This window comes from Spermophilus citellus, assembly GCF_964194105.1.
Source record: "Spermophilus citellus genome assembly, chromosome: 2".
Classification (NCBI taxonomy): Eukaryota; Metazoa; Chordata; class Mammalia; order Rodentia; family Sciuridae; genus Spermophilus; species Spermophilus citellus.
The window spans coordinates 40,108,150-40,171,999 of record NC_138183.1 but is presented as its reverse complement, the minus strand read 5'-3'; the positions used below and the strand labels follow the sequence as shown (position 1 = coordinate 40,171,999).

Below are 63,850 nucleotides of genomic sequence, written 5' to 3'. Positions count from 1 at the left end.
GTATCCTTGTCTGCCTTTGGTATTAGGATAATGCTAGCTAGGCTCATAAAATGAGTTTGGAAGTACTTCCTCTTCAGTTTTTTGAAATTGTTGAGAAGAACTGATGTTCTTTAAATGAACTTCCTTAATTTTTGTCTGAAGGAGAGTTTTGCCAGGTACAATATTCTTGGGGTTTTTTTGGTTCGGTTGATTTTGTTTTTATTTATTTTTTTCCCTTCTTTTTCTCCCCAGCACTTTCAATTATATGTTGAAAAAAATCTGCTGCTAGCTTTAGCAGAACTCCCTTATATATGCTTTGCTTCCCTTTTACAGGCTCTTCTTTGTCTTTGACTTTTAACAGTTTAATTATAATGCCTTGGTGTTTTCTTGTTTGGACTGAATCTGATTGGAGACCTATATTTTTGTGTCTTTCCCCAGATTTGGAGTTTTCTGCATTCTTTTTGAATTCTTATAACTTAAATATTTCTTTTGGTACTGTCACATAAATCCCGTTAAGTTTTCTCTTTGGTTAATTTAATTTTTCTTTCTTCTATATATTTTCAAATAACCCATCTTCAGGTTCACAGGTGTTCCTTCTGCTGGATTGCCCTTGCTATGGACACTATTGTGCTTTTCATTCATCATCTTTTCATCTCTAGAATTTGATTTTCTAAAAAAAAAATGCAATATCTTAAAATTCTCATTTTAGTCATTTATTACAGTCTTCCTGATCCCATTGAATTGTCTGTTTTCTTGAAGTTTGCCAAGCTTCCTTAAAACAGTCATTTTGAATTATCAGACAAATCATAAATCTCCAGTCTCATGATGTCAGTGATTGACTTTATTTTGTTCTTTGGTGGGGTTCTGTTTCCCTAATTGTTCTTAATCCTTATAGCCATGCCTTGGTATCTGCACATTTCAAAAAGGTCTTATTCTAAGAATGTTTTGTGGGCTGGCTTTGTGTGGGAAAGCCCTTCACAGGTTAACCCATTTAGAGATTCTGGGTAGGCTATCTGGAGTGGTCTGTGGGTGGGATTGCTACTGGAGTCCTTGGCTGATTAGCCTGGTATCTAGATCAGCAGGTAGATGAGTCAGGTTGGATTCAAAGTGTGGGTCCACTGGAATAGTTCTATTCAGCAGGACTGCAAGAACTGGCCTCTGTCCACAGGAGCTAACCTGGACCTGGGGTGAGCCTTGAGCCTGAATCCTTGAGCCTGAATCACTGTAGTATGCTGACTGGCTAGAGCCCTACATCTGCAGGGGTAATCCTAGAATCTGCACCACTTTTCTCAAGTAGGTCTAGATGCTGGCTCCACTGGAGCCTTGAGCCACAGGGATTGGCTGGTGCCAGGACTGGAATTGTAGGTACTGACCTGATGCCTAAAATCACTAGGCAGGGTTGGCATGGAAACTGGGTCCATGAGGACTGTTCTGGAACTGAGTTCACAGGGTCAGTCCTAGAGTGCAGCTTGTCCCCACTAGGGTCTGCTGGAGCCAGCCTCATGTGTAGCACTGCAGGTCAGCAGGACTAAGACATGCAATTATGATGCTAGTCTGGTGCTAGGGCCAGTCTGACTCTGAGGTGGGCCTGGAACCAGAATGAATGGCATGGGAATGGGCCTAGAAACAGTCTACCAGACAAGCTTTAAGTCTGGGACACAGCCCTGCCCCGCACTGGGTTTTGCTTTGGCAAGCCTAGTGTTGGAGTCCAAGGCAAAGCCAGTGCTCACTTCCCTTCCCTAGCCCCAAGCTTAGGGCACCTTGCACTATGCTGCCTAAGATTGAGGGAGAAGTGGCACAGGTGAGGTAAAGCACTTCTTAACCTTTTTCACTAGGTGATGTAAATATCCCACTTGGTAGCCTTAGCTCTTAGGACAGTGTTTTTGTGTGTGGACAGTTGTTCAAATGGATGTTTCTGTGGGAGGACGAGCATGGAAATTCACATTCCACTGTCCTGCTCAAGTTTCATTATTTCTTGATATGTGACATTATGGTTTCAGAGTCAATGTATTTGGGAGACACAGTGTTAGATAGGTCTAATTATTAAAGAATTGACAGTGACAATGACAGTGTATGTTGTAGGTCACTGAGGGAAAGGGTGGCAACAAATGGTACAGAAACCTACCTGACCGTAGAATACATTCTTCAGAGAATCTCATGGCACTGTGTTCCACAGAATGCACCTGAGGAAATACTGGCTTTTGCTTTGTTATTTGAAATTCAGTTAATATAGAATCTGTTTTAAGTACAGGAATCAGTTTACTGACGTTGTTGCACAATCAAGGCTTTGAAAGATTCCATTTCAGGGTGAAAGCATCATAGTGTCAGCACCAGCTAGAACCATGGAGATAACAAGGTGGTAGAACAGGTTTATCTGAACCACCTGAAGAACTTACAGAAACACACATGGCTAGACACCCTGCTAGGACACTATATTGGGGACTGGGATTATGTCCATGAAACTCCCTGGTTGGCTCTCAAATGCAACCTTTGATCAAGAAATCCATTGACAGCAATGACCTATTTCTTCATTCAGTACATATTAACCAAGTGCCTATTCTGTTTTCAGGTCTATGCCTGACAATGGCTTGATTCCATATAAAAGTCAAATGAGGAAATTCTAAGTTTTTGTTTCAGCTTTAGTCTGAAGGGAGGACTATTTGCCTTCCATCTAAATTAAATGTTAAAAGCGTTTTTCTCTTCTGAATAACATTTCTAGTAGATGTTTAGTATATCCTGTTGAAGTTCCTAAATAGTAATAGCGAAGAATAGTAATTACATATAAAGATCCTAATAGTGAAAAATGAAAAAATCAGCTCTCAACAAATTGTTTTAAATAATCTTTTTATTGCATCTAAGAATACTATTATAGTAACCATTGTTAAGCAATTAATTATTTGTGTGTGTGTGTGTGTGTGTCGTGTACTTTTCTTATATTTTAATTAAAAGCTGACAACTAACCCTGACAGTTTGGGGTTATCCTTGTTTTACAAAGAGCCTATGTAACTGGCAAGTTTACTTGACTACTTGCCAGCACTACTGCTGAAATGGAAAGTAAAGCTGCCGTAATGTGTTATCCTATTAAATCTCCAGGGTTCATCTGGGTAATTTCCAAATAGCCTTCAGATATAAATACGTCTTATTTGAAAAGGTCATGTCATCACATGTGCTGAACATATTACTAACCTTTTGTGCTCTCTGGAATTTTGTTTAGGTCATTTAATGGTCATAATGAACTACAACCAACCAATCTGAATCCGTTTTGGGGTGATACTTAAATTACTATAGATCCTTCCCAGAACTAAACACAAGACAAAAATAAAATAAACCCAGGCACTGTTACCATGTCTGGAAAACCCCAAACTAAGCTCTCTGAAGCATCAGCAAACCTTGCTAAAAGACGCAGGAATGCCATGTGAGTACATTTTCTAATTTTTTTAAAGTAGCAAGAACAGCAAAATTGAACCATTTCCACAGTAGCAACCAAGGGGCTTAACTGAGGACAGATAAACCAAGTGTTAAGCATTAATCTCTATTAATGAAAAATGGCTTGAGATGACTATTCCAAGGGAAGAATGGCATGAGTTAAGAGAACAAATTAAATGAGCAAGTAAACAACTTCTTAGGAAGCATTATATCCCTGATGTGCCCTCACCACTAAAAAATGGACTACTATAGAATTTTATGATTACCATGCCACACATTGCTATTAAGAAAACATGAGGATATGTAACTTGTACTTGTGTAGGTATATACTGAACCCTTGGAATCATGTACACTTAAGGTATCAGCAAAGAAGAAGCAATAAAAATGCTTTTATTTCTATAAAAAAAATAGAAAGGCAGAAGCCAAGGGAAATTTTCAAGAAAAGAATACAACAGCCAAATGCAACAAAGAAGTCAAAAGGACTAAGAAATGGCCATGTGATTTGGCAACCAGAGTCACTGGCAGCCTTGAAAAGAACAGCAGATTAAGGGGAAAAGCCGGTACAGTGGTTAAGGAAATGGGGATAGGGGTATGGAAAACCTTTCAGCATCCCATTCATTTATTTAGCTCAGTGTGTATGGCGTTGGTACATTGTATGCATTGGCAGTGGTTCTGAAAAGGATAGAACTGAATTTGTTTTAGATTTTTTTTTGTTTTAATTAGTTATACATGACAGTATAATGCATTTATGCACTTTGATATACATAGATGGGATATAATTTCTCATTTTTCTGAGTGTACATATTGTAGAATCATATTGGTCATGCAGTCACATATATACATAAAATAATAATATCTGTTTCATTCTACTATCTTTGCTATCCAACATCCCCTTCTCTTCCCTCCCTTCCCTTCCCTCTACCTAATCTAAGGTAATGCTATTCTTCTCTAGTACCTCCCACCTTATTGTGAATTAGCATCTGCATATTAGAGAAAACATTTGACCTTTGGTTTTTCAGGATTGGCTTATTTTGCTTAGCATGATATTCTCCAACTCCATCCATTTACTGTAAATGCCATAATTTCATACTTCTTTAAAGCTGAGTAATAGTCTATTGAATATAGATAGATAGATAGATAGATAGATAGATAGATAGATAGATAGATAGATAAAATCACATTTTCTTTATCCATTCATCTATTGAAGGACGCCTAGGTTGGTTCCATAAGTTAGCTGTTGTGAATTGAGCTGCTATAAACGTTGATGTGGCTGCATCACTGTAGTATGCTGATTTTCAGTCCTTTGGGTGTAGACTGAGGAGTGGGATAGCTGGGTCAAATGGTGGTTCTATTCCAAGTTTTCTGAGGAATCTCCATACTGCTTTCCATAGTGGTTGTGCCTATTTGCAGTACCACCAGCAATGTATGAGAATTCACTCACATGTGTTTTGCATATATGATGTAGTACAAACTGTTCAAAACCAACAGAAGGTGAAGTTAACTGAGAGTGTGCAATACAGTATAAGCCTTGTGTAAAATACCTTCATAGAGGCACAAGCAATGGGTGATTACCCACAGGGTTAATTTCTTCACTCACCATTCCCTGTAGCTAAAGACTTAGGCCCTGAAGTCATTTGGATATTCTGCAGCATCAAACTGTATCTTCTCAAAATGAAAATCTTTCCACTTTGAGTACCGTGTTTGAACTCCAGTTGCAATATCTTCCACTACAAAACTTTCAATTTTTATGACTGGAATCTCAAATTCCTTATACTTCACGTGGATTCCCCAGTCATGTCTGCAGTTCTCTTTGGCACAAAATATCTTTGCTTTCTTCTCAAAACCCCCATAGCTCTTCGGTCTGGGGTGTGGTTTACTCACAAAGCGTTCCTTAAAATCATCTCCAACCACAGTGTAATGGCATGTCTAAGATAAATAGTTGGAACAATATAGAAAATGTTAGAAGCAATCCATAATTGTGATTTAAGATAAAATACTCCACAATAATCTGAGATGAAGAATAGATGGAATCCCACTTATTTCACAGTTTGGAAAAGGAATCACCTGAAGGCCACATTAGGCCTCAAATTAAGTGCTACTGGGTACCTCATGAAAAGGAAGATTAAGAAATTTCCAGGAAACCTACCCCCTAAAAGTTCATATTCTGAGTTCAAAAACAAAAGACATAGTTGTTGAAGATCTGTGGAGTGTTAAGTTGATCCATGAAAGGACAGGCACAATCCGAAGGACACATGGAACAACAGCAAAGGATCAGTGTGCCCCAGAGAACACCATGGACGGTATGTCCATCGGCCACTTATACAGTCAGCTTTACAATAAACTGCACAGAAACAAATGCAACTCCAACATCTAGTCTTCCAGGAATACAAACTCTAAAATGGCCATTGTCAAGAAAAAAAAAAAACACACACAAAAAATTGAAGCTAAAAGAACCTTTTACAGCTAAAGTAAGGCAGGGGAACTTAGTATCACTCATAATATGCTTCTCACCCAAACAGTTGGGCTGATGAGGTTTAGTTTTCTGAAGACCAAAAGGAACTCTCAAGTAATAACTCGTCACCTGACTAGCCCAGCCACTCGACCTGCTCTCCATCAGCAGCAAGTTACACTCAATGTTTGTCTTTGGAGATTTTTTTAAAAATTACTTTTATATATATTTTTAGTTGTTAATGTACCTTCATTTTATTCACTTATTTATATACTGTGCTGAGATTCGAACCCATGTGCCTCACAACATGCTCGGCAAGTGCTCTACCACTGAGTCACAACCCCAGCCCTGTCTTTGGAGATTTTTCTAATCCTTTATTTATAAGGAAAAAAACAACAATAAAAAAACAGAAGGTTGACTTGCAAGTGTCACATTCAAAAAGGAACATTTTGTTTTCATTGGAAAAGTGTTCCATATCCCATAAAGTTTAGAAAATAAAATCGTAGGAAAAAAATAGTCACGGAACCTCATCATCAGAATATAACATTTTGGCATATTTCTTTTAATATCATTTACAAAGGTACCCGCCCCCCATGGTATTATTGTTTCATGCAACTATAAGAATAGCATATTGGGCTAGGGTTGTAGCTCAGTGGTACAGCATTTGCCTAGCGTGTGTGAAGCAAAGGGTTCAATTCTTAGCACCACATATAAATAAATAAAGATCCATTGACAACTAAAAACAGATTTTTTTTAAATAGCATATTTATAGTTTTGTATCCAGTTTATTTTTTCCACTTTTATTATACTACATAAGCTTCATAATCGTATTTTTAAATAAAATTCTACTTTGGGATAATTTTAGACTTAGAGAAAAGTTGCAAGAAAATTCCTAGAAAATTCTTTGTATACCTGTGACCCAGTTTCCCTAAATGCTAACATATTACAAACCATAAAACTAAGAAACTAATATCTGTATATTGCTATTAGCTAAACTACAGATTTTCTACTAAAATTCTTTATTCTAGGATCTAATTGAGACTACACTGCATTTAGCACAACCATTATTCTGAAGAGCTTCATAATATTTAAAAGACAGTAATTTTTACCTTGACACACAACAACTGTATTTATGGGGCACAGTGAGATAATTCAACACATGAGTACAATGTATAATTATCAAATTAGGGTAATTTGCATTTTCATCTCCTTAAAACATTTATCATTGCTTTGTTGTAAAAAAGATTTATGAAATATTTAATAAATTGTTGTCCACTATTAGCCACCCTACTATACTGCAGAACAACAGAATGTATTCCTCCTGACTATACTTTGCACCTGTTATCTAGCCTCTTATGCTCCTCCTCACTACCCTTCCTAGCCCACAATGACCACTAGTCTCTCTACTATATCAACGGTTATAGCTACCACATGAGCAAGATGTTGTATTTTTTAATACATGAACCATAGCAGAAAAAATAGTAATCTTAACATAAATATTTCATCAAGTTTTAACTTATGCTAAAAATCAACCAGGTGCTCTTATAAAAGGCTGCTTACCTCTACCACGCGTACATCAGCCGTGTAACATGCCAAGGTTTTGCACTTTCCACAGAGCAGGTTTTTATTTTTCTTATCAGGGACAGGTTTTGATTTGGGTTGACTATCTCTGATGAATTTATCATGTATCTGTATACTGTGAACCTATGTGCCAAAAGAAGAGCCTCATAAACATTGTCTAAGTATAATGAACATATGTGTAAATAAAAGCACACGTAAGTACATATATAATCATTCATATACACCTATGCAACTAGGCTGGTCATCTATGACAGGACAGAATGGCATCAAGACTCCAATCATTCATATACACCTATGCAACTAGGCTGGTCATCTATGACAGGACAGAATGGCATCAAGACTCCAGGTTCCCGGCTACCTCGATTACCAGCTACCAGTGACTCCTGGCTCCACTCATTCTGGGATCCCTTTGGTTTTTTGTTTTTGTTTTTGTTTACTGGTACCAGGCATTGAAACCAGGGGTGCTTAACCACAAAGCTACATCCCCTGTGTTTTCCTTTTTTATGTGTGTTGTGTTTTGTTTGAGACAGGGTCTTATTAAGTTAGGGCCTCACTAATCCCTCTCATTCTTTACCATTTCTGCCTGTCTTAGATATTTCAATTGTTGTCTCCTCACCCCACACCTTGGCTTGGTGTGCCAGCTACCACAAAAAAAAAAAAAAAAAAAATACATCTGGTCCAGTCTCCACTTTTCTCAACAGACATGCTTCTGTCACGAGTGTCTTATTAAGTGGATTGTAACTCAGTGAGAGATAAAAATTATGCCATGGTTATTAAAACTCAATAGGATTTTAAAACATTTATTGACTCAGTGAAACAAGAACCTGTCAGTAAAATTAAGAGTGAAAATGTAGAAAAGGTGGTTTTAGACATATTAGTCTCCAAACTTAAGAAAGAAATGTTTTTCAAATGAGTAAACATTGACATAAAGTTGTAATTTTATCCAAAAATAATTGTTGACTTGTTTTAAATCATTGCTTCCAAATACTTTTTCTGGCATAGAAATTATGACCTTTTTGCAATTATGGACACTACAGAATTAGTATACTGAGTTGTAAGGTTCATCGTAATGAAGTTTAACTATGCCTCACACCTCTATTTGGTGACAACTCTCATTTTTTGAGCACATATTTTATACCAGGTACTGTGCTAAGTAATACATATTTCTCATTTAATTCTCATAGCTTCCCTGAGAGTTTAAAAAAAAAAAATTCCCACCTTGACATGTGAGGAGATTGATTATTTAAGACAGGGTAGCTGCCTGAGGTCACAATGCAACTGGCAAAACTGAGATTTGAAACACTGAGTATTTTCAAAAACTCTTCCCCAGTCCTGCAGTATTCAGTGCTTCTAAGGTTTCTGAGATGAAAATCTCTGCAAAGGGTCTAGAGAAAGTGTGGGTAAGCATGCCTGCATGGCTGTTTCTTGACTTCTCCAATCTGATTTCATGTTTCTGTGGTACAAAGGAAATTACAATAAAATGAGGGTTACTACCAAGAGGCTGCTCTGAACAAATGTGCCACTCTAAGGTATATGTTATTGTCCACAGCTATATGTAGGCATTCCAGCATCTGCCCAGTGACCTGTGAGCTCCTCTCAGAGGACTTTGGATGGCAGAGAGATTTCAGGAAGAAACAAAGGAGAGCTGTGTCATGCAGTGTCAGGATGTGATCCTCAAGAACTGTCCACTTGAAAGAAAATATAGCTCTGTTTGCCTTTTAGATCTAAAAACAGAACTTCAGGTATTTTAATCTCATTGACCCTAAAATATAACAGATTTAGCTGGGTATGTAGTTCCGTAGTGGAACACTTTCCCTAGCATGTACAAAGCCCCAGGTTCAAACCCCAGCACCACAAACAAAACAGAACCAAACAAAACACAGTAAATTTAATGTTCACTGTGGAACAAAAACAAACTTACTATTCTAACACAAAATTCTGAACAATATAATAAAAGGTACAAACCCTGTTCATGTTTTCTGTTATTTATGGTCAGATGAAAATTTGACTTACTTTTTTTTCAAATTCCGTTTTATCCCAAGTCTGAAGTTTTGAAATGGAGTCATTCATCATTTCTTCCTTATACATGTTTATATTTTCTTTTTCAATTACATCAGCATTACTAGTCAGAAGGTAGCATTTGCTACCTCTTGCTCTTCCTCTGCCTATTGGAAAATAAATATTTTATTTGGTGTTTTTGACTTAAAAGTCATATATCATGAGAACACAAAAACAAAAGGAGAGAGATATTCCTAAAATTTCAACTTTGGTTCACTGAATCCTGCTTTCACCTGCATGTTAAACATATGGATAAACCAGGAGCCCACCTCAGGCTAGCTCTCTTAGGGTCTCCAATGGCACAGTGTGATTGTATAGCCTTATTATCAGAAATGCCACTTTAAAGAGAATTCAATATGAACCCTTCGTATGACGCTGAGCATGATTCTAAGATGATAATGAATAGGTCCTTCCTCAAGAGCCTTTTAGGCAATGACATGCTCACAATCACCAGAACAAAGATAGACATAGAGGGCTATGGGCATTCAAAGATCTTATTCTAGCTGGGGGACTTAGGGACAGGTAAGATGGATGCAGAGGAAGAAGTAAAAATAGTAGCAGTACACTAACGATACTCTCAACAGCAAATGATGAAGTCTGATTGGCTGAAATGGAGAATGAAAGAAGGGGAAGAATGGGAAATAGATTGGAAAGGTGAGTGGGTCCTGGATTTTGAAAACTTGAACATGAAGTGAAATGGGGAAACATTAGAGTTTCTGTACTGGCAGTGACGCGATCAGAGCTGTTTTTCAGGAAAATTAATGTGGTAGTCATAGAAATTGGGAAAAAAAGGGAAAAGGAAGTAGGCTAGTTGGGAGATTCTCTAGTCCAGGTGGGACAGAACTCTGAAGAATCTCCTCTGGAGCACAGGGAGCCACCAGCCCAGTTAGAAAGTCTACACTGGCCAAGTCTCAAGCCAAGTTGGAATTATCCTTTCACAAATATGTCAGTGTTGGGCAAGTAAGCAGTATCATTATGAACAGAATCACTATAGGGTACAAACTAATGGGTACAACTGTAAGCACCCAATCCAGACCAACCAAGTCACTATTTACCAACATAACTGAGTCCCCTGTACCATCAATTGTATACTCAACCTCATTCAGTAGAGGAAATAGGCCAAAATGACAAACACCAAACAAAATACAGTGGGAGCCATATAGGAACTGTATCACAGTTTCTCTCACCTCTGGTTTGGATCATTTTGATGACATTGCCCACGTACTCATACAGGATGACCAGATTGCACTGAGCAATGTCGATGCCTTCATCAGCAACTGAGGTGACAATCAGAATATTATCTTTATCTTCTCTGAATGCATCCAGTGCACACTTCTGTGCTGGGAGGGTCATGCCTGTATCAAGCAAACACATTACACAACTCACCAAAAAGGAAACTTTCCACTTGAAAAACTAGCAACTACTTATGGAATACACATTATATGCAAGGTACTATAATAAGTGCTTTATATTCCTGATATCCCAACAACCATAAGCTTTAGGATCTATTCCTATGCCAGTTTTAGAGAGGAAATTTAGAGAGACCTTTAATAGCTGAGACTTTGCAACAACACTAACAGTTCAAATCCCAACTGCGGCATTTACTAGTTGTGTGGCTTCAACAATATCATTCCAAAACAAATACCTTTGTGCAAAAATATCAACAGCTAACAATAACACCTTTACATGCAAACAGGAATTTACAGCTGACAAAACATTTTCATACTTTTGCACTCACTGGAACTTCACAAGGCCCTTTTAGGTGAACAAGGAATTGTGACATGATTCCCCTTTATAGATGAGGGCCTTACAGTTCCAGAGGTATGGTAAACTGACAGGTTAGCAAGCAGTAGGTTCATTTCTTTAACTTATGTTTAATGCCCAAATAGTGTGCCTCCTGGAGTGTTCTTCATTCCCTGCCTTCTGTTGTCTGAGAATTATTCCTCTCATGCTCTGAGGAGTGAAACTCTGGGTGGTTGCAGTTATATTATATTTTTCAATCAAAGAGACAGCACTCGCTGTTCACCAATAGTTGTATTGTTTCTCCGGGAAAAAGAAAACACTATCTGTCTATCTGTTCTTCCTCTTGTTGGGCACACAGCTAAAATAGACTTCCTAGCTTCCCTTGCATTTGGAGTGCCTATGACTAATTCTCATTAATGACATACAGACAAAAGCAGTGTAATCCTTTTTCCAAAACTGACCCTAAAAATCATCCATACTCTTGCCATTTCTCCTCAATGGACTAAATAAGGTTATGGTAGAGGAAGTAGAGACACCCTGGGATGATAAATAGCAGCTACTGGGTTGAAATAAGCACTTCAATTATGTTGGGCCACATTCTCCCTCTTGGATTCTGAGATTGGGTTTTGGAGACAGGTAGTAAATTGGGAAGGTATGGGGAGTCTTAAATGAAGAAATGGAGAGAGCAACTGTAAAGAAAAAAGAATGAAACAGACATGGAATCAGAGGACTTCCCAGTCTCATTTGTAAAAGTGCACTTGAAGCCTAAGTGCACTTCCTATACAGACCTGAGCATCCTTGTAGCTGGCCCCCATTCTGCTCAGACTAGCTAAGTAGATTTCTATTAACTGGGGAGAAAGAAAGGACCTTGACTAAGATAGCCACATGTTTCCATGATATCCTATAGCAGTATGATCTTGAAGGCTACATTTAAATTGTCTATATAGACTGAAGTTAGGATGTGGTAATTGCCCAGTTCACGTGATCATGGCAACACCAAAAATGGTGAGAAAGAATATGCACACTTAAGTTCAAACTTTACAGGCTCCAAAGACCCATCAGCATTTAAGTTTTAGTGGAATCACCTTCAGATCTCCACTTAATGTTTCATAGAAAAGCCCCACCTCAAGCAAGCAGAGGAAAGTAATATTACCTCCTTTACCTAGCTGGCCATGGGATCCAGGTTGTACAAAGACCATTTTCCAAGTTGATGAATTATTTGTAACTCCAAGTGGTGAAAACTCAAGTGGAATCAGTTTTATTTGTAGAAAGTCACTTAAATTTAATCCCTAATTATTTGATTTTACTTTGGGGTTTCTTTACTCAGATTACTCTTTGTTAAAGATACAAATATACTTTCTATGTCTTTTGAATCCATGGATTCTCAGTAAAACTGAAACCAAACAAATGAAACAATACATGTGGACCACTCTGTGAGAAGTCTATACGTGAAGTCTATATGTGAGAAGCTAATATTGAATCTGTATTAAACACTTGCTATGTGCCAGGCATTTCTAAACCAGGAGTTGGTAAACGTTTTTTATGAAGGGCTTATTAGTAAATATTTTAGGCTTTGTGGACCATGCTTCATAGCTGTTCAACACTGCCACTGCAGTGTGAAAGCAGCCACAGACAATACATAAATGAACATGACTGTGTTCCAACAAAACTTTTTATAGACACTTAATTTGAATTTCATATCTGCTTCATGACATGAAAAAATCTTTTGATTTTTTTCCACCATTTAAAAATGTAAATCTTATTTTTAGCTCAGGAGTCATTCAAAATCAGGCAATAAGCTGTATTTTGCTATTCACATCAACCCTATGAGCTATAGTGAATATTATTATTTTTCCATTTGGCAGATGAGGAAAATGAGCATAGATTAAATAACCTGCTTCTTCACAAAATAGAAAATCAAAAGGCAATAGGAATGGGAATTTGTAAATATTCAGACTTAGCAAACTGAACTGACATTTATCTTCTACCTGAAGTTTTGTTATAAAAGCTCACGATTTTTCTAGTTTAATGGTAACAAGAAGACAGACCAGAAAAAAAATATTTAGTCAAAATTATCTTCACCCATCTATCCAAATCATCTTAACCTATCTATCCATTCATCAAACATTTATTTAGTAATCATAGATCATGGTTTGTCAGCGGCAAAATGGTTATAGGTTCCACTTTTATCCATAAGGAGCTCACATTTTGTAGGAGGATATAAATAGGAAGCTGTGATTCCATGAGGTGAGCAATGAAACAGGTAGAATGGATGCTGTGGAAATGTAGAAGAAGGGCATCTCTGTTCATTTTCAGAGGATGGTGGCTGCTTGGGAGAAGAACAACGCCTGGCACAGAGGGAGTTCTAAAGTAAAAATATTTTTGGAATGCCTACTCAGAAAACTCATGTTGGAATCATTTGCAGAGAACTTTGAATCCCAACCACACTAAGGAGATGCTGTACTTCACTTGATAAGACACAGTTTCAAAATATGAATCTACTTTTCATATTCCAAAAGTTTAGAAATTATATATGGGGAAAGAATAAGAGCAACAACTGAGGATCAAGATGATGGGATGATGAAAAGATGCTTACTACAAACAACACTCAATAAGAAGAGCAGAGTGAGAGCCCATCATTGTGGGTCATGAAACAGTCTCTAGAGGGCAGGCAGCACAGCTGTGAAGAGGTCAGAATGAGAGCTGGCCATCTAGGACCTTCTCAGATGGTAACAGAGAAGCCTTTTATCCTTTGACCACCCTAGCTAGACTTCAGGATTGTCACCTTTGACTGTTTTTATACCATAATATACATAATATACATAAAAGCTATATGTCAACAGTTTAAATAATAATAATAATACAGAATATTTATATTTTCAGTTAATCTTAAATTTGTTGATTGAGAGTTTAAGAAAAGGGATACATTCAACCAGTATTTGGAAAACAACTTTGGCTCTGTTGGTTGGACATATGAGAGGAAGCAACTGTCTACCAGCAAAGAGACTAGTGTTTGTGGTGTTTGGGCAGTGTGATGGCCTTCTAATTCACCAACTGAGTGAAACTGAGCTACAGTTCCCAGTTACTCATCTAGGTGCTGTTGAGAAGGGATTTTGCAGATGTGATTAAAATCCACAATCAGTTGAATTTAACTTAAACTAAAAGGGAGTTCATTCTAGGTGGGCCTGACCTATTCAGGTGAACTTTTTAAAGGGAACAGGATGGGAAGCAATGAGCTCGGCCCTCCCTGAGCTCAGGGACTTCAAATAGTTCATGCTTGCAGGGTTTCAACCTGATTCTGATCTTCCCTTCCTGTCTACCTGTCCTACAGATCTCAGACTTGCTTGCCAACCCAATTGTATAAGCCAATTCCTTCTGTGACATTTCTCGTGGCTCTAAGTTTTCATTCTATTTTTTATTTTTTATAATCACCTACAGATACAATGCAAATACAAATTTTAAAAAGCTACTATGTGACTGTATTTCAAAGTTGTAAAACATTTATTAAATCTTAAGAGTATTTTCTTGCAAAATACTCTAAGACAACAACAACAAAGAAATCTCTAGGTTATGCACAGGTATGTGTACACATAAAAATACACATACACATACCATATATATGTATAATCTCCTACTGGTTTTGCTTCTCTGACTGAACCCTGATAGAAGCATTTAAAAAGAATTTATGTGTGTTATGTATTTTATATAGATAGTATACTAAATCTAATTTACTACATATATAAGTACCTGTATTCTGATTTGTTCTGCCACGACCAGTCAATACACCAGGTTTTAGAAAGTTGAGTGCAGCATTTTCTTTAATCCATTTCTTTAAAGCCTAAAAATGAAAACTCTCTTTATTAATTCAATATTGAAATATATATTTATATAAACAAAAAAGATTTATAGTATACAGATGGATATCAGACTGATAAACCTTGAAATCCATGCAATAATACAGACTAGTGGCATAGATTTTTGTGACCTATCTGGTTTAATTGTCAAGATATATCTTAAGCAAAAAAAGTAAAGTTCAAAATAGTGGGTACAGAGAAGTAAGAAGTGAGTTCTGCAAAACTGCAGGACACAAAAATCAATATACACAAATCAACTGTGCTTCTACATACTACAAATAATTAGAATTTGAAAAAAAAATGTTAAAAGTACCATTCATAATAATGTAACCCAAAGTAATACCTAGGTAAAAGTCTAACAAAATACATGCAGGGTCTCTATGTTGAAAATGACAAAACATTGGTAAAACAAATAAAGAAAACACAGTGGTAGCCTCTAAGGTAGTGCTCAGTGACTTCCATCTCCTAAATTCAAATCCTCAACTTGAGAGTGAATTTCACTTAATAATTTACTTCTAAAAGTACAGTAGACATGATGAGACACAAATTCAAAAAAGAATTTATAAAATGAATGTGGCTTCCAAATCAGGCCCTCTTTCTCTCAACCTCTCTTGGGTCACTCACTCTAGGGAAAGCCAGCTGCTGTGTTGTAAGGCAGCCTGGTGGAGAGACCCACATGAGTAAACTTGGAAGCACATCTTTTAAAGCCTGTCAATAGCCATGATAAGGAAGCTCAGAAGTTGATCTTCCCCTCAAGATGACTGAAATCATGACCAACACCTTGACTGCATTCTACAAGAGACCTTGAGCCAGAAATGCTGCTTTTTCCAGAATCCTGATCCATGAGTGTTAATATAATGTTTGTTGTTCCCTTGCATTAATTTGGACTAATTTGTTACTTAGTAACATATAAGTAATAAAACGTCCTATATAAATGAAGATATATATTATGGTTCTGAACTAGAAGACTCAATATTGTTAAGATGCCATTTCTTCCCAAATTTTATCTATACAGTCAATGCAATTCCAAGTGAAATTGCACCAAGCATTTTCATATATGTGGACAATCTAATTCTAAAATGTATATGGAAAGGCAAAAGATTATGGCTGAAACAACTTAGAAAAAAATTGGAAGACTTACACTATTCCATTTCAAGACATCATAAAGCTACCGTAATCAAGTCAGTTGTGGAATGAATGAATGAATGAATGAATGGATGGATGAATGGATAGATCAAAGGAACAGAGAAAAGAATCCAGAAATAAATCCAAACAAATACAGATAACTGATTTCTTGGTTAAAAAAAAAAGTTACAAAGGCAATTCAATAGAGAAAGGAGTCTCAACATACATTGATGAACAATTGGATGTCCATATTCAAAAAGAAAAAAAAAGCATCTCAACCCATGCCTCGAACCACATACAAAAATTCAAAATGGATTACAGACCCAAATATAAAATGTAAAACTACAAAACTTCTAAATGATAACAAAGAAAATCTGGGGGACCTTAAACAAGCAAAGAATTCCTAGATATACCATAGGCAAAATCCAGAAAAGAGAAAATTGATAAACTAATCTTTGGCCTTTTCAATCTGCAAAAGCTATTGTTAAGAAAATTGGGTGGCAGGGGCGAGGTGAGCTGAGGCATAAGCCAGAAGAAAATATTTTCAAATCACAGTCTCACAGAGGACTTTTTGTGAGAACATTAAAAAGAATATTCAAAACCTCAATAAGATGATAAACAATCCAGTTTAAAAATAGGCACCAAAAAATAAAAACTGAACAGATACCCCAACAAAGTTAAAAAGCATATAAATGATGTTTAGCCATCTCAATCACTAATGAAATGCAAATCAAAATTGTTGTGAGGTACCATTACACATCCATAGAATGGCTAGAATTTAATTTTCTGTGTGGGTAGATGAAGTTTTTAATCCACAGGTATCAGGATTTATAATCTAGGGTGATTAAGATAGTGAGGTATTCATGTAAGAATAAACAAACATAAAACCAGAATAGAGATCCCAGAAACAGACTCACACACATATGGACACTTGACTGCTGAGCAGTGAGGAAAAGGCAGTCTTTCACATGGTACTAGGCCAATTTGTCATTCACAAGAAAAAGGAAGGCTTACATCCACAAGTGCTCTGGTTTTCACGAAAAGAATGGTTCTGGTCTCTGGATATAAGTGGTATTCCTCTTGTAAGATGAGGCAGAGGTCGTTGAGTTTAGGGTTCTCATTGCTGGGATCTCTGCAAACACTTTCTAGTTCCTCCAGTTTTTCTGCAAATGGAGAACACTTTACAAATGGCTTCAAAATTCTTAAAATTTATAACACATGGTGACCTAAAAGTTCAGTTAATCTCTCAATCTTAGACCAAAATTTTCTAAGAAACAACTACCAATATAAGTTGGTACATTTTAGGAAGGTCATTTGGCAATATCCATTAAAACATAAAGCTCACACAACTTTTGATACAATAATTCTATATCTAAGAATTTGAAATACCACTATATTTAGAAAATTATGGAAGATATCTCCAAGAATAGTCACAATACTTTCATTTAGAAAACAACCTAAATGCCCAAAAGGTAGAAAACAGTTCAAAAGATCCTGATGGGCTATACATGTCAGTTGTTAAAATTAATAAGGGATTGGGTTGGGGCTGTAGCTTAGTAGTGGAGAACTTGCCAGGCATATGTGAGGTACTGGGTTCGATCCTCAGCATCACATAAAAATAAATAAATAAATAAATAAAGATATTGTGGCCATCTATAATTAAAAAATATTTTTAAAAATTTATAAGGGATTAATACATACATAATGGTTTCAAAGATATTTTAGATTAAAAAATCAAAATACAGCCAGGAACAGTGTTGCACGTCTATAATCCCAGTGGCTCGGGAGCCTGAGGCAGGAGGATTGAGAGTTCAAAGCCAGCCTCAGGAAAACAAGGCACTAAGCAACTCAATGAGGCCCTATCTCTAAATAAAATACAAAACAGGGCTGGGGATGTGGCTCAGTGGTCAGGTGCCCTGAGTTCAATCACTGGTACCAAAAAAACAAAATCAAAATACAAGATAGGTATATTCAGTACCATGCCATATATGTGTGTGTGTGTGTGTGTGTGTGTGTGTGTGTGTGTGTGTGTATGTATACACATACATATATATGTATGAATGAAGCTGTGGTGTGCTAGAGCCAGATCATACCAGACTGATAGTCAATTGTTAAATTTTTGAGAGTTGAATGAGCTGCTTTAAATACATAGATTATTAAAATATATAATTGATATACATTTGCCACTCAATAACATTAAAAAATGAAGGTAATAAATAGCCCACACTCATATCTCTTAATTATTTTATTACTTTTTACTATAATATGCTCTTAAATTATTTACATATATTGTGTCTGTATGGTAGGGATACTACAGAATGGTGTGCTACTGTTCAGTTTTTTGGTCACTCATTTGATGACAACATATTGGTGGCTTGAACTTGATGACAGTGGGAGTACTGATATCAGGAAAGTCAGGAAACAGTGAAAATCAGTGCTTGATCTATTTTCTTGACAATCTAGACTTATGAAAGCAATGAGAAAATTATGCAGATCAAACTTAGCTATTAAGAGTACATTTGATAATAATAATCATAATAATAAACATAATCTCCCAGGGTTTGAAAAACTATTGTCCAATTCAGAACAAAAAAAATTGCTCAGACCCTTGACAAACAAGTGAAGCTTCAATGTCTCTGTTGTTTCATTTCCATCTTACTCCCAACATTAATGAAAATATATACCAACATCCATGTCGGAAGTATATTTGTCTGTTAGCTACAACCATAAGTTGGTAATGAGTACCAGGATTCTACAAAACCACTAAAAGCCATTTATACAAGTCAACTGGCTATGTAGAATTTACAATCAAGGAGACTATATTTATTATTTGTAAGTTGCATGCTATATAGCTTCTATATCAATAAAATTTATAACAAACTTATGTAAAATATATGCACACATTCTTCCCAGAAAACTGTTAAATGTTTATCAGCACAGCACACCACTAGGTATACATATGTATAATAAATACTTCAGTACAGGACAAGGTAATTAACAACAATGATTACCTTTGGGAAAAGAAATTTAAAAGAAAGAGGAAGAAAATTTTTCACTTAATATGTTTCCATATTTTTGGTAATAATATGAGGGTAGTAGAATTAAGGGTCATTTTGATTTCCTCTTCATATAGAGGTATATATACATATAGTCTTTAAAGATCATTAGAATACTTATGTGTAGTCTTTAAACTTTTATAAAAATCACTGAAAGTTAAACAAAAAAAATGTCATCAACTCTATGAGAATTATACTTTGCAAATTCTACTTTTTTCCTTCTTCCAAATAGGTAATGGTTTCAGCAACCAAATCTCTCCATGGGTATGAGATTTCACTGAAGCCAGTCCCACTGTTTTGTTTTGGAGTGCTGGGGACTGAACTGTTGCCCTACACATGCTAGGCAAGCACTCTACCACTGAGCTACACCCCAGACCCATAATATCTTCTTAAACCCAGTACAACTGCCTGAGCACCACCAAACTTATGTATATTAAATACAACACCATGTCTGTATGTTGCCACTCAGAATTACCAGACTCTGGTGGCTTCCTTCTCAGAAAACACCCCTCACCTTCAAACCTCCGAGTAAGATCTTGCTCAGTCTCATCAAATCCCGCTGTTCGGACATTGTTGAAGAAGTCTTTCAAGTAATTCAGAGCATCTTTCATTTGTGCATCCTCACTGATAATGAGGGAATCATTATATTTCTGTTTAAAATAAAAACTGAGTTTCAATATATTTCCAACATCTAATACATTTGCCCGGCTTGAATTCAATTAGCTGCCCTTGACAAGGAATTAGTTTTTAAGTCTATGTCAGTTGGGTTTTTTAGATGAATGTTCCCTAATGGTTCTATAATCAAACTTTTGAGCCAAATACAGTTTTTAAGAATCTCAATTAGCTAGAAACATTAAGTAATTAGAAGCACTTTCAATTTTAAAATTCCATCTTGGCAAGAGGGGGCAGGTAGAGAAACTCTATGAAAAATGCATATCATAAAAAGTAATAACAAAAGCACATCAACTTCTACACCTACATTATAATTCAAACATTCAACTTAATTTCTGAAGTTGAATTTCTAAATCATAAATACACCTTTTACAATGACATTACTGACCACCTATACCAATTCAATTAAGATAATTAAAATTCTACAAACACATGCTAACTGAATGCATTTTAAAATATTTTCAGTGGCATAATGAGCAAAGACGATGATTATTACTGTTGTTTCTGGGTTAACCAGAGACCCTAGATTTCTTTTTTTTTTTAATTTTTTTAATTGATTATTTAAAGCATTACATAGCTCATGATATATCATCTTTCATACATTTGACTCAAATTGTGTTTTGAACTCCCATTTTCACCCCAAATACAGATTGCAGAGATTTCTGAGCACAGGGCTTTATCAGAAGCAAGACATCACAAGTTCAGGCAATGGGACTCACATAGGCTTTAAAGATGGCTACTACTGGTCACATATCAAGAAAATGTCCTCTTATCATCACCCAATTTTTCCCAACCATGTCAAACCTGGGACTGCTGAAGTGATGGTCAAGTTTCAGTCCTGTTGCCTTCACTATTATCATTTCAGAAATAATGCCTCACCAGGGATTGAACCCAGAGGCACTTAAACACTGAGCACATCCCCTGCCCTTTTTATATTTTATTTATAAAAGGGTTTCACTAAGTTACTTAGGGTTTTGCTAAGTTGCTGACACTAGCCTTGAACTTGCCATCTTCCTGCCATAGCCTCCCAAGTCGCTGGGATTGCAGGCATGCACCACCATGTCTGGCTCCGAACTTTCCTTTCAAATCAAAGATTCCTAAATGAGCTCTTGGGGAGAGGATGAGATAGATGTTAATAGACTCTCGGCTACCACAGTGCAGCTCCCAGGGGGTGCTATGACTAAAATAGCCTTTCAAAAGAAGTAACATACCCGCAAGTATGAAGTATACAGAAATAGTGCTTTGCAAATCCTGCTCTCTTCCTCTTTGTCTGGCAGTCGAAACACCATGCCTGCTTTATGAACTCCAACAATACACTGTTCATACTTCTGTGTTCCAAAGTCCCCATTTTGAGTTTGAAATAAGTTTCCTGGGGAGGAAAAAAAAAGCTTTTCACTGTGCCATATGGTCAATCACTTAAGGTTCTAGCATGCCCCATGCTCTGATTTCCTTTCTTACTATCTTTAAACAGGGCATGCCTCCTGCAAAAGTCTGAGCCTTAAGCAGTGTGTTTCTGTGTACATATGGTTATTTACTGAGTCCTCAACTATGTACCAAGAATCACAGGGTCTTACTTTCATAATTTCACAAACTCATGAGGTAGAGATTACACTTTCTAGTTGTTTATAGGAAGTTCAGGAAAGCTAAGTAATTTACCAAAGTCCCACAGATAGAAAGAGTGGGGAGGGCCAGAATTCAAACCCAGAGTGTCTGATGCCCTAATTCTATTGGCTATGACAACTAAAAGATCACAGAGATACAACAATGGACTTGGGAGGTGGGAGGGGGACTTTGCCTTTAAAAATAAAGAAGCAGTGAGTAAAAATAACAGGTCTCAAGAGCTTCACCGGAGTGTGTATAAAAGCAGGAGATTCAGGACTCAACACAGCCTGCTCTGCTTTGCTGTGAACTTAGGCCATCTGATCTCCAGAGAGCAGTCAAACAGAATAAGAGGGCCAGACACAACAGGAACTCAAGAGATGCATGTTACAGATGCCTCTGTATGTATGCATCCCCTAAGCTAAGCCTCAACTCCTTGGTTCAAAAACAGAGTCTGCTATGGTCCAGGCTCTGTTTAGGGCTGAGGATAAAAAGATGAGGAAGGCAAAGCCTGGGCTGTTTTCAAATGGCTTGGTCTTGCAGATTGAGTTCCCTTTGCCTGAAACATATCAGTTCTCTGGGGCTCCTCCAGATGAGAACAGTACATTAAAATTCCCCTCGTCCATTCATTTTTAGAAAGAGGAACAAAGGAGACTGCTCTAACATGTAACATGCCTCTTTCCTAGCCCCAGTGACAAACAAGATGGCCAACAGAAACTAGATGAACCACCAAGTATTTACTGAATTGGATAGGTGTAAAAACAACTTAAGCAATTTGGAAATGACCAATTGAAAGGATACGATGGAAAGGGTGAAGGCAATGTACCAGGGGTTAGAGGAATAAGAAAGTAGAAAATCATGTGACTCCACCCCATCTCTCCCTTCCTCTGCCACTTCACCATGTCACCTTGCTCCCAGATGACCAATGAACTGCTCTCCCCACCTCTTCCCTTGTTTCCTCAATTCTTTCCCCACCCAGAAGCTAGAGGGTGTTTACAAAATTTCAGGTGAGAAACCATGCTACCCAACTGCATAAACGCCTCCAATGGATTCCTCAAGCCAAACTCCTACCCTGGTGCTATGGTTTAGATATGGCTAAGTGTCTATCAAAAGGCTCATGCATTTAAAGATCAGTCCCAGTGTGGCCATGTTAAGAGATGGGGCCTAGGAGGAGACACTGCCCTTAGAAGGGACTAAAGTAGTTCTTGTGAGAGGGTTGTTAAAAAAGAAGAAGCCCCTCCCTGGCTCTACTCTGGCTTCCTGTCTGGAGATGGGATCTCATCCTCTCACATCCTGCACCAATGCCATCCACCATGAGACCTTCACCAGAGCCTGTGCCATTTTGTTTAGGCTTTTAGCCTCCAAAACAATGAGCTAAATAAGTTTCTTCTTTATCAGTTACCCAGTCACAGGTACTTCATTATAGTAAAAACAGGCTAGTACCTCTATTCACAAAGGGTGAACAGGGTTCTCTGGCGTCTGGCCTTGGCCTACTTTTAATTTTCACCTTTAGCCATTCCACTTCCCTTCTTTCACTTTATAGGACTAATGGAATTCCCCATACTTTCTCTAGTCTGCTGACCTTTGCAGATTGAGTTCCCTTTGCCTGAAACATAGCTGATCAGCACCCAGCCAATCCAGGAGCTTCACTACTTAATTTTGGCTTTGCCCTTAGATTGGAAATTTCATGAGGATAGAAGCTACACCTCAGGATCTCACACTATATTCCCTAGCACATTGCTTGGCACTGAAAGAATGAATGAACATGTTCAAGCAACTGCTAAATCCAAGTTGGAATTGTAAAGATAAAGGGAAGCAGATTATCATTGCGCATTAGAGTTCAACAATTATTTCCTAGGCAAAAGGCTATATGTACATAAACTTGGTATGTCAAGAAAACTAACCAATGAATGGAACATGAAATGGCAGAGACAGTGAAGGTGGGAAAATTGCCATAAGGCTATTAGAATGGGTCTTAGGTTAAGCTTGATAAGAAAAGGAAAGATAAAAGCAAAAAGCTCCTAGAATTCATTGTGTTCTTTCTTCCTTCCTTGCCTGCTATCCTTCCAACCTCACTTGCTTCTCTCCTTGACATGATTGACTCCCTCGAGAATTTTCTCAGCTTAGGTCCTCAGAAAGCCCTTCCCAGTCCAGGACAAGGTTCCCAGGTGCTCCTGTGCTGCCCAGTGTGAGACTTCTCACCCTGTGGCAACTATTTGCATCAGATTTCCATTATTTGACTCTTGAGTTCCCTGAGGGCAGGGTCTCTGTATGTCTCTCTCTCTATTTCTCTTTTGTGGGACTTTATCTTTAATCTCAATATTTCCGTTGCCTAGCCCAGTGCCTAGAATGATAAATATTTCATGAATGGAAAAATGAATAAAAAGTGGAAGGACAGAACTTGGTTACTCCACGAGGGAGTTTCAAATGAAAAAAATATATATATTTATCAAAGATCACCTCTAGTGGCTGGGGTTGTGGCTCAGTGGTAGAACACTTGCCTAGCATATTTGAGGCACTGGGTTTGATTCCCAGCACCACATATAAATAAAGGTCCATTGACAACTAATAAATAATTTTTTAAATCACCTCTAGGTTTTAATCACCAGCAGGAGAATGGTGGTTTCATGTTATATAAATAGGAAAGTCAGTACAGAAAGCTAATTTGGAAGGTCAAGAAAGCTGATGAACTGATTTAAATGTATTTTTCAAGATGTGCATGTCCAAACAATTTACATGACATTTAAAAAGAAAAACAGGCAAGAGAGAATAAAGGAGAACTTATTAGGCTCCTGAATAACCTATGATTAAGAAAGTCCATATCTGGGGCTGGGGATGTGGCTCAAGTGGTAGCGCGCTCTCCTGGCATGCGTGAGGCACTGGGTTCGATCCTCAGCACACATTAAAAATAATAAAATAAAGATATTGTGTCCACCCAAAAATAAATTAATTAAATTAAATTAAAATTTTAAAAAATATGGTGTTGACATTGTCTAAATGAAAGAGAAAGTAGAAAGCCACTAGCGAACGCTCTATGGCTATTCCAATGGAAGGGACACAATATATGAGACTTATCTCACTGAGAGTTAAGAGAACTCACCAAATTCTGCACAGATATTCCTTGCCAGACTCTCTATGTCCCTCATCAGCTGAGATACGATGAATTTAAATTTGTTGGTAGTCCGTGATTCCACTTTCCTGGAAACTAGAACCATCAAAGGCAAGTAAGTATTTTTAGGGAAGAACAAATCATAGTTCAAAGTGGGTATCTTCAAACCTTTTACTTCCTCTGGAAAATTAGAGATCCCAAGTTCACTGGCAGATGGTCTTAATCGTACAACAAATGCTCAAAAAACTTGGCTCCCTATTGCTCACCACACTGACTCTGACATTTGTTCCCCATGCTTTAGTTTCTCACTCAGCTGCCCTGTTACCTCTGACAAGCCAAAGCCCTCCTGTTCTGCAAGTGGCACACTCGAATCCTGTCTCTGTGCTTTGCTATTCTCCTTTCCTACCCAGCCCCCAAGAGTGTCCTCGCATCGTTGTATTCTTTCAGCAGAATCTTATTAATTGCCTATCATGTGCTATGTTCTGGTGATAGAGAGTTGAAAAGAACACACCCATGCTCCATAGAGGGCTGCATTCATAGGAGAGTTCTGTAACCTAAGTAGGGGCAAGGTACCATGGAGTACAGGGGAAGAATATCTAATGTTTTGGGGGGAGGCAGTGTTGTTGAATAACTATGGGAAGAAAGAAAGGAGCAAGAGTAGTCATGGGGAAAGGACAGCATGGGCAAGAGCTCAAAGGGCGAAAGCTCATGGCACGTGTGGGAACCCAGAGGAATGCAACATGGTTGGGTTTATGGGATTTGGGAAGAGAGGAGGCTCAGAAGGCTGGAGGGGCCAGATTACAAAGAAATTTATACGTGATGTTAAAATGCTGGGTACCTTCTCTCCATTCCTTACAGATTGTTCCCCATCAGGAACTTACCCGTGTCCCCCCGATTACATAAGTATTTGTTTTGCCTTAGACTCATACAGTCCTGTGCTGCTCAGAGAGCAAGGGTGTATCTCCTGAATCTCTCTTGCCCTTGCAGGATTAGTATAGTAATAAAGTCAATAAATAACAAACATTTGCGAGTCAAACTTATTTTAAAGATAATATTCTGATCTTTTGAGGACAAAGAAGGTGAATTCAGATAATTTCAACTACATTTATCAGATGCATATTTTTAAAATTTTTTTTTAGTTATAGACGGACATAATACTTTTATTTTTTTATTTATTTTTATATGATGTTGAGGATCAAACACAGTGCCTCACACATGCTAGGCAAGTGCTCTACCACTGAGCTACAATCCCAGCCCTCAGATACGTATTTAAACAATGATGACCACACAGTACCTGGCTCAGGCATGGTGCACAGGGAAGGACTAGGCCAGCCTTTGGCTTTCTACCTGCTTAGATTTTCTCATCATCTCTTTCACATTGCTAGGACCTTTATCTGGGTTTTATGGAGCCAAAGTAGAAATTTTTGCTCCGTATAGGCCACTTCTAATGTTTATCCATTGGGAGGGAAGACAACTCAGGAAGAAAGACTGGAAATGTTATGTGACTGTTTCCCAGGTTTGGGGTTAAATATTTTCTCCTAAACAAACAAAGGGCCAAAGTTCAGTGTTTGTGTAAATCACCCTGAACTAGGGGTAGCAGAGAGTGTTAAAAATTCTCAAGAGCTTGTTCTTGGATACCACTTACATTTCTGGGGCTTATAAACAACTTGCTCCAGTTCCTCCAAGTTGTCTCTGACTGTTGCTATCACTGTTGCATCAAGAGAAGCACACAGTTTGCAGATGTAAAGCATGGCTTCATCTGTGGTTTTGGCATCCCCAACACCAACTGAGGCAGTCAGCCCAACAACCTGTAAGACCATTCCAACATTAGCTTTTTTCCCCTAACATTCTCTATGAAATTACAAATAAAAAGGTCCCAATCGGCAAAGCATGAATACAAGAGTCGAAGCTCAGCTAAACACTAAGCAGCCTAGAAACTGAGACAGGGAAAACTTTCAGGGCAAGGATTCTCTTTTCTTTTGCCTTGTGTCCCCTATGATGTGGAGAACATCATACTGAAAAGGAAAAGGACTGAAATTGACACAAATCCATTCCAATCTCAGCCATGTCACAATAACTGTGTGTCCTTGGACAAGCACCTGCAACTCTCTGTAAAGTTGGGAAATCATAGCTATTTATTTGCAATGGTATCTCTGCAGATTTAGTAAGATACCTCCCTCCAACAGCTGTGCAATAATCATTGAATAACCATCTAACCAGCAAGAAATGTAATTAACATCAAAGTTATTCTAGAATAATAGGCTAAAAGAAAGGTGATTTATATGGAAAGGTTCTAGTTTTGGTCTGTGAGCACCATACTAAATTTCTTTTAACCTGCACTCCCCCAGATGGATAATTATTAGGGCTGTTGAACTTGACATATGTGCAGACTGGTATACCATAAATTCATAGTTTCCAACCACATTTGAGTCCCCCATACAATCAAGGAATTTTTCAGTGTCTCTTACAGTTCTTCCTCAGATTTCAAATTCTCTCCACTCTCCCCAGCTCCCACTCCCTTTCATATATCGATGATACTCAGCAATGTTCAAAAGAAAAGTTACACACCAGAGATTTCTTTTGCTTCCTGATCCATGTAATAACGACTCTCTGAATCGACCCTTCTCATATGACATCAAACATGTCATTCCTCTCCTCCCACACTAATGCATCCACTTGCCCACTAACCCCACACCCTCTGGTGTCTCCAGACATCTTGCTCTACCAGGTATTGCCCCCCCCCTCTTTCATTCTGCCTTGCCTACTGCTGTTCCCTACCTCACACTCTATACGCAAGTATCACTGAAGAATCTAAGATTCTAGAGCACACCAGGCTCTTTCAGAACTCTGCCTCTGGACACAGAGCACCCTCTTAATGAAAACCATCCAGCCATCTACCTGGCAAACTCCTATTAGTTTCTGCCTAGCCCCTCACTCCCTGCCTTTTTTATTTTTTAACTGGGGATTGAACTCAGGAACCCTTTATCACGGAGATACAACTTCAGTCCTTTTTGTTTTTTTATTTTGAGATGATCTTGCTAAGTTGCTGAAATATCCTAGAACTTGCAATTTTCCTGCCTCAGCCTCTAAGTCCTACTTAACCCAACTTCTGTCAGGTCTTGTCTTACTTTTTTTAGCACACATAGGAGTATTTTCACTCCTGTTCTGGCTGTGCCTTATACCTATCTCCACAACACACCATTATGATAAATTGTGACATAATTCTTACATATCTGTCTCCCCATGAAAACTCAGGTGTTTGAGGACAAGAATTATTTCTTTACGTATTTGCACCCCCAGTGCTGAGAACAATGTAAGGCACAGAGAGGTGCATGATGCGTATAGTCAGCCTTCCATGTCCAAAGGGACATGGAACAACCTCAAATGTAGCCACAAGAGTAAGTAAATAGGCCTGGGTACAGTGGCACATACCTATAATACTAGTGGCACTGAGGCTGAGTCAGGAGAATTACTGAGTTCAAAGCCAGCCTCAACAACTTAGCAAGGCCCTGAGCAACTCAGTGAGACCCTGTCCCTAAATAAAATACAAAAAAGGGCTGGGGATGTTGCTCAGTGGTTAAGCACTCCTGAATTCAATCTCTGGTACCAAACGAAAAAAAAAAGTAAGTAAAGGAGGATTTAGGAAGATAATAGCTTTTCTGAGGAGTACATCTGACTTTGAAGATACCTGGGGCAGTGGGTCTGAAGATCCTCCAAGTTTCTGATCTAGATAATTGAACATGATCATATTGTATGGGTGGTGTTTATTGGTGTTGTGGCATTCATCAAATATCATCAAAGTAAAGACAGACAGTGATGGAATAGTTCCATTTTTGAGATTGTTCACAATAATCTGGGGTGTTAAAATGATGATGTCATTGTTCTTGATAGTCTGTTCTACTGGGACATTTTCAGTTGTTGCTCCAGAAATGCCTGCAACACTGTACCTGGGAAGAGACAGAAATCCTATGTTACCATCCTCCTGAATGAGGAAACACAAAGATGAAGCACTAGATCAGAAGAGCAACTGATTAAGTTCTCCCTAAGTTCAAAAAGAATATATCCTGACATAGAGCAAGTGATTGACCAATGTAAACTCATTATAACTGATAGAATATATTATTTTTTCAAGTCACTAAAAGAAAAAAAAGAGTACTTACAAGGGAACTGTCAAATAAATTATAAAATCATCAAAGAAATCAAATGTGCCATTTAAATGTCAAACTTATCAATTAATCATTTAATCACCCTGTAAGAGCAAATCAGATTAGGATTTCTGGCATATCTAACAAAAGCAATCTGAATTACATCTAGGTTATATAAAAGCTGAATCTCTATTACAATTTTTTTTTTTAAATTGTGGCTTTAAGAGAGCAAAACAGAAAACACATTCATTGATTAAAGGTAGAAAAAAGAAGTTGGACTGACTGTTATACCTACCCAAGCCTTTCGAAATAGCTCAAGAACACAGACTTCTGCTGCTCATACACAGGGACATGATTAGCAAAAAATGCAACTTTCCCTTTTCGTCCTTGTGGAAAATTTTTAAGATGATGTTCACAAATAAGAAGTGAAACTAAGGTTTTCCCACAACCTTTTAATAAACAAGGAAAAAGAAAACATGTAACATGGTATTAGATAGTGCTATAGAAAGGTATTTCTTTGGGCTCTCCTAACACCAGTGGGCAGGTAAGTAAACTGATCATTTAGAGGGATGAACGACTGAAGAATTTAAGCTATAACTAAAAAATAATCAAGCTACTTCCCAATTTACCTGCACTTGAATAACCAGGATCAAAAGCATACTAAAAGAGGGCATTTTTCTTTCATTGTTCAAATTCATTTTCTTTCATTGTTCAATTTCATTGTTCAAATTCCTTAAAATATGTGAGACTACATCAATAGGATAGTTTTCTCAAAGACAAATGGAACAGGAAAAAAACTGAATCTTCCTTACTGCCAGTATTCAATAAAAGGGGAAAAAAGAAGGGGAGGGTGGAAAGGGGTTATAAAGGCAGGAAAAATGGTGGAATGAGATGGACATCACTACCCTAAGTACACGTATGATTGCACAAATAGTGCATCTCTAAACTGGGTACAACCAAAGAATGAAATGTTGCGCTCCATTTGTGTACAATGAATTGAAATGCATTTTGCTATCATGTACAACTAAGTAGAACAAATTAAAAATAAATAAATAAATCTCTTTTGTTTAAAAAAAGGGGGAAAGGGAGCAGAGAGGTATGAGTAATAGTGATTGGCTTACCAGTAGGAGCACATATTATTGTATTTTTTCCTTCCTTAGCAGGCAAAGCAAGCTCTAGTTGGTAATTTCTTGGTTTCAAGTTAGTTTGAGACATTTCTATGATACAAAAGGAAAAAAAATTACCAATGGTTACCGCTCTAAGGAATCATGGCATTAGCTGTAGTCAAATGGACATGAATCTGACTGTAGCAAGAAAGGTTTTGGTTGATTATCCTGTCTCAGTCTCCTTAGAATCTTGTCTCATTAACCATTCTAGCTTTCTCCAATCATTTGAAGTGCAGAATTTTCTCTCAATGCCAAAGTATCAATGGCAAAAAGGGGGAAAATATTGGAATGAATTCTTTCTTAAACAATACAGAATCCCGATAAAGAGAATGCAAAGCAAGAATGGCCTAATTCAGGGCAAGACAGACGACCACCAGTTAGTTATAGGCAACACTATGTGGAACAAGACAAAAATGCCCTCCAAGATCATTAAAGGAAAACAAACTTAATACAGATTCTCAAAGCAATTTCTTCTTGGAGAATAACCATGCTTTGTAATTTTTCAGGCTCTCAAATTTTTAAAAAATACTCAGAGATTTTATTTCAATACCAGGTAAGAATATGACATGTTAAGAGCTTGAAAAGTCTTTGGTCTAAAGAGTCTAATTTACACATTTTTTAAAAAGGGAGAATTTCTAAAAGATTAAGAGAATTAACTTCACTTAAATGACACATCAGGATCTTTACATGTCAGAAATATTTAAATCAACTTATCGTTATCCATTTTATATCAGAGTGACAAGAAACTGGTATCATTCAGTCGCAGAAGTAACACGCAAATTTTCTTTTCATGTTATCCTAAAATTTGCATTTTTTCTTCAAACACTACTTATTATTAATCCTAATTTCGTTCCTTATATCCTTTTATAAATATCATTTTATTCTGGCATATTATGTAACCTTCTGGTCTCTTCATAAAATGGTCATGAAAATATATTTCAAGAAACTTAAGGGGGACTGGGGTTGTGGCTTAGTGGTAGAGCACTTGTCTAGCATGTGTGATGCACCGGGTTCGATTCTCAGCATCCCATACAAATAAATAAATACAGGTCCACAGAAAACAACAACAACAAAAAAAAAATGTAAGGGGGCCTTACAGGACCATTAATAAGTACTTATACATTGCCTGATGTTTGAGAACAAGGAGCCCTCTGGGAGGACACAATCCCTCCATGCACTGGCAAATACTACAGGCTGGTTCTCAGTCAGGTACATTTGTGCAGTGCACATAGCTGGCATGGCAGCCCTGGGATCTTAGAAGGAAACTGAACAAGTGGCTAACAAACACAAGTATTTTTTCAGAAAGTAAGGCCGCTGTTGGATTTTTCAGACACTGAGGTTCTGAGAGGACTCTGCCTTTTCAATGTAGCCAAAATTCAATGTAGCCACAATAATTTCTTGGTGATAAAACAAGAATGAAGAAAAAAAAAAAGATAAGCTAAAAGCAGAAGAAGCAGTCACAGAAAATCAAATGACAATTCTAACCATAAAGTATCTATTTTAACTTAAATTATCTTTTCTTTATTAACCTTCCTTAAAAAAATCACAAGGCTGTGACTTCTGGCAGTGCAAAATATATCCCCCCACAAATACCTGAAGAACCCCATTATGAAAAAGAACAAGCAATGCCGGTACCTGAGGATGCCTGGGAATTCTGACTAAGATTCTGGTGTTCTGGATCTTCCTGGAAGAAAATGTGTATTTCAGAAGTTTCCATTTCATCATCCTCCAGATCTTTATTTTCAATATCTTTTTCACCTGTGTGAATAGACAAAGGAAGAACTTAGAATCTTAATGTAATCTGATTATAGTTTTGATAAAATTTTAAACTTCCATTAATTTCCCACAACCACATCCCTTCACTTCTCAAAACAATTAAGAGAATCATCTTGAGTGTGAAGTCTCCATTTGATATTTGAACTCCAAAGTCATTTAGAACTAATTATTATTGTAGGGCTGGGGATATAGCTCAGTTGGTAGAATGCTTGACTGACATGCACAAGGGCCTGGGTTCAATTCCCTGCACCACACAAAGAACTTTTTTTTCAAAGAACTAATTATTCAAGGTATAAAACATGGAACCAGTAACTCTGGATGCAAATCTTAAGCCCCTACTGGATTAGAATCTGCATTTTAAAAAGGCTTCCAAGGAATTCATATGTACACTAAAGAAGAGAAGCTTCTTCTTAGCAGACATTCATGTCTCCCATCTCTGACTAATTCCTGACCCAAGAAAGTAGATGTGTATTTATATAGATTGCCGAAGAACTTTTAATCAATAGAAGTCTAGCTGAAACCAAGACTAGACACTCAGATGTTTACCAAACTCAGCCTGTAAGGCAAGGCTCTGAGATGACAGTCTCAAGGAGCCAAATGATGGCACAGACAATCACAGCAGATTCTTCTTCACTCACACGTTTTGTTCGCTTCCAGATGGCTGCCAGGTGAGAAAACCAGGCAGTGTCTATCATGATTCTACTCTAAAAAGAGGTAAGTCCTGGAGTTTGAACCTTCAACTCAAGAGTACACAAGCTATTTCTCTGATAACCTAAACTGGAAGCTCAGAACCTGCCTGCACCAAATTCTGTGGACCTGATGGGCTAATTCTGGATGACAGCCGTTTGTTCTGTTCCATGTTGAGGAGTTACATACAAACAAACCAAATCCATAGGCAAGTAGCTACCTCCCTCCCACAACTCAGCATCATGCTGGCCTCTTATTAGAGATATAGCCTTAGGTATCTGAAGGGAAAAGTGCCTGTGAGAATAAGTAAAAACAGGTGGGAATAGGGAAGTCCCAAGTTGAGTCAAGAGGGGGCACGGTATGTTTCAGAACCTTCCCTCTTCCCTTTCTGAGTTGTTCTTGGCATGCCCTACCTTCCTCTACCAGCCACATTTCACTGAGGTTGTTCTGTTCCTTCTCCAAAGCAAGTTTCAAAACCTTGGGCCAGTTCTCCTTGTCTGATTTCAGAAGGCATTCGATCAGTTTCTCTGAACCTGCTATCATCCCCTTGTTGTAACAAGTCTAAGCAAGGAAAATACAGTTTATTGATTATTTCAAAAATGTTTTCCATTTATGAGTTTTCAAGTATTATCTGATTAAAAATCATTGCAAATTGAGGACCTATGGGTGTTCGTTATTGCCATTTTTACCCCATTCAACACTATCACTTAAGATATTCTTTCCTTCATTCTTGTCCTTTAAACATGATATCATTATTTCAAACCAAGATTTCCCATCTCCTCTGAGATAGATTGGCATAAATAGATATTAGGATGATTATAATATTAACAAGTGGTTTTCTTCAGGGTAGAGGGATTTACATGACTTTATTGTTAATCATAGTAACTAAAATTTATTGCACATATACTATGTGTCAGGCTTCTATCAACACTTTATATATACTATCTCATTTAACCCTTATAAAAATACCATATTATTTAGGTACTATAATTGTTCCCACTTTATGCATGAAGACTCAGATGTTTACAGAAGCTAAATAAATTGCCCAGGATCACACTGCTAGTACACAGTTACGCTACAAATTTAATAAAATTTATTTATGTCCAGAGCCTAAATTCTTAACTCCTAGCCTATAGCCTTTTTCATTTTTCTGAACAGTTCAGTTTTATTTAAATTTGCATTAAACATTATTCAGAAAAGTAATGAGGTAATTTTAACTGAAAATAGGTCAAACTTTAAAACTTTGACATAAAAATTACTCAATTCACATTAAAAGTACTATTCTTGGAAATAATACCTTAGACATGAGGATTTTTTTTTTAGTTTCAATTATCTTTCTTAGGTTTAAAACAGTATAGAAAACAAAAGATACATCCCATATTCTATTTCCTCCAAATCTAGTATTTTATGTCAACTTACCTGTCTAATTTCTTCACATTCCTGACTAATTAAACATTCAGCTAGTTCAGGAAGGATTTCTAAAGGAACAATTCTGTTTTTAAATTCTGGTTGCAAACGTATTAAAAGTGTTCTGTACACTTCTAACTTTTCAATTTTGTTGAAATCCCAATTTTCAATGGCTTCATAAAGTCCAGAATAACCTGAAAAGAAAGAAAATGAGGACTTTTATAAGAGTAACAAGAAATATTTTGATGTTAATATCCTACAATCACGTTTAAATATAAAGTGACAGAACTCAAAAATACCTATAAATTACCTGTCATTAATGATTTTTTCAAAAATAAAATAATATGCATCTTAGCTCCCCAATAAGTTTAGGATTTCCAACAATGTTTATTATCTTTTAGGAGAAAATAGTAAAGTAAGGACAAACATGAAGTCTTATATTTGGCCTTAGTATAAAATCTTCCAAAATGCTCCATGAATTCCACCTACAACTCCTGATTTGCCTTTAAATAAATCAAATTCTCATGTCTATCTTCTCAGTAGAAAGCAGTAAAGAAGGCAAAAAGAAACATAAATCTTAATTCCTGCATCCCCATCCCTTTTTGAGACAAACTTGCTTAGGGTTTTGCTGATTTGCTGAGGCTAGCCTTGAACTTGTGATACTCCTGCCTCAGCCTCCCAAGTTGGTGAGGACTACAGGCATGCAACACTGCATCCAGCTCCTTCTTTTTAAGAGTTGAATAATATTCCATGTATAAACATATCATTTTTTGTGTATGGGATCAACTTAGGCCCTCAGCACATGTTAAGCAAAGTGCTCTACCACTGAGCTACATCCCTGACCCAGTTCCACATTACATTTATTTGTTCATCTGATGATGGAAATTTGGTTTACTTCCATCTCTTACCTACTGTGAATAATGCTGCTATGAACATAGGTGTGCAAATATCTCTTTAAGATGCTACTTTCAATTATTTCAGAAATGTGCCAAAATTAGTATTGCCGGATCATATGATGATTCTAAGGTTTGAAAGGACTCTCCATACTGTTTTCCATAAGTTATACCATTTTACCATCTTACCAATAGTGCACAAGAGTTCATTTCTCCATATCTCACCAATATGGGTTACTTTGAATTTCTGATAGAAATTATCATAATGAGTGTGAGATGAAAATTCATTACAGTTTTAATTTTCATTTATTTAATGATTAGTGATGCTAAGCATCTTTTCATGTGTTTGTTGAGCATTTGTATATCACATATGAAGAAATGGGAAGTCCTTGGACTAATTCTTAATCATGTTATTGGGTTTTTTGTTGAGTTACAGTTCTTTATATAATCTGGATATTAATCCCTTACAGATGTTGACTAGTAAATATTTTCTCCAATTCATGGGTTCACTTTCCATTCTATTGATTGTGTCTTTTGATGCACAAAAGTTTTCAAGATTTGATATAGCCTCATTTAGTTTTTGCTTTGTTACATATGCTTTTCTATCACTTTTTAATATTGCTGAATCTATAAAATTAAAAAACTTAAGACACTACCAGATAATTGTTGGTTCATTCTTAATTTTAAAAAACTATATATGCAATATTTAATTAAGTAGTCAGAAATTAAAACAATGCAATGCATATAGGTTGAAAATTTTACAATCGTCTTGCACTTGAAACTCTTGCCCTCTCCAACCTCACAGAGATAATCAACATTAACAGTTTAGTTTCCTTTCATATTTTTTCAATGAAGTTCCATGAAAAACCCATATATAATCTGGGTTCGTCCTTTTTTACAAAATGGAATTGCATGATGCACATTATTTCTGCAACTTGATTCCTTTATATAATATTATATCCTAATACGGTATTCCTGAATAGATCTCTTTCATCCTTTTGACTACTATATATTATCCCATAGTAAAGATATAACATGTTAAAGGGATGGGTATTTACTCATCTATTTTCTCCTTTTCTTATTTATCAAGTTGATGTAATATCCAAGAAATCATTGCCAAAGTCAGTGTCATGATGTTTTCCCCTTGTTTTTTTCTAAGAGTTTTATGCCTTTAACTAAGGTTGAATTAATTTTTGTATACAGTGTGTGATAGTTAATTTTGTATGAACTTGATTGGACTAAGGAATGACCGAATAGCTGGTAAAATATTTCTGGGTATGTCTGTGAAGGTTATTCCAGAATGTGAATCAGTGGACTGAGTAAATGTTGTAAAATGTACACAGGCATCATTCAATCCATTGTCAAGGACACAAATAGAACAAAAAGTCAGAGGAAGGGCACATTCTCTCTTTTCTTGAGCTCAGACATCCATTTTCTCATCCTGAGACAACAGTGTTCCTAGTTCTTTGATCTTACAACTTTAGAACTCACACCAGCAGCCCTTTGGTACTTAGGTTTTCAGACTCAGACTGAATTATACTACTGACTTTCCTGGTTCTCCAGCTTGCAGACAGCAGATCATGGGACTTTTCAGTCTCTACAATTATATGAGCTGATTCCCACTATACTTATACGTAGATACACATGCATATATATAACACCTGTGTATACAGATACATCCCTTTATACAGACATACACACACACACTATAACCTACTGATTCTGTTTTTCTGGAGAGCACTAACATATGTATAAGTGTCCAACTTCATTCTTTTCCATATGAGTATCAAGTTTTCCAACGCCATATGTGAAAGAGACTGTGCTTTCTCCATTGAGTAGTACTGGTACCTTTGTTAAAGAACATTTGACCATTATACTCTGTAGAGTTTATTTCTGGGATATTGGTGTATTTGTCTTCATAACCAGTTCCACACTGTTTTGATTGCTATAGCTTTGTAATATGTTTCAAAAATCAGGAAGTGCAAGTCTTATGCGTTTGTTTTTCTTTTTTCACAATTTTAACTATTTGAAGGTGTCTTGAGATTCCATGAATTTTAGAATAAATTTTCCTATTTCTGCAAAAAGCTGCCATTAGAATTCTGAAAGGGTTGCATTGAATCAGTAGATTACTTTGGATAGTAGCAATACCCTAAAATTAAGACCATCTTCTAATTCATGAACATGGGTTGTCTTTCAATTTATTTCTATCTTCTTTCATTTTTTTTCAGCAATATTTTATAGTTTTCAGGGTATGAGTCTTTCACCTACTTGGTTAGGTTTATTCCTAAGCATTTTATTATTTTTGGTGCTATTATAAATGGAATTATTTTCTTATAACTTTTTGGGTTGTTATATAATATATGGATAAGCAACTGATTTGGGTTATTGATATTGTATCCTGAAACTTCTCTGAATTTATCAGTTTTAACAGTTCTTTTAAAATTGTTACAGTTTTCTACATAAACCATCTCATCTGCAAACAAAGATATTTTATTTCTTCCTGTTCAATTTTACTTTTGTTTCTTTTCTTGCCTATTTGTTCTTATATTTTTATTGCTAAACCTCATTTTATTTTAAAGTAGAATTTAGAAGTGCCATTTTTACTTATAAATTAATAAGGGGTTTTAGTAACTCATAATACCCTAGATTAGGTATATCCCCCAAATGGAGAAACAGTGGTTTCTCTGAAGAGGGTTGTATAAGAGGTAGTGGGGAAGGTAAACAGAAGGAGGCTCACTTGACCCTTCTGTACCATTTAAATTGTTCGGAATAAATAGGCATATATTACAGTAACAAATTTAGAGAAATTTTAAGGCAAGTTTAGGAAATGAAAGAAAATAAGTCAACAACTTTTAATCCTATAAACAAAAGCAGAAAAGTTTCAGTTCACAATATTGGAACCAATATTTAAACATTTTCACCTAAATTTTTTTGAAAAATAAAACCACATCAATTTTCATAAAAGAACTGCAATTATACTGATTATATATATGTGGGCCTCTTGAGGAATTCTAATACCTAGGGAAGGACAGTGTGTGTTTTGCTTTTAACATTGTGCTAATTTAACATATTGGTGTTACAATATGAGGACACAGGTAATAGAAGACACCTCATCATCAGAATTTGTTTTCCTGTAGTAATGACAAGTTTTCCTTAATTTGCCCGGTTTAAAATCATTCTACTACAATGCAAATAATAATTGTATAACAACTATATTTTGATTAGTGCCTCTTTGTATGCATTGTGCTAGGTTCTTCATATATGTGTCTCTTACTCATTGTTTACAACACAAAAAGAAAATTATCCTTTGGTTTCTTTGAGAAATGAGTAAACTGGAGAATCAGAAAGGCAAGTAACTTGGCTAAAATCCCTTAAATAGTTAAGTGGCTGATTTGATGTTGAAACTCAATGCCTACTCTCACAGTCTAATATCTCAGTGCAACAAATTACCCCAACAGAAAGCCATCAGTAGACCTACATTCTAACTCTAGCAAAAATGCCAGTTATCTGTGTGACCCTGAGCAAACCTTCTCTCAAGGCCTTAGTTTCCTCATGTACAGGAGGGAGGTTGGGTCACATGATTTCCAAGATGTCTTTCATATCTCTGGGTAAGACTGACTTTATAGGTGTGGACAAGAAAGACTGAGAAACATATCATAGCTCTAAAAATAGAAATTTAAAAGATATGCAACAGGGCTGGGGTTGTGGCTCATCGGTAAAGCGCTCGCCCATCATAGGCAAGGCCCTGGGTTTGATCCTCAGTACCACGTAACAATAAATAAAATAAAGGTATTGTGTCCGACTACAATTAAAAAATAAATATTTTGGGCTGGGGATGTGGCTCAAGCGGTACCGCGCTCGCCTGGTATGCGTGCGGCCCAGGTTCAATCCTCAGCACCACATACCAACAAAGATGTTGTGTCCGCCGAAAACTAAAAAATAAATATTAAAAATTCTCTCTCTCTCTCTCTCCTCTCTCACTCTCTCTTTAAAAATAAATAAATAAATAAATAAATAAATAAATAAATAAATATTTTTTAAAAAAGCTTTGCAATGGTTGATAACATAATAGAATATTTGTAACACATAAAAAACACACCAAAATGTACACATGTGAACCCACTACTTATATTAAGAACAAGAATATCTTAACATAAAAAAAAAGAATATCTTAACATTTGTGTATACCTTCTCTTCCCCAGCTTTCTATCCCCTCACCAAAGAAATCACTATTGTGTATTTGATATATCACTCCTGATTTGTTTGTTTGGGAATGGTCACATGACATATGTTTGCTTCCTTAAACAATGTATGTTTAGTTTAATTTGTTTGGGACGTCATAAATATTATATCCTATGACATTTAAGCTTCTCTGACTTTTTAAAAAATTAAATACTGCATTTCTAAGATTTCTCTGAGTTGTCATCTAGAGGTATGTTCACACATTTTTATTGTAGTTTAATGGACTACTGTGTGAACATTATAAAACTTGCTTTTCCATTCTTCTCTATGAGGATATTGGGGTTGCTTCCAGTTTTGTTTGCTTGCTTTTGTTATTACAAACAATTATACTACAAACATTATGGTATGTGTATTCTGAAATGTATATTTTTCTAGGGTATAAACTAAAGAATAAAATTCTACCAGACAATGTCAAATTGTTTTTCAAAAGAGTTGTGTCTGTTTATGTATATAGCAATATTTAAGCAATATTTAAGATTTTTCCATTATTAAATGTCTTCTTCACACCTTCACACTGTTGGACTTAAGTTTGCTGTCGAGTAGTTAAAAAAATGCTGCCTCAGTGGGTTCCTATTTATAGTTTCCTAATTGCTAAATGGGCTGAGAATCTTTTCATTTATTTATTCACCTTTCATACATCCTGTTCTTTGAAATATCTGTCCACATCTTTTGGTCAGTGAGTGTTTTCTTCCTTTTCCTAATTGATTTTAAAGTATTATTTAGTAAGTATATATTTTACAATTATCCTCTCCCACCTTGTGACTTGGTTTTTTTTTTTTTTTTTACTTTCTTTAAGTGACTTATGAAAACATTAAATTAAGAACAGTTCATCAAATTTACCAAGCTTTCTTTTATGGCTAATGCTTTAATATCTTGTTTCACAAATCCTGCCATGCCCTCATGTAAGAAAACTATTCTGTTATTTTCTAAAATGGCTTAAAAATTGGCTGTTATATTTAAGTATTTAAATTCTCTTAAATTCATAAGTAAGAAATACAAATTTATTTATATCTATGTGGATCTGAAAGTTAGGGTGTATTTGTTTTTTAACATTATCTCAATTATAATGGTCAACTGCTATTTATTGAATAGTTCCCCGTTTACCAGTGATCCTCTGTTCCCAGTGGTCTTTAAAATATCAGATGTGTGGGTCTCTGTAAGAAACTCTGTAGTTTTGTTGTTGTTTTTGAGATGATGGTCTCACCATGTTGCCTAGGCTGGTCTCAAACTCATGGATTCAAGCAATAATTTGGAATAGCTGAAAATATGGGCACATGCCACCATGCCCAGCTTTTTAATAAATCTCAACACCCAGAAGGGAAAGGCCAATTTACCTAATTCTTATGCAAAGGTGTCTTGACTATTCTGAGATCATGATTCTTTCATATAGATCTTAAAATCAGTTTGTTAAGCCCATTGGAAAGGCATATAAGATTTTTATTAGAATTGCATTAAATATACAGATAAAAATAAGGTGAACTTGATGTGATTCTGCAATCTGTATACGGGGTAAAAATGGGAGTTCATAACCCACTTGAATCAAAGTGTGAAATATGATATATCAAGAATTATGTAATGTTTTGAACAACCAATTAAAAAAAATTAAAAAAAAATAATAAGGTGAACTGACATTATTACTTTCCATGTACAGGGATGTACCTCTCTACTTAGGATGTCTGTAATGTTTCTCAATAACATTGTATCATTTTCTTCATCCAGATTTCAAATATTTTGTTAGATTTATTCCCCAATACATCATCTTTTTATTACTATTATAAATGGCATTTCATTTCTGTTTGCTTCCACCAGGTAGAAATGCAACTAGTTTTGTATACTGATCTTACATCCAATGACCTTGCTAATCTCTCACATTAGTTACAATAATCTCTGTAGATTCCTTTGGATGTTTCAGATTGACAAGTATGTTATGAGCCTGAAAATAGTATTTTGAATACCTCAAAATTATTAGCTCTTCACTTTTATAGCATTCTGACAAAACAAAGAAATAAGCTCTGATTTGTAAGAAGAATGAACTCACCTGCTTGGTTTAAGGCATCCAAAAAGCCACGGAACCAGCCTTCCTCCTGGAGTTCCAAAAGGAACTGCAGGAAAAGTGAGGCAGCCTCCATCGGGCCCCTGTTGTTTTTCTCAGCTTGAATATACTGCATCTTATCTACAAACAGAAGCGAGAATACATCAAACTGCAGAACTACTAATTACTGGAAGAAAAGCCAAAAGAGGGCTGCCAGATTTTCCTGAATGGGGCAGGGGCTCGAACAAGTCACATCATGGGCAGGAACTTCAGGAAAGCAGATTCCCTGCCCAGGCTGACTAACCCCATCTGTACCAACTCACTCTTCCCATCTTCTATGGAAACTTCTTGTTTGGTGTGGAAGTCTGAAAACATCTGTAGAAAAGGGAGTTTCCTTAAGACGTTTGAAAAACTCCCCCATTACAAGGAAGAAGACATAGCAGTACGTTAGATGGAAGAACAAAGGCTTTCTTTCTGTTCAAAAAGCTAAGGCAACTGCTGGACTAAAGGAGTTCAAGTATAGCGCTGCTCAAGGACTTTAGTAACAGCTACGGTGGTCTCGGAAGCAGTTCAAAATGAACAGGGATACTCTCATGACCCTTCTAGGTTTTTGCTAAGAGGGTTGCAAATACAGCAGAAAAGAGAAAGAAAAGAAACTAAAAAGAAACAGGTCAGCTAGCCACAATCTCCCAGCCTGCTGGTGGTCATTCTAACTTTGCACACTTAACTCCATACCTAGGGATAGGACCAAATCATCACCTTCATATGACCTCACATTCAATAAGTTTCCGTTTTTTCTATAGTTGCTAAAATACAGGTTCCAAGGGACTAAGCTGGTGAACCATTATGTTCTTAGAGATTAGAAGAGGATCTGGCACATTATAGATACTCATTAAAGGCAAACTGAAAGAACAGAGGAAAGAATGCCTTAAAAATTATGATATTAAGTGACCTGTCTTGGTAACCCAACAGTAAAATTAACTCTTTAAGTATAAAATTTAATGGTTTTTAAAAGTTATAAATCCATTACTATTATCTAATTTTAGTACATTTTCATTGCTATAAAAAATCCTTTAACTACTAGCAGTCACTTTGCACTCCTCCTCCTGTTTCAGTCTTAGGCAATCACTAATCAACTGGGTTCTCCATGGATTTGCCTATTCCAGACATTTCATGTTAGTAGAATCATGACATGTAGTCACTATGGCGTCTTTCACTTAGCATAATGTCTTCAAGGTTCATCCATGTAGGATGTATCATTCACTACTTTATTGCCATGCTTATCCACACATCAGTTAACAGGCATTTGGCTGTAGCCACATTTTGGCCATTATGAATAGAGAGGCTATGAACACTCAGGCACAATTTTTAGTGTAGACATATAAATTTGTTTTTCTTAGGTATACATGGAAGTGTGAGATTCTCAGGTCTTATGCTAACTCTATTTTTAACATTGTAGGGAACTGCAACTGTTTCCCACTAGCAATGTAGGAAGATTCCAATTTCAGAATATCCTTGTCAATGTTTCTTATTGTCTTTTTCATTTAGCCATTTGTATTATTTTCCTGTGGCTGCATAATAAATTTCCAGAAACCAGGAGCATAAGATGATTGAAATTTATTCTCTCACAGTTCTAAATGTCATCAGTTTGAAATCAAAGTGTCAGTAGGGCTACATTTCCACCAAAGGCTCTAGGGGAGAATGCATTTCTTGCTCCTTCCAGATTCTGGTGGCCCATCACCACCAAAAGGCCCGACTTCTAGTGATCTCACTCCCTCCAATCTCTGCCTCTGTCTTCATATTGCCTTCTCCTCTCCCTGGCTTGTTGCCACATCATGTAGGATGTATTTACCTCTTGTCTGCACATGGCATTTTGTCTCTGTGTCTTCACATGCTGACTTCTTATAGGAACACCAGTCATACGGGACTAAGGGCCCATCCCTTAATGCAGTACCACCTCATCCTAACTAGTTATAAAGACCTTATCTCTAAATAAGATCACATTCTGAGGTACTGGGAATTAGGACTTCAACATCTTTTTGAGCAACACAGTTCAACTCTTAATGGTGACCCGTCTCCGTCTAGAGGGAAGCTCCACCACCTGCACCCTGAGGAAACACAAGACCCATCGCAAGCCTTTTCGCCACGTCCCAGCTCCTGCGCCTCTCCATCAGAGCGTGCGCAGTTCTCCAGCTCTCTGAACCTCAGAGACCCAGGTCAAAATCTGGTTCCAGAACCGCAGGACCAAGGCAAAAAGACTGCAGGAGGCAGAACTGGAAAAGCTGAAGATGGCAGCTAAACCTAGGCTGCCCCTCCCGGTTCGGTCTCCCTTTCCCCATCAACTCGCCCCTGCAAGCAGTGTCTCTATCCGGAGCCTCCTACCTTTTCCAAAGACCTTCTCTTCCCCTCCTGCCCATCCGACTCTATGCCGCGCCAGTGGGATACCGCGTAGAATCCAGGATGGATATTCGTTTAAAAGGATTCACCTCTCTCTCAAAGAAGGCGACCAACCCAGTCGTCCTACAACGAAATTTCTGGCACCGTCCAAAGTGTCTAGGCCCAAGGGCCCCAAGTCCTAGTTCAAATTTCTTCTTTAGATGGGAGGCACCACGTCCTGTTTACTCGGCGTCATATCCTAAATGTCCCCTTCTCCTTTCACGAAAATTGGCTCTGGCAGTTTTAATGTATAAATAAATAAATATATATATACATATATATGATAAATATAAGATCTTTATACAGTAAATGTAAAAATTCAAATTATTTTGAAAGGCAAAATTTATAAACATATATCACCTTAAAGAGAGTGTAAATCCATTTGTTGTGTTTTCTTAAAGCGGGAGACAGGTTATTTGCAAATTGGTGCGAATTTGGTGGTCTTGATAGGCTGAGTTGACTTCTGCTTATGGAAATCAAATACTAGAATTAGGATGCATACAGGAAGTAGATAATGGAAAGCTTCTGGCAAATAAATGAGGTATTATAACACATTTGCATTTTATATGCATAAGAAAAAGCTTGTGAGATGCTACCATATTTGACTCTATTTTCCTCCTTCTCCATATTGTTGGCTTTATCATTTATTTTTCATAAGCTTGAAAAAAAGGTGGTGAGAGTAATCCTGAGACCACCCCAGGGCAAGGTAGAAAACAGAAATAAATACTTCCTAACTTCTCTCAGTGCTGTACTCCATTTCGGGTCATCAGAGAGCAAAAAATTAAAGAGTACAGAAGGCATTGATGATTACTATGAAATACTAGGTACATCAACTCACACAGTGCAAAGATGTTTTTTTGGGGGGGGGGTACGAAAGTGTAGTAATTTTCTGCTTAAAAAAAAAAAACAAATACCTTACCTAGATGTGAAATATTCTTGAACAATTAGTAGAACCAGGAAGGAAAAAAAAATCATACTTTCTCTGTGTGTGTACCTATTGTGTGTACCTATTCCACACTTTTTAACATTTTGGGGGCAGAGGGTAAAGCCATCCTTTAACTTGCTAAAAATGATGTTGTCAAACAGCTGGTATAGATATTCAGGTGGTGTTTCACCTTGGTGCCCATCTCCCTTCCCCCAGTACACTTTAATCCCTTTGAAAGGGTACATTGTACAATTTTATATATTTTATTGAGGAGTTATTCCTTATCTCTTATTCTGAATTAAATTAAATGTTTGGTTTTTGCAGTAAAAGAAAAAAAAATAGTGACCTATCTCATCACTTATCCCAGCTTCCCTGGGTCTACAACTCCACCCTTCTTTCCAGTCAGTTCATCCTATTCTTAATCTCAGTGCTTACTCACTGAGATTCTTGCTCACTGCTGCTTCTTGCTCACTGCTGCTCAGTCTTCCCTCAGACACTCCACCAGCCATTACTGATACACTGGGTATCAGCAGAGGTCCAGATTTATCCCAGGCCCAGCAGAGGCTTTTCCAGGTAAATTGTACTGTTTACTTGTACTTTGCTAAAGACTGTTCCTGCTGCTAGCTGGCCCCAATATCTAACAGAATGTAATTCTCACAATTGAAGTTCACCAACAGAATCTAAAGCCTTCAAAGGAGCAGGGGAATAGGGAGGGAATACAGCACAGAATATATTAATGATAAAATAGGACGTAGAAAAAGAGAGGAAAGCAAAAGACTTATGGATAAATGTGTGCATAATAAAACACAGAGACATGAATATAGAAGATATAACCAAATTTTTTTTAAGCCAGGACCTCATAAACATGAGGCACATAGTCTATAACTGAGCTACACTTGTAGCCCAGTACACCAACTTTTTAACTACATTAGCTTGTAGGGAGGGCATTGAAAGACCTCTACTATACCTTTTCCATTCAAAAATTTTAAAAAAGTATTTAACATAGTATTTTTCTTTTTTAATTAATTTATTTATTTTAATTAGGTATATATATTACAGTAGAATGCATTTTGATTCATTGTACACAATTGCAGCACAACTTTTCATTTCTATGGTTGTACACGATGTAGCATTGCACCATCTGTGCAGTCATACATGTACCTAGGGTAATGATGACCATCTCATTCCACAATCTTTCCTGCTCCCATGCACCCTCCCCAACCCTCCCTCTCATTGCCCAATCAAAGTTGCTCCATTTTCCCATGCCTCCCCACTCCCCCTTAAGGATCAGCATCCACTTATCAGAGAGAACATTCGGCCTTTGGTGTTTGGGGATTGGCTTCCTTCTCTTAGCATGATATTCTCCAACTCCATCCATTTCTCTGCAAATGCCATAATTTTATTATCTTTTAATGCTGAGTAATATTCCATTGTGTATATATATACCAGTTTCTTTATCCATTCATCTACTGAAGAGCATCTAGGTTGGTTCCACAATGAACAGAGCTGCTATGAACATTGATATGGCTGCATTACTATAGTATGCTGATTTTAAGTCCTTTGGGTATAGACCGAGGAATGGGATAGCTGGCTCAAATGATGGTTCCATTCCAAGTTTTCTAAGGAATCTCCATACTGCTTTACAGATTGGTTGTACCAATCTGCAGTCCCACCAGCAATGTATCAGTGTGGCTTTTCCCCCACACCCTCACTAACACTTATTGTTGTCTGTATTCTTGATAACTGCCATTCTGACTGGCATGAAATGAAATCTTAGAGTAGTTTTGATTTGCATTTCTTTAATTACTAGAGATGTTGAACATTTTTTCATATATTTGTTGATTGGATGTATATCTTCTTCTAAAAAGTGTCTGTTCAGCTCCTTAGCCCATTTATTGATTGGGTTGTTTGTTTTTTTCGTGTTAAGATTTTTGAGTTCCGGGCTGGGGATGTGGCTCAAGTGGTAGCGCGCCCGTCTGGCATGCGCGCGGCCGGGGTTCGATCCTCAGCACCACATACCAACAAAGATGTTGTGTCCGCCGAGAACTAAAAAATAAATATTAAAAAATTCTCTCTCTCTCTCTCTCTCTCTCTCTCTCTCTCTCTCTCTCTCTCTCTCTCTCTCCCCTCCCTCCCTCCCTCCCTCCTCTCTCACTCTAAAAAAAAATAAAAAGATTTTTGGGTTCCTTATACATCCTGGAGATTAGTGCTCTATCTGACGTGTGTGTGGCAAAAATTTGCTCCCAAAATGTAGGCTCTCTCTTTACCTCACTGATTGTTTCTTTTGCTGAGAATAAGCTTTTTAGTTTGAGTCCATCCCATTTATTAATTCTTGATTTTATTTCTTGCACTTTAAGAGTCTTGTTAAGGAAGTTGGGGCCTAATCCAATGTGACAAAAATTGGGCCCAATTTCTCCTGTATTAGGTACAGGGTCTCTGGTCTAATTCCTAGGTCCTTGATCCACTTTGAGTCGAGTTTATGCATGGTGAGAGATAGGGGTTTATTTTCATTTCACTGCATATGGATTTCCACTTGTCCAAGCAACATTTGTTGAAGAGGCTATCTTTTCTCCAATTTTATGTTTTTGGCACCTTTGTCTAGTATGAGACAACTGTATTTATGTGGGTTTGTCCCTGTGTCTTCTATTCTGTACCATTGGCCTACATGTCTATTTTGGTGCCAATACCATGTCATTTTTGTTACTATAGCTTTGTGTGTAGTATAGTTTAAGGTCTGGTATTGTGATGCTTCCTGCTTCACTCTTCTTGCTAAGGATTGCTTTGGCTATTCTGGGTCTCTTATTTTTCCAAATGAATTTCATGATTGCTTTTTCTATTTTTATAATGACATTGGGATTTTAATTGGAATCACATTGAATCTGCATAGTGCTTTTGGTAGTATGGCCATTTTGACAATATTAATATTATGCCTATTCAAGAGCATTAATACGGTATTTTTCAATTAGCCTTTTAAATTTACCCTTGGATATTTTTATGTTATTGCTTTACAACTATACATTAGCACAGGAAGAACAAACATGCTTACAAACCTGCAGTACCCCACGTGGAAGCATGGGCAGCCCCTCCCTCATGCAAATATTCCTTCTCCTTCTCTCCTTCTCTCCTCTCCTTCTCCTTCTCCTTTATGGGTTTTATTTAGTTATACATAACACTGGGGTTCATTCTGACATAACTTTAAAGGCATGAAATATAATTTGCTCTCAATCATACCAGTACTTCCCCTTTCCCTCCCCTCCTCCCTCTTCCTGTTCCCTTACTGTACTTTACTGCTATTTTAGTTTTTTGTTGTCATTGTTGTTTAGTGCTTTGGATATACATGATGGTGAGATTCACTGTGGTACATTCATATATGTACTTAGAAAAGTTACCCTAGATTCATTCCACTGTACTTCCCTTATCCTGTCCCTTCTCCCTCCCCCTCAATCCTCTTCATCTAGTTCATTGATCTTTCTTCTATTTTTATGGAATCCCCCCTTTATCTCTCTCTCTTTCTTCCCTTTATTTTGGACTAGCTTCCATATGTCAGAGAAAACATTCAACCTTTGACTTTCTGAGTCTGGCTTAGTTCACTTAGTATGATAGTGTCCAACTCCATCCATTTACCAACAAATGCCATAATCTCATTCTTCTTTATGGCTGAGTAATACTCCATTGTGTATATGTACCACATTTTCTTTAGCCATTCATCTAATAGGCATCTATAAACATGCTTTCCTTCACTCATTAATAGGTAATAGATGTCATTTCCCATCAAAGGGCACCTAGGTTGGTTCCCTAGTTTGGCTACTGTGAATTGTGCTGCTATAAACATTGATGTAGCTGTGTCACTGTACTATGGTGATTTTAGTCCTTTTGGATAAATACTGAGTAGTAGGATAGCTGGATCTTATGGTAGTTCTACCCCTAGTTTTTTGAGGAATCTCCATACTGCTTTCCAGCTTGTTTGCACTAATTTTCAGTCCCACCAACAATGCATGAGTGTATCTTTTCCCTCACATCCTCACCAACATTGGTTATTATCTGTATACTTTATAGTTGCCATTCTGACTGGAGCCTCCCTCAAATCTTACTCTCTTCAGACTAGTTTCCTTCATATTACTTTGGCACATTTTGTGCTAAATTCATTTATTTTAAGTTTGGAACTATAAGAAATAAGTTTTTATATCATGTATTTTTTCCAAATAACATTTTTTTTCTTTTTTTAAAACACTAAATGTTTAATCATAAACATTTATAAAGGTAAAGCTAAATGTATATCCATTTCATATACATACAAAAATAATCAATTTTCCTGGATGTATCATGACAGATGGTACTGTTTTGCTTTTATTTTTTAGACTTATAGACTATATGACACGCTGCAATTCACTGTTTAATTAAAATAATATTTTTATGCAAAAGCTTCATCTTCAGTACCAGAAAAATAAATTTACCTGTTGTAAACTGATTTTCAACCAAATATGCTTTTGAGTTCATCAACACTTTCTCTATCTAGACAGATAAGCAGTGATTCATAAAATGTACAAGAAGATTCCTATACAGTAAGGTCTGAGGGTATCCTTCTACTTTATGAGTTGCAAAGTCCATGAACTGAATTTCTTTTAGAAATATGTGTAATAAGCTAGGGTCTAGCAGGTGCACATTATCTGCCAAAACTCTCCAGATAAAATGGAGTCTCATGGTAACTGGAGAATCTTGGAAACAGAAGCAATTCCTCTTTGTGTGTTTGTTTAATGACGCCTATCACTTACTTCCCCTACACTAAATGTCCTTAATATCTGTCAAAGATATTCCTCCTCTCCAACAACACTAACATTTCCTAAATTGGACTTCAAGTTATTACCATATGAATTGTACAGATAAATGGGATTCACTGTGCTAGCTCCATACATGCATGTGTCATGTACTGATCATGTTCAGCCATCATTCTTTCACCCTTCACTCCTCCCCCTGCCCCAGTACATTTCCCAGGCCTAGAAGTCCCTCTTCATTTCTGTCTGTCCGCCCACTTCCCCATCTCTGGAGACCACTATTCTTTTTTTTATTTTTTTTTTATATTTTTTTATTGGTTATTCAAAACATTACAAAGCTCATGATATATCATCTTTCATACATTTGACTCAATTGGGTTATGAACTCCCATTTTTACCCCAAATACAAATTGCAGAATCACATCGGTTACACACTCACATTTTTACATAATGGCATATTAGTGACTGTTGTATTCTGCTACCTTTCCTATCCCCTACTATCCCCCCTCCCCTCCCTACCCATCATCCCTCTCTACCTCATCTGCTGTTGTTCAATTCTCTCCCTTGTTCCCACCCCCTTTCCCCTCACATCCTCTTCTATGTAATTTTGTGTAACATTGAGGATGGAGACCACTATTCCATCCATATTTCTACAAGACTGACTTATTTGTTTCCACAAATGAGGGAGAACATTGCTATCTGTCTTTTAACACAGTGTCAATGTAAACATTTTAAGCACTTTGTGAAAAGCATGAAGAAGTAAAAAAAAAAAAAACCCACTGAAATCACACCACATAGAATCAAACCCATGTAATATTCCAGAAAACACCTTCTTCTAATTATATGTACAAATTATACGTAGTTTAAAATAAATAGGCATCTATAAACGTACTTTCCTTCACTCATTAATAGGTAATAGATGTCATTTCCCATCAATAAATATGGATTTACATCAATTTTTAGTGGCTGTATGGTATTATATCACATAAAAACACTTATTTAATCTATTCTTTGTAATAGGTAAATCTAGTACAGATATCTGACTTTTCTTGCTTTAAAGTTTTCCTTAGAATAAATTCCTAAAAGTATAATTTCAGTTGAACAGTACATACTTATCAATGTTGTTACCTAGGGGCTAGGGCTGAGGCTCAGCGGTAGCATACTTATCTGGCACTTGTGAGGTACTGGGTTCAATTCTCAGCATCACATATAAATAAATAAATAAAATAAAAAGGTCTATCAACAACTACAAAAAGCAATTTAAAAATTTTTTTAAATGTTGTTACCTATTGCTCAACTCCCTCCACAACCCTGAATTTGCTCAATCTTCATAGTCTTTGCAAAACAGAAACAAAAACAGACCAAACATTTTTTAATGATTTTGTTTGTTATCTTCTTTGATCACTGTATTTTTTAAAAAACAAATTTCCTGTTCATTAAACATCTGTTGCAATGACACTGAATGAACTCTTCCTTAGTCTCAATAATTTGGGGAAATTTTGTCTCTTCTGCTTTCTTTGAGGTTTTCTGGTTATTTAGTTGTTTTATTTATTTATTTATGCTCGTTTTGTAGTTACTTGAGTCAAATTCATTAATTCATTTGTGTTATTGTTTTGAAATACCTATAAATCTAACTAGAAGATTAGGTATAGCTCAAAAATATGTATTATATGGGCTGTCTGCTATTCTTGTGAAAGTGGCTGTTACTGGCTTGATTTTCTTTTTGTTAAAAGTTATTTTGAAAATGTATATGGTAATTTTTTGAAAGTTCCATAATAAATTTCTGGAAAATAGAATAATACCTAACAGTTATTTAGTGCCATGTACTTTAATTCTCAAAAACCTCTGAATGTGATTGCTGTTCTTATCTGATAGAGGAAGAAATTGAGTCAGAGAGGAGGAGTTAAGACATTTCCCTATAGTCACAAAGTCTGTAAATTAGAGAATTAATAAAGCTATGCTTTGGGGAATTTATTAAAGATTTATCTATAATGTAGCATCAATTTGACAAAGTTCCTTAAGCATTGGGAGAGTAAGACATAGTCTCTATAGGATATGAAATTGATTATATAGCTATTAAATCAATTTTCTAAAATAGATCATTTAATCTGATTTAGCAAAAATGTCTTATAATTCCCCAATTTCTTGACTTTAAAGATTTTTTTTCTTCTATTTTGGTACACAAAGATTTAGATGTGCCATATCTTTGCTGTGAATTAGGTAACCTTTTTCCCTTTAGTACCTTCTGCCTGTGTGATGATGGTTTTTAGTATTAAAACGGCATCTCCTGATTTCTTTTCGTTTTCATTTATTTAAGGTATCTTTTTTAAAAATATTTTTTTAGTTGTAAGTGGACACAATACCTTTATTTTATTTATTTATATGGTGCTGAGGATCGAACCCAGGGCCTCACACGTGTTAGGAGAGCAACTACTGAGCCACAACCCCTGCCCTATTTAAGGTATCTTTATCTTATTTTTGATGATACTTGACTTTAGGAACCGGGTCTCTGGCAGACAACAAAGACCTGAATTCTGCTCATAGACCCATTTCATAGATACATCTGCCCCATCACATAGCCATGGCTGATGTCTTCAGTCGCTGCCTTGTTTTATATTTCCCTTTACTGTTTCCTCGTTAGCTTCAGTTACTAAATGCTTTTTTTTTCCTTTTTTCTTTTCTAGGATGAAACATATAATCATGTTTAAATTAATGTACCATTCTCTTTACCCTTTCAGACATCATTTTTAAAATCATAGAAGAGTACAATGGTATCTTTTCAATCTTCTCCTTTAGAGGCAAGAAATTTCATTCTGATTACTTTCCATAGTTCCTTACTAATGGTAAAGATTTTAATCCAAATAATTATTTTAAAAATCATTATCCTTTTCAATTTGACAAAGTTCCTTAAGCATTGGGAGAGAGTCTCTATAGGATAAGAAATTGATTATATAGCTATTAAATCCATTTTCTAAAATAGATCATTTAATCTGATTTAGCAAAAATGTCTTATAATTCCCAAATTTCTTGATTTTAAAGATTTTTTTTCTTTTTGTTTTAAAAAAAAATGTTCTGATGTTGCATTTACTTTTGTAGTCAGATTTACAGTTATTCAACATGAACTCCACCTGCTGGGCTTCATCATTCATCACCAATTCTTGAACTCTAAGATCTCCCTTTATTGAGTTATTACTAATTTTTTCAGTTCTTAATCATTTGCAATGGGTAATTTTCGTAAGAAATGTATATGAAATCCCACATATACAAGATTTTCTTGCATACACAACCTAAAAACCTGACTGGATACAAAATTTGGGGAGACTTTTATTCTCAAAATTCTGCAGTTTTATTGTATAGTTTCATGAGAGTTATAGAGAAGTAAGAGACTAACTTAAACTGGTTCCCTTGTAAGAGACCCAAGTTACCCTACTGGATTCTTCCCAAATGTTTATATTATTTCTTCGTCTCAGAATTATAAAAATCCTACCATTATTTATTGAGACTTGACTCCTCCTCAATAAACTCATTTACTACACACTGCTTCTTTCTTAGAAAAAAATTCCTCCAATTTTTTCCATTTATTTTTACCCTTTTTGTTCTCTTTTTATTGGAATCACAATGTATACAAATTGTAGGGTCTGGATCTGTGTGAACATGCTACAAAGCACTGCCTCCATTGTAATTTTTAAGTACAATCATGTTGTACTGCCTACATTTAATTTCTTCCCTTAGCTATTTATTTCTAGTCTTCTTCTTCTTCTTCTTTTTTTTTTTTTTTTTGTAGCTGTGGATGAAGAGAATTCTTTTATTTTGTTTATTTTTATTGGTGCTAAGGATGGAATCCAGTGCCTCACCCAGACCAGGCAAGCGCTCTGCTACTGAGCTACAGCCCCAGCCCCTCCTTAGTCTATTCTTAACAATTAGTCCACCTTCAACCCATCACCATTCCACAGAAACCATTGCCATGGGAGGCCACAGATGGCTATAATGCCAAAGTCAAAGACAAGGTCAAGTCTATAACACCTCCATGTCCACATATGTGGATGCTCTTTCCCAGTTCTGTCTTCCTTTGTTTATTCATAAAGGACGGGCTTTCTCAGGATTCTGTCCCAGGTTCTTTTCACTCACTATCCAAAAGGCAATTTCACCTACTCTTCACTGTTTCAGTAAAATCTCTATACAAATGACTCCCCAAGCCTAGATTTTTTTTTTTTTCCTGAACTGCAGACCTATGCTGTTCACCATCTGATGAATCTCTCTTCTTGGATGAACCAGAGCACACAACTTCAGCATGTCCAACTCTGAACCCTTCATCTTCTACTGCAAACCTGTCCCTCCTCCAAAATTACCTATCTCATACACCACCATTCATTCACTCAGAGGTTTAAGCTAGAGACCCGAAGCTGTCCTCCAGCCTGCTGTAGCCCTGACCTATTCACCACAAGAGTACTATTGATTATCCTTTCCAAGTGTCTCTTCAATCTATCCACTTCTCACATTCTTTCAGATTTCTGTTCTCTCATCTGGCCTGTCTGCCTCCAGTTTGCCACTCCCTTGTCTTGGACCTCTGCATCTGCTCTTGGCCCTCCTCCTACTTCTCCAATCCATTCCTCAGACTACAGCCAGTTATCTTTCTACACCGTAAATTCAATTAAGACTGTTGGCATTCCCCACTTCAGCCTGCCTCTCAAGCCTCAATTCTCTCAAGCCCTATCTCCCTTCTCCACAACCTAAATCACGGGAATATTTTCTGGATTCCTAGCACACACTGGTTTATCTTTCACCTTGGACCTTTGCACATAATGAGCTCTACCTGCAATTGCTGGTCTCCTGACTCCAATTTAGACCTCAGTTCAAATGGCACATACCTGGAAAGTTTTGCCTGTCTTCTCCAGACAAGGTATACATCTTGGCTATGTGCTGCCACAGCACCCTATGGTTTTCCATCAAAGAACTTACTGTGCTTTATTTTAATATTTAGTTAGTTATCTGCCTTCACATAGACATTCTAATTTGTTAAGACAGGGACCATTTCTACTATGCTCACCATTGATTGCTCAATATGATGCTTCCTATTAATTAATGTGTTTAGTAAATTACTTCCAACCCTAACATAATACCTGACATAATTCACTTATTCAGCATTCATTGAGTCAATACATGAGCACACAAAAGAACAGGATTCACACCACTTTGTTAGTGTTCCATCCAAGCATTCCTAAAAGAGTTGTATTCCTTGTACTTATATTTTTCAAAGGCCCAAGCTACTCTGGTCACTGGAATACCATTTTATTATTTCTCTTTAGGCACAACCAGTAAGTGAAGGTCCACTTTTGTTGGTAGTATTCCTTCAATTCTTTCTCTACAACTGTGGTTTGGTTTTGTAGAGCAATTAAGGGCTGGAATAACCTGCCTTATTCTAATGCAATTTCAAAAACTCCCTCACATTGAGTTGCTTGGAGACTGAAAAGAAACTGCCAGATCTCCTCTCATCTGGACTCCTTCCAATCACCACCTCCCTTTCTCCTCTTAGGGGAAGCCTGAGCTCATTCATCTCCAATGGAAAGCCATTCACTACAACTTAGAAAGTGGCTACCTTCCATGATCAGGTATCTCACAATCTAGATGGAAGCGCCTGTACTTTAGCCTAAAGTATTCAGTCTTGGTAAAGTCCTGCTCCTCTCAAGCTTCCTATCATTTGGAAGAATTAAGACTTGGCAGAGTTATCAACTTCCTTTGAACCTGTACAGCATTTTGTACCCTGCTGTTTTAATCATTTGGGTATATCTGTCCTCGTCCTTCCTGCCACCCTTATCTCAAAATCTCAGGTTATAAAATATACTAAAGAGGAGCCTGGATCTTATTTCTCAGTCTCTGATGCTAGTACAACATCGGGCACATAGTGGTCTAAATTATTAGCGGAAATAAATGAGACCGACCATTTCTTTCCCCAGCTTTGAACCTAAATAGATTTGCACACACACCCCACAACAAGTTATTCCACCTCGCAGCAACTCAAAGTCCCCCCCCGCCCCGCCCGCGCTAGGCTTCCCGTGGCTTTTCAGACTCTGAAGTCCAGTATAAAACGCTGTGGGGATTGGCCACTAACCCACTGTTCCTGGAAAGTTGTAAGGCCCTCCGCTGTCATATGTAAAGTTAGAAAAAAAAAAATATGTAAAGTTAGAAAGAAAGAAAGTTAGCCTATGGACTTCAGGTAAAAGGCAAGGGGGGTTCGTTGGAGACCACTCACCCTCCCTAAACCAGGGGGCCATGTAGCAGAGAATGTGAGTAGGATCCAGAATCTTCCTGACATAGTCTCGGAAGGTGAGCAGATTCTGTCGCTGCTCGGTCGTCATCCCGGCTCGGCTCCCGGGCAGGGTCTGCCAGGCTGGGCGCCGGCTCCCTTTTAAAGCTGGAGGGGAGAAGGCCGCCTCCAGGAGGGTAGGGATTTTCCCAGAAATGGATTCTAGCTGAGAGGTGGAGCGGCGGGGGAACTTAATTACAATTGAGAAAACGGAAACGGAAACCGAAACTAGCGGCTGCCGCAGGGGCTGGGGAGGCGCGGGACCTTCCCAGCTCCGCGCGGCTCTGTTTCGTTTTCTGCGGACCCGGGGGGAACCGGCGGACCCAGAGGCCCCCAAGAGCAGCCCTGGGGGTTGCTTTTATGTTTATGTATCTTATTTTTTGGTTTCGCTTTTATAATGATAACAGTTTTAGTTTCAGTAAAACGTGCACAACTTAAGTGTGCAATACGATGATCTTGGAAAACACGTAACGGTTTTACCTCTTCTCCCAGCGGGATCTCCTGGTAAACAGCATTGTTTTAACCTAGGAAATGGCCACCTGTTTACCAAAGTGACCATATCAGGTTGCATTACCACTCGCACAAGAGAGCTGCAGTAGACACAAGTCCAGTACACGCATTGGTTTCTTTGTTAACTTCCTCACTGGTCCATGTGAAATCATTTATTATTGTGGTTATTAATGTAGTTGTGATTTTCCTTATAAGGATGCTGAACACATTTGCTTGTGCTTATTGGTCTTTCATGTAATTTCCTTTGTAAATCATCTGTCCCTATCTTTTGCTTTGTTTTGGAGAGTGTTGTTGTTGTTGTGTTTCAATAGACTGACAGGAGTTACTTATTCTGGGTACAAAGTTGTCAAATAAAATGTATTCGAAATATCTTCTCCCAGTCTGTGGCTTGCCATTTCATTTTCTTAAAGCTGTCTTTTGTAGAGCAAAAGTTTACATTGACAAAATCTAATTTATCAGCATTTTCTTCTGTCTGCTGCTTTTTGTGAGCTTTAATTGCTCCTTAATAAATCTTTGCAAAAATAAATAAATAGATAATGTCTGCCCAGAGGTCATTAAGATATTTTGTTTTTTTTCTTTTAGACTCTTTATATTTTTATCTTTTACTTTTAGGTCTATGATTATCTTGAATTAATTTAGTTGCAGTGTGACATAGAGATCCAAGTTCACTCTTTCCATGCTTCTGATATATATACCAGCACCATTTGTTGACAACTTTTCTTTGTTCTGTTGAACACTTAATTGACTGCATGTGTGTAGATCTAGTTCTGACTCTTTTATTTCCTATTCTAGTTTCCATTTCGGTTTTCTGACTTTTATTTCCTATTCTCTTAGGGGAAGCCTGAGAGCTCATTCCTCTCCAATGGAAAGCCATTCACTACAACTTAGAAAGTGGCTATCTTCCATGATTAGGTGTCTCAAAATCTAGATGGAGTGCTTGTACTTTAGCCTAAAGTATTCAGTCTTAGTAAAGTCCTGCTCCTCTCAAACTTCCTATCATTTGGAAGAATTAAGACTTGGCAGAGTTAACAACTTCCTTTGAATTTGAACAGCATTTTGTACCCTGCTGTTTTAATCATTTGGGTACATCTTTCCAATTTTTTAAAAAAGATGTGTATACATACACATGCACACAATGTATAATATGATGTTGCCCAGAACCTAATAAACATTCTTATGAATTTTTCATTACTTATAACTTGCACGAATTGAGTCAATTCTGTTCAGATCTGTGAATAAAACAAAGCTGACAATATATTATGTATATATACACATTTTTCTGTCCTAAGAGAAATCATTAAATATGAGTATATTTAGTATACAATGAACAACAAATTCTGATTCCCTATACCTTGGAGGTAATGCAAAAGGCTGAGACATTCCAAAATTATGTATGACCAAATCTACCCTGCCTCTTTGGCTCACCACAACATACCAAAATTAGAGCAATGATTAATATCCAAGTGTATTTTTTTTCACTAAAATTCAAGCCAATACCTGAAGAAATTTTCTAATACTTTCTGTTTTATTTTTAATTTTTTTAAAAAAATTTTAATATTTATTTTTTAGTTATCGGCGGACACAACATCTTTGTTTGTATGTGGTGCTGAGGATCGAACCCCGGCCGCGCGCATGCCAGACGGGCGCGCTACCACTTGAGCCACATCCCCAGCCCTTTTCTAATACTTTCAATTAAATACTATTTAATGACTTTTCCATCAAGTGCAATATACACAACAATTATTTCAAGTCAGAAAAAAAAGAGGGTGATTTCCCCCTGCCCTTAAAAAAATAAGTTTTATACCATTTTTAAAAATCCACTTCAAGTAATTCCTTACACAATTTTCCTTATAAAGAGACTCTAGAAAGGTAAAAATCAATATAATATATTTAAAGGGTTGTCATCAAAATAACCAAATGGACTTGAAATTTACTTTTGTACAATTTAAAATTCTGTACTACCTAGGTTCCAGGCCAAAAAGCACTTACAGATGGAGGAAAGACAATTCTGATAGCCTAGGTTCATATATTTCTATATATATAACAGCTTCAGTTCTCCAAAATACTAGGTTTGGGTTTTTTGTTTGTTTGTTTTTTGGTTCTATATCTAAAATATTTTTAAATCTCAAAGGTAATTTAAAATTAGGGGATAATTACATTTTTTAAATTTTCGTGGATGAAGATCATTAAACCATAGCAGCTCGCAATTCTGCATAAGTGAGAATAAACATCAGAAAGTCCAAAGGGAAGAGCTAATACATGAAGATGCACCATCTGGAACCCTATGACAGTCGGAACGAACGCACTGGGATTCAATTACTTCAATTAACCGCTTCATGGCAGAAGGCAGGTGTTTCATGATGGTTGCAGATTATACCCACGCGAATGAGATATATGCACACCATTATTGCTGCAGTCACACTCTGTGATAATTCAGAAATCCAAATTTAACCCCAGAATATCTAAATCTGGAGTATGAATTTGAAGGTAGTTCAAACAACAGTTGATTGAAACCAACAATCTTTTTTTTTCCTTTAAGGCTATAGAAAATCTAAACATAAATAAGGCAATTAATTATCAGGATAAAAATGAACCCTAATAGTCAAGGTGTCCAGTCAGATTCCACAGTGAGTATATGCTGTATCACCTTCTATTCCACAGGTGTACTTTCTTATTAATGTCTGTAGGATTAAGATTGATTCTTTATTAGCTGCTCACACAGACTCCTTTATTAGTAAATATTGTGATATTTCATTAGATTCCCTGAACAGGGAAAGTGGGTCATGCATTAAGTAACCAATTTTGCTCTCATGATCTTATAACATGTAGGTCTCTTCTACCTCATAGTAAAGCTAACTGTCATTTATTCTGATAAACACCCCATCGAGTCTCAAGAAAAACCACAACAGCAGAAAAAAAAGCTAGAAAGCATTACTCTAATTTTTACAGACCTGAAACACCATGATAATGAAGTACATCTTCAAATAGGAGAACTTCTTCAAAGAATTGTCTGTTCTCTGGCTTTCAATTTCTCTGTATCTGTATGATCTGTTGCAAGTATCTTTCTATTAAGAGATTCTCTAAGTAACATTCCTTTATAACCTTTATAATCTGTTGCATTTAAGTAGGTCAGACCAGGCAGGACACCAAGGAATAACAGGAAGCAGGTTTAAAGGCTGCAGCCAGGTTCAAAAAGGGGGAGGGGGGGGGCTCTTTGCCTCCATTAATTCACCCCTCTGAACCCTGAGTTCAGAAAGTTTTAGGACTCTCGGCTGGGGATGTGGCTCAAGTGGTAGCATGCTTGCCCGGCATGCGTGTGGCCCAGGTTCAATCCTCAGCACCACAAACAAACAAAGATGTTGTGTCTGCCGAAAACTAAAAGATAAATATTAAAATTCTCTCTCTCTTAAAAGAAAAAGTTTTAGAACTCTATACCTAGTGTATAAGGGAAAGGGCTCAGAAGCTCACAATCTGTAGAAGTTCACATAAAAGCAGCTTTTTCACTCTTCTGGGCACCCAGTTCAGGCCAAGGACACTCTGAAAGTCAGTGTCTGGGAAAGGGAAAGTGACCCTCTCCTTTCTTCCCACAGTCCTTTCAGATGCAAATGCCTCTATCAAGGTTCCAGACCCAGGCTGGAGGCTGGAGTCCCTCACTCGGTCTCTGCAAACACAGTCTCCACCTGAAAACTGTTGTAGAAATTCTTGCTGATAGTCTAAGAACAATTATCTAAACAGAACTTTTGAGGGTCTCTGGAGAAGCTTAGTTATGGCAGGGTTCTTCTGGGTGGGCGGGTCTCTGGCCTGCTTCAGTATAGGTCCAATCATATGGTTTAGTAACTTCTTTGGAGTGTTCACCCTGACTTCTGCTTTCCCACTACTTTTCTGCACAGGCTACTTCAAGCATTCCTTGGTAGTTGTTTATACATCTGAATGCATCCTTAGCATTGAACTCAATCCCAAAGCCAGAGCCATGCTGGATTTTCTCTCTCTCTCCTTCCCGCTCCCTCGAAGGGGTCTCCCTAAGTTGCTTATGGCCTTGCTAAATTGCTGAAGCTGGCTTTGTATTTGTGGTCCTCCTGCCTCAGCCTCCTGAGCCACTGTTGATTACAGGCCTGCACCACTGCACCTGGCCCATGTTGGATTCTTAAAACTTTGTCTCCTAGCATCATTTTAAATCTCTGCCAACTTCATGAGGTGGGTCTTGGTGGCCCTCAGTTTCCAGAGTCAGAAAGAGAAGTCCTGGTGGCTACTTGGCAAGCCGTGGACCATTCTGGCAAGGTGAGCCCCTGGGGCTTGGAACACACAGGAGTGTGGCAGAAATCACCATATCTCTGATGCCTGTGGCCCCTCCATTTGTAATAGTTTCTAATATCCCTGTGATTTCTTCTTTCACCTATGGCTTACATAGAAGAGTATTGTTTGTTTTTCAAATACTGGGAATTTTCTAAATGGTTTAGTGCTACTGACTTCTGATTTTAATCTGTTGTGGTCAGAGGGCTGATGCTGTAAGATTTCAGTCTTGAAGTTTTCTGATATGAACTACCTTTGATATACATCAGGCACACGTAAGAAGAATGGTGCTCTGCAGTTCATGAGTATAGTGTTCTATAATGTCGGTTATGTCAGATTGATTTATAAAGTGATCCAAGTCTCTTAAATCTGTACTAATTTTCTTTCTGCTTGTTCTATCAAATGCTGAGCAGGGTGTTAAAATCTCCAGCTACGATTATAGATATATCCATTTGTCCTTTTTGTTCTATACTTTTTTGCTTCATTAATCTTGTAGCTGTTATTTGAAGCATTCACATTTAGGATGGTTAGGTCTTTCTGATAAATTTTGGTTTTCTTTGTCATTATGAAAAGTTTCTTTTGGTTTCTGGGAATACTTCTTATATCAGTCTACTTCATGTGATACTCTTATAGCTGCATCACCTTTCTTATACCTACTGTTTGCATGGTATATCCTTTCCCAACCTGTTGCTTTCATCTTGTCTGTTCATATTTAATAAGCATCTCTAGAATACAGTATACGGTTGGATCTTGATTTTTTAGCCAGTCTAGTAATCACTGCTATTTAATCAGAAGACTAAATCCATTTACATTTAATTATCAATGTGGTTTAGGCTGGGCACCGTGGCACGCACATATAATCCTAGTTGTTCAAGAGGCTGACGCAGGAGGATCATGAGTTTAAAGCCAGCCTCAGCAACAGTGAGGTGCTAAGCAACTCAGTGAGACCCTTTCTCTAATAAAATACAAAATAGGGCTGGGGATATGACTCAGTGGTCAAGTGACCCTGAGTTTGATCCCCAGTACCCCCAAAATAAATAAATACACACACACACACACACACACACACACACACACACACACACACACATATATATATATAATATATATATGGTTTAGAACTTCAGTTTTGCTGTTTATTGCATCTGGTTTTGTTTTTTGCTCCTCCGTTCTTTTGATTTGGGTTAGTCAATCATAACTTTGTTATCTTTTAGCCATAACTCTTGGTATTCTTTTAGTCATGTCTCTAGACACACACACACTGTGTGTGTGTGTGTGTGTGTGTGTGTGTGTAGTTTAGTGGTTCTTCTATGGATTACAACATAAATCCTTCATTTACCTCAGTCTAGAATTAATATCACACAGGTTAAATATAAGTTCCTTATAACCACATAATTCCATCTGTCCTACCAGATCTTGTGTACTATTGTCAGAAATTTTATTTTTGTATGTTGTAAAACACATACAATGTTGCTGTAAATACAGCTTTGTTGTAAATAGTCTGTGTCTTTTAAATAAGAAAAAAAAGTAGTCTTCTCTATTTTGCAGAGCTATTTGCCACTCTGGTACTATCCATTCCCTCTTGAAGATATGGATTTACATCTGATGACATTTCCCTTCTGGCTTCTCTATTCTTAAGGATTCCAGTGAATATTTCATTTCAAATACTGATTTTTACAGTTAGGATTTCCACTGGTTCTTTTATTGCCCCCCCACACACTATCTGTGTCTCAGCTCAGAACCTCCACCTATTCATTTAACCATCTTTTCTCTAAGTTATTGTACATATTTTTAAGTGTCTTTAAAGTCCTTGTTTGCTAATTCCATTCTTCTGGGTTATTTTAAAAAATTTTATTACTCCTTTTTTTCCTTAACTCTGGGTTTCTTCACATGTCTAGTAATTTTTGCACTGAATATTATGGATATGTTATAGAATCTCTAGATTCTATTATTTTATTCTCAAGTGTGTTGCTTTTTGTTCTAGTATGACACTAAATTACTAGCTGGTCACTTTGAATTAAAAGAAGCTTCACTTACTTGTTGTGGGAGGTCTGCTTCAGCTTCACTCCCCTCCCCTATTTTGGGTTTGCTGGGAGTCAAACCCAGGGCTATGCATGTGCCAGACAAGTGCTCTACCACTGAGTCCCCAAATCCTCAGTTTTGGCCTTAATCCAAGTTAAATCTTAGTCCTGGGTCCTGGTCTTCCCTACAAAGGTGTGGCCCTGCAGGGGTTTCAGTGAAAAGCCTCAGCCTCCCTAGGGACTCACCCTCCAAAATCTGTCTTCTATATGATGGTGAAGCCAGATTTAAAGTTAGGTAGTCAGTGTAGTTAGGTAAATCGGGTCTAATACCGAGTGAAATCTAAAATGGAGGCCATGCTGGGAATGACTCAGGGAAAACACAGGACAATTCATGGAATGATGACGAAGTCCCGAAAAGGCCCTAGGCCAAAGTCCATCTCAAAGAAGTGTTAATAAACAGCCCCCAGCAAACTTAAAGATAGCCCATCACAAAGAAGTGTCCCACCCCTTGGGCTCTCCAACCTACATTTCATCACCAAACCTATAAAAAGGGGAACACATTTGCCCGCCAACTGGATTCCATCTCTTGGGTCCCCTTCTTCCTCCGGGAGAAGTCTTTTCTGCTGTCCTTTTTTTTTTTTTTTTTTTTTTTTTTTTTAGAGAGAGTGAGAGAGAGAGAGAGAGAATTTTTAATATTTTATTTTTTTTTAGTTCTCAGCGGACACAACATCTTTGTTGGTATGTGGTGCTGAGGATCGAACCCGGGCCGCACGCATAAACTTCTACTTTCTACTCTGACCTTGCCTCGGCGTGCTTCTTTGGTGTTATTCTTCAACATCGGGGAAGCAAGGACTCGTCACCGGCCAACAGCGGTAACAATGGCAGCTGAGATTTCTGTTGAGCTTTTCCCTGTCCAACTATTTCTTATGTAGATTCCTGGAAATTTTCCCTGCACATAGACATTCTAAGGTCAGATAGAGATTTGAGTGAATCTAATATAAATTTTAGGAATCTCCCTTCGCCTTTCTGATATTTCTCCCTCAAAATCCAGTCACTCCAGCTGTTCCAGGGTTCATCTTCTAAGACATGACTGCAGTTCTCTGCTTGCATTCTAGCCTCCATCTAGATGGGGGGGGGCGCGGGGGGGGGTCTTAGATGAAAAGCCAAATAAATTATCCTCATATAATGCAATTCCTATATTTCAAGAGCCCAATTCCCTCCAACTTCTGCTTTTTTACTTTTCTTCAGTATCTTAAAGTGGTTGTTGTTTATATTTGTCCACATTTATAACTGTTACCCATACAAGCTATATCTGGGTTTGGATTTTTAACTGGGAAAAAGAAATCAGACCCCAAATTTCTTTTTTAAAAAGACATGTCTCCTTCTATGTTTCCAGTGTGAAATAACATACACTTGAATGACAATGAATTTATTAAACATCACTTATAATATATATCTGAAAGAACTCAAGTCCCCAAAATGGAATCATTAGGCTGATTCATAGGTAAAATTTGACAAAGGCCAGGAAAGAAGGGGGGTGTCACAGAATGGTAAGACTTAGACCCTCTCTTAACATGGGCATTAATTTATTCA

The 63,850-nt window shown here is 37.0% G+C and overlaps 1 protein-coding gene and 1 pseudogene across 3 annotated transcripts; both read right to left on the bottom strand.

Moving 5' to 3' along the window:
• Positions 1 to 3,205: 3,205 nt before the first annotated feature.
• Positions 3,206 to 56,338, bottom strand: RIGI (RNA sensor RIG-I). Of its 2 annotated transcripts, none has more exons than XM_081275733.1 (18): positions 55,383 to 55,511; positions 41,006 to 41,140; positions 33,845 to 34,026; positions 32,839 to 32,986; positions 31,598 to 31,720; positions 29,918 to 30,013; positions 29,092 to 29,245; positions 28,340 to 28,598; positions 26,297 to 26,459; positions 24,643 to 24,747; positions 21,155 to 21,312; positions 19,786 to 19,921; positions 17,230 to 17,378; positions 14,984 to 15,074; positions 10,681 to 10,848; positions 9,449 to 9,600; positions 7,415 to 7,558; positions 3,206 to 5,331 (listed from the first exon to the last, which is right to left on the bottom strand). In XM_081275733.1, exons 1-18 carry the CDS (start codon positions 55,486 to 55,488, stop codon positions 5,023 to 5,025), a joined length of 2,778 nt encoding a protein of 925 aa, XP_081131859.1. In that variant the 5' UTR covers positions 55,489 to 55,511; the 3' UTR covers positions 3,206 to 5,022. The 2 variants fall into 2 exon arrangements, with proteins under 2 accessions (XP_081131859.1, XP_081131860.1); XM_081275734.1 differs by lacking the exon at positions 55,383 to 55,511 and adding an exon at positions 55,909 to 56,338 and having other exon boundaries at positions 3,209 to 5,331; positions 41,006 to 41,141.
• A 2,460-nt stretch (positions 56,339 to 58,798) lies between these two features.
• Positions 58,799 to 60,215, bottom strand: LOC308641502 (TIP41-like protein; annotated as a pseudogene). Its single transcript has 3 exons — positions 60,083 to 60,215; positions 59,760 to 59,919; positions 58,799 to 59,057 (listed from the first exon to the last, which is right to left on the bottom strand). The product of its transcript is annotated as a TIP41-like protein (transcript).
• Between the last annotated feature and the right edge of the window lie 3,635 nt (positions 60,216 to 63,850).

Excerpts from the sequence above, each read along its gene's own strand:
- RIGI (XM_081275733.1), bottom strand. The coding sequence starts at position 55,488 with ATGACGACCGAGCAGCGACAGAATCTGCTCACCTTCCGAGACTATGTC. Across the intron at positions 17,379-19,785 it reads TCTTACTCGGAGGTTTGAAG|AAAAACTGGAGGAACTAGAA; the intron begins GTGAGGGGTGTT and ends CTCCATTTGCAG. Across the intron at positions 10,849-14,983 it reads CAGAACAAATCAGAATACAG|GCATGACCCTCCCAGCACAG; the intron begins GTACTTATATAT and ends TGCTTGATACAG.